Source organism: Diabrotica virgifera, chromosome 5, assembly GCF_917563875.1.
Source record: "Diabrotica virgifera virgifera chromosome 5, PGI_DIABVI_V3a".
NCBI classification, from domain to species: domain Eukaryota; kingdom Metazoa; phylum Arthropoda; class Insecta; order Coleoptera; family Chrysomelidae; genus Diabrotica; species Diabrotica virgifera.
Window position 1 is genome coordinate 194,428,823 of NC_065447.1, and position 72,089 is coordinate 194,500,911.

A 72,089-nucleotide genomic window follows, 5' to 3' on the forward strand; every position below is an offset into this window, starting at 1 on the left:
TTTTGAAAATTTTTTAAATGTCAACATTTAAATAATTTTAACTAAAGTGATGTTTTCTAAGACTAATGTTTATGTAATTTTTGTAAAAGAAATAATTTTAAATAATACAGGTAAAAACATATCTAAGAATCACTTGATTTCCATTATTTAAATATAGATGATACATCATTTTAAAGAACAGAAAGTAAGCCCTCTTTATTGAGCAATATATAGTATATTCATGTACAAGAAAAAAAAGTTATAATGAGAAATTTAAAAAATAATCCTAAAATCAAAAATCGTTGCAAGTACTTATTACATTTTGAAAAATAATATCTTATTCAAAAATAATCCTAGAATTTTTGGTAATACACCATTTTATAGTAAACAAAATAAGCTTTTTTATTATGTAATATAATATATACCTAAATGTAAAAGAAAAAAAGTATAATGAGAAATTTCAAAAATAATCGTAAAAAATGTAAAAAATAATATTTTTTTATATTAGGTATTATATAACATATAATATTATAATAGTATATTATATATACTATATATAATATTATATTATATAATATATAATATATTATATAATAATATTATTTTACTTTTATATTATATTCTAAAAAATCGTTAAAAGTATAAAAACTTGAAAAACCATAATCTCTTTAAAAAAAGTCGTACAACGTTATACAGTAGACCATTTTAAAGGTAATTTATTTCTATTCCTATTACGTGTACCATTGCATATACCTAAAGTGACCTAGAAAAAAGTTACAGAACAATATTTGCGAAATAACAAGGAAAATTGCCCAAAATTGCTGTGAGTGGAGAACTTTGAAAAATCATATTTCGAAAACTGTAAATCCTAATTACCTCTACCAAACATAATTTTAAAAAGAAAATATGTAAGTTTTTTTTCTGTGAAGCAATATCTATACCTATATCCTCGTGGACAAAAGTTATGGGACAAATAACAAAAATTTTTTCTTTTGGGTTTCTTTGTGCTTTTTCTTTTGAATATATTTTTGTAAAAAAAATATCATTGACTTTAAAAAGTGATATTTAGGTAGAAAATTTAACCAGGAACAATTTTTATGTAGATATATTTGTACCAAAAGTGCACAGAACTCACCCTAATGTAACCTGTGCCCAGGGACTAATTCACCTATTTCTCAAAAACGCACCCCTTTAAATGGTAGCACTCCGCGGTTTTTTCATATATAGATGTCCATTGACCATATGAAATAATAAAACCCCGTTAACGTTGTAGTTCCTGTTAGTTATCTTATTTTGAATATAATCAATAGCCTAGAAGTCAACTTATTAATATTATTAACTATTTACGTTTTTGCTTTTGATATCATTTTTGAATATTTCTTTAATTTCTGTTTCATTTGAAATAGTAAATGGTTTTCTTCGGTTAATTACAAAATTATTGCCTATACGTTATTACGTTGCATAATTTAATTAAGTCCAAGAGCACAAAAAAGATATGCACAACGCCTCTGTGTCATCCATAAATGTAGCGAACGCACCCTTCGGATTGATACGGTGGTGAGAACATACGTACAAATGTAAACCCAACTATGTATCAAATAAATCATCGGTAATATCTATATTCTACAATTACAAGTCTCATTTGCATATTTCCGAAATATATCTTACAAGATTAATGGTGTAGCTAACACGTAGAAATCTGACCGTAAAAATGTCGATGATGGCTCTGTTAGGCGTTAGCTATTTGATGTCAAATGAACAATTTACACTAACTAAGAAGTTGAGTAAGGATATAAGAGATTTAAATAAAGGTAAACCAAAGGTTATAAATTATAAGCGGTCAGTAAACCTTAAAAAAACCGAAAAAAAACTGACGGATTTTATTTAAATCTGTAAACTGAAAAATTATTTTCAATAGGCGTAAGTAGGGTAATGAATCCAAATATAAGACCCATTTTTTAAAACTCTTGGTAATCGTAAAGTTTATGGATTCAAGAAGTCTTAAATTAGATACAGGTCAGGTAATTATTATGCTATTATATTGCAACAGGTTCAAAATTAATTTTAAACTAACATTTTTTACGAATTAATTAATTTTTTTAAAATGTCAAAATTCCCAACTTAAAAAAAGGTGTCTTAAGAGCACACAGTAGCGATCAACAGGTAGCAACAAACGCGGTCCAAGATTGCGAAAGTTCTGCGAACTTTCAAAAGTGAGGCAACAGTGCGTCGGTAATTCGACACTGACAGTGACGTTTATACTATCAAAAACAATAATTTTTATACACATAGGCGCGAAATGTTGCTAAGTCAGTGACGTTTGATTTTTTGTTATAAAAAAATCGATTTTTAGTAGTTCCAATGTGACACAAAATCTAGGCACGGGATAAAAAAGTTTATTTGAAGACAGTGTATTTTTTTGTCTTTCTTAATGGCGGTACAGGATCCTTTTTTCAATATTTTATTTAGTTATAGAGTAATTTCCACATACTAACATATTTCTGAAACTGGGTTCTGTACAGCCATTCTTTATTATATTACGAATATCTGTGCCAAATATCTCGACAAAATATTCAAAATTAGAGCCGCAATCTTAAAACGCGTTTGTTGCTACCTGTTGATCGCTACCGTTTTTCTCTTAATATGAGACCATGTGGTATCCTAATATGAGACACCATCTTATATAGGTTAAAAAGGTGATAAAAATTATTTTATCTACTCTATCTCATATTATGCATAAGTTTTTAGTTTGTGAAAACTGTCATTATAGTTAACAGTGCGTGAAGGATTTAAAGTGTGCGTGAAGTAACAATGTATTTTAAATAGGGTTTACTTTTTTGCACTGTTTTTTGGCACACTTTCATAACGAGCGATCAAAAATTGTATCGCTGTGGAAGGTGGAATGATCGTTTTTAATGCTTCGGCTACGTTTTTGCGTATTCGGTACTATAACGTTCCAATGCCATTCGGAAGATGATATAGCCCAATTTCGAACAAATGGCGCTTTTCACCTGTTTAGATTATACTTATTTAAAGGTGGCAATATTCGCCACCTAACCATCTTTTTCCTAATTTCTTGGATTCCTGTACTCTTTTGTAAGGTAAGGGGACTGGTAGTTGGCACTGAATTTCTGCAACATAACCAAACTTCCTTCCAAAGGTAGATGCCAATTCTTGTGCCCCTTTAATGCTAGCCAGAATGGTAAGGGCCAGTGAGTAGTGATCTGGGACTGCGAGTAAATCTTGGCTTTCTTCATTGCATTGGTAACACCTTGTATTGCTTTACTGCTACCTTTATATGCCCCATGACAGTATCAAAAATGACTTGAGTTTAAGTTATACTTCTATCAGCGTATAAAATATCAGCTGAATTTAGACCGCTTACTTATTATAAAGATCTAATAGAAAACTCTACATAATTCAACAAACCATTGGTATTGATATTCGTGTACTACGAGAAATCATTCCATACCACAAGCTAGCAAAAAAGGTTAGTAGCATTGATAAAATGCCTGATAGACCATGGCTACACTAACATAATGAAATACATATATCTACCAAAATGACAGCTAGGGTAAGGTGAACAAGAAACATATAAATCCTGTATAAGTACAACGAGAAGTACGACAAAAAGAGATCATCTAATCATCTCTCCAAAACTATTCACGACACTTTTAGAACATACTTGTAAGAAGGCAGGTCCGAAGGAGTATCTTATCATCATAAATGGAGAAAAGCTCGGTCATTTGAGATTCGCAGATGACATCGTCTTAACAGCCGATGGTACAGATGATTCAATAAAAATGTTTATAAAAATTTTTACGCTTTCTTGGAGGTCGGACTAAAAATTAACATTAACAAAACGCAAATACTGACTAATCTACTGCTAAATCGAAATTTGCTGTTGTTGTAAAGAATATTGAAAAGACTACATCATATGCATTGGACTTACTTATATCTATCTATCTAATTAGCCTTCTTCGTTCCATCATTGTACTTTGGACATAGGCCTCCCCAATCATTTTCTATTCTTCTCTGTCTGTCGCTACAGTTATCCACCTAGAGCCCACGTGCTTCTTGACATCATCTGCCCATCTCATTTCGGGCCTTTCTCTGCTTCGTTTTATAAGAATTTTGTTCCATCAGTCTTCTTTTTGTCTTATATTGTGTCCGGCAAATCTCCATTTCAATTTTTGCAACTTCTTGTCTAACATCCCTAACTTTGGGTTTCTCTCTTATCCACTCGTTTCTCTTTTTATCCATTAGTCTTATGTGCAACATTTGCCTTTCCATTGCCTTATTGAGCCTGATTAAAAAGTTTCGAAGATATTGTGTCACCCTGTCTCACGTCTCTATTTATTTGTATTGATTGTGTTCCTTCATATACTTTAATTATTGTTGTTTTGGCTCCCTTATATATTGTTATGCTCTACTTTATCCCTTTTATTAGATTCATTAGCAAATTCTTAATTTAATTAATTACTCAATTAATTTAATTGCTGCCTATGTAAACAAAACCAAATTCAAATTAAATTTCTAATAAACTTTATTCTCAGGGCTAATTTTGTATTCGATGCAATACCTTTAATTCGTGGCTTCTAGTATCTCTAGTTGCTTACTCCTTCCAGGATCTTCTTATGGTGCCTATCCGTTACGGATGTTGGACACTAACATAGCTATTCTGACTTTGTTGACTGCTGCACTGAAAAGTAGTGGTTAAGTTAAACCATTTTCGCAGGTTATGCAGCCAGGATATTCTTCTTCGTCCTGGACCTCTTTTCCCATACACTTTACCTTGAAGTATGGTCCGAAGTAGGTCATATCGTTGTTCATTGCGCATTATATGGCCCAGGTATTCCAGTTTGCGACGTTTTATGGTTACGACTAGTTCGCGCTCTTTACCCATTCTATGTAGAACTTCTTCGTTGGTAACTCTGTCTATCCAGGAAATCCTCAACATGCGTCTATAGCACCATATCTCAAATGCTTCGAGTCTCTTCAGTGATGCTTCAGTTAAGGCCTATGACTTCACGCCATATAAAAGAACGGATAATACGTAGCATTTTAGTAAACGAACTTTTATTTCCAATTTTATATCGTGGCTGTTAAAGATTTTTTTCATTTTGACGAAAGCTGATCTTGCCTTCTCGATCCTTCCAGGATAAGACAGGGAAATTAAACACATTCAATATCATATAAATGTAATCTATTATTTATTTATCCAATATGCCGTATAAATAATATTCAAACAAAAATACTAAAATCTAAATTTGTTGCAACAATTTCTAGCTTAATAAATCAAGTTTTAATTCTGATGTCTCCTTGTTTTAACACAAAAGAATTATAAAAAAATTATCATTTATTCATACTAAATTTAATGAAATTTACTTTTTTCCTTTTGAATTGATTACTTAAAGTTGGAATGACTAACTGAGTTATAGAACTGTTCAATACAAAAAAAAATTAGCATACCTATATGGTGTGGATATAAACAAACTCTCTCCGTTTCAACAAATGATTTGACTAACCTTTCTGTTTCTTCACTCCTTCTTCTCCCAGATTGCGTCGTCCTTGATTCTTCCTCACGTACTCTTTGGATGTTGCGACAAAGTCCCTCTCGTCCAAACTGCTTCAAAAACAAACAAAACCAGGACTCGCTCGAATTCTCCTCAGTTTCTCCTTGCTCGATATCTTGTGCAAATAGATACCAATCAACTACTCGTTCTAGATAGAATAAAGGAATCTTCCTCGGACACAGGAAAATTTTACTTCTCAACCGGTCAACAATTTCATTTCAACTTGATTCTGCTCGCAAAGGCCGATTTCACCACTTTACACTGACTTCTCACTTTTCAAAAACTGGACTGCCCTCTCCCGATATTCATCACACAGTGACTATCTTTTCTCTCCCAAATTCAGACTCCACATTCTCATTCCATCCATCGATCTTCTCTACCCAAAACATTCATACTTTCCTTTCCTAAGAAACCAACTTAATTTGTATCCAACTTTCCATTTTGTTAAAATTCTAAGAGACATCAAATTATTATCGTTTTTTCAAAGAACTAAACAAAAGGCCTTACATTCTAAACTCAATAAAATTTGTTTACCTTTTAAATCTTCTACGAATTATTTACAAAAATCCGATTGATGCACTTTCCAATATTTTCGAAACCATTGTCTGTAAATCCTTTCAAAAAACCCATTAACGAAAACCACATTAACGATTTCACCTTCCCCGAAAAAGCACTGTTTATTAACTAAATTAGACTCTATACAATTTTTAGTCATATACAGGGTGAAGAAATTCTATGATCTAGTGGTCTCTGATATAAATTTATTTTCTGAATTTTTCCAAAAAAAAAAACAATTCTACAACAATATATTGGCTAGTAAGTCTGTATATCTGTGGTCAATTCTGCTGTTAATCAAAGAACTTTTCACTGCCCAATGTTCGACACTGTCGAAAGCCTTTTCGGAATCTATAAACGCTATATATAGAGGAATGTGGTATTCAGTTGCTCGTTCTATTAGGATTTTCATACTTAATAAATTGTCACTTGTGCTAAATTCCTTTCTAAAACCAGCTTGTTCTTTCGACTGTTTGTTTAAATTTTTGTTAGGAGTTTATACATTACATTGAAGAGTGTTATAGGACGGTAGTTTTCATATCTGCTTTGTGTATATACCTGTTCTGTGTAGGATAATGGTTACGGATTCCTTTCAGTTGTGTGGGATTCTTTTTTCTTTTAATATTTTGTTAAAAAGAGAATGAAGAGTATTAATAATTACCACTTTTCCACCATATTTAAGCATCTCTGCAGTTATTGCGTCTTTCCGGGCAATTTGTTGTTTTTCATTTCTTTCAAGAAACTTTCTTTTTCATTTTTTTTAAGTACTTCATCATCATCCAGCCTTCTGCATCCAAAGTTGAACATAGGCCCCCCCTAATTTCTTCCACTTTTGTCGGTTTTGGGCTTTCTGCAACCAATTCCCAGCAATCCTTTTGACGTCGTCTGTCCATCGTGTAGGTGGTCTACCTCTACTTCTTCTGTCTTCTCTTGGTCTCCTCACTGTAATTTTTTGGGTCCACCTCCCGTCCTTCATTCTGGCTACATGGCCCGCCCAATTCCACTTCAGCCATGCTACTCGCTCTATGACATCTGCGACGCCTGTCCTTCTTCTATAAGTACTTATGATATGAAATTCGATTGGGCAGAGATAATCAGACGTATGAGCTCTCACGTCGGCGTCGGCGTCGCCTAGAAATAGCTTGGGCAGCGTTTGGTAAATTAAACATGCGTCAAAAGGATAATCTTTGACCTGTGTGTGTTACCTGTACTCACTTATGGAGTGGAAATATTAACACTCACAAAAAAGGTATGTATATCTAGAACAAGATTCGCGTGACTCAGGGGGCTATGGAGCGCCAGATGTTGGGTGTTTCTCTGAGAGACCAAATCCCAAAGTAAGAAATACGTCGTAGAATAAAAACAAAAACGCTGGCGAAAAATTCGCTTCCCTAAAATGGAACTGGAGTGGAGTCCAAGGCAAAAAGCAGTATGGAGTAGATGACACCCACCAACCAGATGGGCTGACGACCTGAAGCGTTTGATGTACAGGTTAATGGTAGGTTGAAAATTTGGGAAAATAAGAAGGGCGTCGATAGAAGGTATCTAATTATTCTGGCTAACAAATTAAAGACATCGCAACGGCCATTGCTGCATTCGTCAAAGCAATAACAAATAAAAATATCACAACCAAATGATTATTAAGATTCATATAGATATGAGATAAAGAAGAAGAATGAGAAAAATATTCAATTTAATTACCTATCTTTTTCATTGTTTGGGAAGTAACTAGTAATATAAAAAATACATATCATCCATTAAATTCCTTTTGCATGATCCGATGTATAATTCTTGCATAGTTTATATCGTCTTTGTTAATTAACAAAATAGTATTCTTATTTATAGTAAACCGAACCGATCTGCTGTCAGCGTAATAATAGCATTATATTTCACTAAAAGATAATCTCTCGAATTTGAAGCTTAAAATTAGACTCCCAAGTGTGGTACACAGGTGTGTGATATGTTCGATTTGACATTTGATGGGTCTCATCATAACAAGTCTAAATCCGTCATTCATAGTAATATTTTTAATCCGACACCTCATTAAAATGTGCTATGTAGTTCTTTGCTAGCTACCCACGGCCTAATATTTCGTATTTTATATTGTATTATACTGAAGACTAAAAGAGAAAATAGTCAGAAGGATTAGTTTTTTATGAAAGGGTTGTCTTTAATAAGAGAATGTTATAAGCTTCTTTCTTTTTATAAATAAACGTTGTCACCTTTCAGCTGCGGAATGAACTAAAAAATTATAAATTTTCGACATTTATGCATTAATTTTCTTGCAACTAGTGTTGGTTCAAATATAATGTTTTGGGCAGATTGCAATTGCGCGCAGCGGTCAGGGTTCTCAACAGGGTGTCTAAGTTTTATTTACTTCTTATTCGTTTTGAACGGAAATTTTGCTAATTTAAAAAAATTAATTAATTAAAAAATTAATATATTATATATTATTGTGTTTTCAATTTATCAATCAAAAAGCAAAATAAAAATTAAATTAAATTTTTTTAAAATCACGCGGGCACATAAATTTGATACACCCTGTATATTGATCTGTAAATATTTATTAGAATTTAGTTTGGATGTAAGTGGATTTTTATTTTGATGAGCTTTCCGATGAACCATTAAAGACTTTTGTGAATAATTAAAGTGAAAAGGACGATGTATTTAGTTTTAAAATGGAAAAAGATTGTTTATTACGGGAACTATAGAATCTACAGGTAGAGGTAATTATCATTTTCTAGAAAAATGGTTTAAAAGAAAGTTTGGAATTTTAATATCTTTGTTTCACCCCGAGTAAATGTTGTAGAGTTCCCCGAAAGTAATTAAGATGGTCGGAATAATTTTGAAAGAATGACTGTTTGTTTGTCGAATGGAAAAGAGAAACGTTTCTGATTCTTGGCAATTTGGAAGGGGAAAAGTGGTTGGAATGTTGAGTGAATTTGAAAAAGAAGGCAGTATGTTATTGGCATCGCTGAGGAGCAGTTCGACGTTTTCGTGGATAGATAGTTAGCAAGTACCAGTGGTTGTTTGATAGTGGAGAATAGTGCTGAAAAGTGGAACGAGAGACAGATCAAATTGAGACGAAATACCTCTTTGATTCTGTATTATTGTGAGAAGGAGAGCAGAGAATTTTTGGAGTTCTGTTTGAATCGAGTATTGGTCAAAAGAGGCCTGGCTTGTTGGAGAATTGGTGCTGGTATGCTGATAGTTGTGAAGCTGGAGAACGGAGAGGGCTTTGATGAGTAGCCTTTAACATAGTCAACGAGGGAGAGCTGTTTTGGGTCACGAGAAGACATCAGAGTGAGTGAAGCAAAAGGTCAGTCAACTTATGTGAAAGATATTTTTATGTTCAGAAACTAAAATTTTGAGTAAAAAGCGTAGGAATTAAAATTCCAATATTTCAAAAAGTAAATAGGAAGTATAGCTAATCTTGTGAATACATAATTTGGTTTTGTTTATTTTGTTGTACCAAAGTCATCGGGAACAAACCGATAAATTGTTTTTTTTTAACTAGAATAAATTTAAGTGGTAAAAATTTCATTCGGACATCTGTGTCCACAGGTTTTAGATTTGATAGATTTTTAGAGTATTGATTTTGATAAATAAAAGACAGTTCTGTATGTTTATTTTATATTTTTGCTTTATTTCTTTTTCGTATTTTATCCCGATTAGGATCAACTAAGAGATACTGAAACCACGAGAGAAGATAAGTATAACGTTAGATAATTTAGACATTTTTTTAATATTATAAAAAGGCACCCTGAGATTTTTATTCTTTTTTTATGTTTGATTTGCGACAATTAAATAATTAATCAAATAAATAATAATTATTATAAAATTAATAAGAAGCAAATCATAACAATATATTATATATTATACAGTACAATTTTCAAAGGAGGAAGACCTAACCCTTCGGTCCAAACCTAACTAAGAGTGTAGAGTACCCCAGGAGGTATTTGACCGCTGCGCGCAATCACAATATACCGAATATTTTATCCTTTAGGTAATAAATGTGCCGTATTAATAAAATGACTACACTCTATAGGATGACGATGATGAAAATTATTAAAATCTAATCGGTATATCGATAGAATGATAAGATATTATTTACAAAAGTTAATACAACATTTTAGAGTGATTTTTAATGATATCATTGAATTGAACCAAACGTTCTCATTTAGAAGTTCTCCTAAAAATTATTAATTTTTAAGGTTTTTTCTTAACTTTTTGAGTATTACGAGTAGTATAAAGAAGTACTAAACCAGTGATCTGTAAGAAAGTGTGAAATTTAGCGCCTAGAAGTTAAATTTCAGAAAACAAATAATATGGAAGGTATACCACCCGAACCTTCAGATAAAGGTAAATTTTATGTAGAAATGGAAGGAGATGGGATGATGGAATATGAGGAATTAAATAAAAATAACAATAGAGTAAATAATAAGGTAACAAACAAACAAAACCAAACAAGTAGTACTATTGAGGTAAGTAACAAATTTAGTTGCAATAACGATGAAACTTTGACAAATATAAATCAAACAGATAAGTCAGGTAAGCAAAATTTAAATAAAGTAATAAATTTAAGATTAAAACATAGATATCAATTTGGAGATAATGCACCTTATATAGTACACATAGAAAATAAAAACGGTAACATTGGTCGATTACACAGGATCGGCACGGCCCGTTTGATTTTAAGTGCAGTACCTGAAATTGAAAATAATATCACACAAATTACAGTAGTTGGTAGAAATAAAATCAAGGTAGAACTAAATAATTTTGCTAGTGCTAATAAATTAATTGATTCTCAAATTCTTAAAAGCAAAGAGTATGAGGCATATATTCCAACGTTTTTTACTCAAAAGAAAGGTGTTATAAAATTGGTAGATAAAGAGATAGAAGATAATGATTTAGTATCATTAATTAAACCTAGATTTGGAATTAAATTCGAAGTATTACATGTAAAAAGAATTATGCGGAAAGTGATTCAAGATAATGGTAATACTAATTATGTAAAAACAGGAACCGTAATTGTCACTTTTAAAGGTCAGTCTATACCAAAAAATGTAATAATAGAAAAAATGATATACGAGGTGGAAAATTATACACCCAGAATAATCCAATGTTTAAAGTGTTTGAAATTTGGGCATATAAGTGCCCAATGTAGAGGAAAAGATAGGTGTGAAAGATGTGGCGAAGAACACAACAAATCTAATTGTTCAAAGTCTATTGTGCAAAGGAAAACACAGCGCTACTGACAAGGGAGCAGATTGTACAGAAAGACAAAAACAGGAATATATTAAAAAAATTATGAATAATGAAAATATAACATACTATGAAGCTAATAATAAATATAAAAAATGTTATTCAACAGTAAGTAAAGACCAAGAAAATACTTCAAATAAATATACAATATCTAAACGAAAAAGATCAAGTAGTATTGATTCTAGTAGTGTAGATAAAGAAACAATGGAAGCACGCAGAAAAATTTTGCAAACACCAAGAATACAAAGTCAGCCTTGTTATAATTTTAATAATCCCATTTATTCTAACACAACACAAACACAAAACGATAATCAAAATAATATAGGAGAAATAATAGTAAACTTTATTTCAGCAACATTAAATCAAATTAATCACAATTTAGATCAAAAAACGTTGGAATTATTAAAAAACAATATTTCACAATTATTATTACCTCGTGATGGCTAACGTTTCATTTCTTCAATGGAATGCGAGATCAATTAAAACAAATAAGGGTTATTTAGAAAAATTCTTGTATGACAATAAAATAGATATAGGATTAATATCAGAAACTTGGTTAAAAAAAAGTAATTTTATTAACTTTACTGGTTATAATGTCTTTAGGAATGATAGAGATGATGGATATGGTGGAGTAGCCATCCTTTTGAAAAAATTAATAAAATTTTACAACAGTCCTACTTTTCACCAAATTAATGGCATAATGTGCAATAGCATATCAATTAAAATTCAATCCGGAAAAAAGTTAAACATTTATTCAATATACGTAAAACCAAATCTTAAAATCACTCTAAATGAATGGAAAAAGTTTTTTAATAGTCTAGAGAAGCCTTTTATAATTGGTGGTGATTTTAATAGCCACAATTATGTTTGGGGTTGTAGTACTGTAGATACTATAGGAAAAAATCTGTTAGAAGCTATTGAGGACTGTAATCTTGTAATTTTAAATAATGGTAAAGAAACTTTGATGCGTAGACCGAATAGCAATATAAAATCTGCAATAGATCTTACAATATGCTCAGCAAATATTAGTCATTTTTTCGATTGGGATGTTGTGGACGAGACATTAGGATCAAATCATTTTGCTATTATTATTAAGTCAAATATTAATGTTAATAAAGCGGAATGTGTAAATACAAAATTTCAATGGAACATAAATAAAGCGGATTGGTCTCTTTTCTCTTCTATCACTGATAATTTCATGGAAATAGATAATAATTTAAATTACCAACAATTTTTAAATAAATTAAACGAATATTGTAAGATATGTATACCGGAGAAGAGAACAGGGACTAATCCACGATTTAGAAAAACTTGGTGGAATGACAATTGTAAAAAGGTAATAGAAGAACAAAAACTAGCTTTACGCAAGTTTAAACTACAGTCTAATATACAAAATTATATAAATTATAATAAATGTGTAGCGAAAACCAAAAAAGTTGTATTAGAGAGTAAGCGTAATGCATGGAGAAATTTTTGTAAAACTTTAAACAAAAATACACCAATTAAAGATATGTGGAATCAAGCCAAACGATTACAAAACATTTTTAAACCACAAGTAAATCCAGTGACTGAAGGAGAATGGGTTGAGGAGTTTTTAAGAAAATTATGTCCAGATAATATATTTTCAAAAATTAATGTAATGGAAAGAAAAAACTCTATGCATCCACTTTCAATTCCATTTAGTTTCTGTGAATTAGAAATAAGCCTTAAGAATAAGAAAAATACTTCTCCAGGTATAGATAATGTACATTATATTATGTTGGCCAATTTACATCAAAAAGGGAAAGAAACACTATTAAATTTTTTTAATCAAATATGGTTATCAGAAGATATTCCAGATAACTGGAGAGAGTACCGGGTGATTCCTATTCTCAAAACAAATCGGAATCCTGATTCAGCAGAATCTTATAGAGGTATTTCATTGAGCTCCTGCATAACAAAAACACTGGAAAGAATGATAAAACTTAGGCTCGAAAGTTGGCTAGAAAAAAACAATAAATTATCACAAACACAATTTGGATTTCGAAAAAATCATTCTACTGTGGAAGCTGTGAGTCATTTGGTAACAGATATAAATTTAGCGTTTACGAAAAATTCTTCAGTAATCGCTCTTTTATTAGATGTTGAAGCAGCATACGACAACGTTAATTTAAATATACTATATAACAAAATGATACAAATAGGTCTGCCAGAATGCTTCTGTCAAAAAATAATAAAATTGTATGACTGTAGAAAAATTTATATATCGGTAAATAATAACACATTTGGTCCAAGACTAGCGATGGGTGGTTTACCTCAAGGAGGAATATTAAGCCCTTTGTTATATTTAATTTACACTTCTGATATAGAAAAAAATTTAAACTCAACAAAAATTTTACAATTTGCAGATGATATAGTTATTTATCAAGAAAACATTAAAATAGAAAATGCAGTCAAATCCATTGAAGAAGGAGACAAACATATTAAAATATGGAGTGAATTACATGGACTAAATATATCTGATTCCAAAACCAAATTATGTATTTTTACAAGAAAACGAAAAGAAATACCCAATCACATCTTAATAAACAATATATCCTATCCTGTACAAAGTTATGTTAAATATTTGGGTATTACTCTGGATAGACAGCTTCTCTGGAAAGAACATATAGACCATATAGTTAAAAAAACAGAAAAAGGAATAAACCTTCTTCGATTCGTATCACACTTACGTTGGGGAGCAGATCCAAATATGTCTTTGTTGTTATTTAAAAATAATATAAGAGCTATATTCGACTACGGATCAATATTATACAGTGACGCATCACAGTGTCATTTAAATAAAATAGACAAAATCATTAATAAATCCCTTAGATTGTGTATAGGAGCCCTAAGAAGTACACCGATAAATAATCTACAAGTTGAATGCTGTGAAATGCCGATGGATATAAGACGAAAAAAACTTGGCATCAACCTTTTAGTTAGATTGTATGAAAAAAAGGCAAGTTTAATTTCCAAAATACATCAACTGTTTTTAGCAGACTTGACAGAAAAATATTGGATAAAAAAGAAAACTCTCAATATGGTAGATTTATATTCAAAAATGACAATATATGATAAACAACTTTATAAATATGACATAAACCCAAATTATAATATTGACTTTAATAGTATGGAACAAGTTCAGGTATACTTTTTAAGGGACTATAGCAAGTTGCCTATATCTTTAAGAAAATTAGTGTTTATCTCCGACAGTTCACAAATGTTCAAAGATTATTGTATGCTATATACAGATGCATCAAAAAATATTGAAGGTGTGGGATGTGCCTATTGGGATAGCAGTAATAAAATTAGTAAAATGTTTAAACTAAATTCTATTATGAGTATATACACAGCTGAATTAATAGCGATAATGGAAGCACTAAAATATTTATCTAATATAAATCATTCAAAGTTTATAATTTTTAGTGACAGTAAAAGTTCTCTTAGTAAAATTAGTGCTATAAATCCTAAATCAAAAGTGAACTACATTGAATTATATATCATAAATAAAATTAAAGAACTTCAGCAACAAGGAAAGTCTGTTAAGTTGGCATGGGTTAAAAGCCACTGTGGAATAACTGGAAATGAAATGGTAGATGAATTGGCTAAAAACGCGGTGACACAAGGAGTATTAACCCATTATCTTTGTACGCCAAAAGATATTGAATCAAATTTATTCAAAGAGATTAAGAAAGAATGGAAAGAAAGGTATATTGATGAAAACGTAAATACAGGAAACCACTACAGATCAATCAGAAACTATATAACGGATAAACCTTGGTTTTCTAAAATGGAGTCGACAAAAGATATGATAAGAACCATATGCAGAATGAGATTTGACCACTGTCTTACTCCATCATATTTATTTAAAATTAATATAGCTGATAGTCCACAATGTATTTGTGGACAGTTGGGCAATCTACAACACAAAATTTTGACCTGTTCTCTTATCTCTAATAAAGTTAATATGTTTTTAAATTCACTGTATTCTTTGACTGATGTCCACCATCCCATTAATTTAAATTATTTATTAACATTAGAAAATAATGAGTTGGTATACCGACTATTGTATAAACATATTTTAGATATTAAGCTTAAATTGTAATTGTAAAATATAGAGTAAGTATTTCTTGTAAATTGTTATATGTTAAAAGAAAAAGAAAAGAAAAGAAAAGAAAAAAAAAAAAAGAAAAGAAATATAAAAAAAAATAATAAAATAAAAATAAAAAAAAAAAAAAAAATAATAAAAAAAAAGAAAGAAAAAATATAAAAAAGATATATAAAAAAAAATAGAAAAAAAAAATATAATAATTAAAAAAATATAAAAAAAAAATATGTAGATAAAAATGAATGACGAACTTGGACAGTCCATAGTAAAATAGCTTTCGAATGAAGTAGAGGGCTAAAGAAGAATGTTGCAGTTTTTGCTGTGGAACTCTGAGAACATCATTTGGAAAAAAATTAATAAAAATATATATATATATATGTGTGTATATATGTATATATGTATATATATGTGTATATATGTATATATAAAAAATTATTAAAAAAAATACAAAAATAATTATTTATTAGTAGAATTGTTTATTATATTAGTATTAGTTTTAGGATAAGATAAGAAAAAATGACTAATAAAATAAAAAATAGTAAAATTGGCGAATGGATTTAGTGTCCGCAGTCATATAAACCCAAACAAACAACAACAAACCAAACGTTCCCCTATCTTCGCTTGAGTACAAGTAGTGGAGGCCAGGGAGTTGGTGGCGAAATCTTCAGTCATGACACATCACGTCCACAGGTTAATAGGGAACTCCCTATTGACATATAGGATAGTTGCGAATAAGACGTGGATAGTAACTATCCATATCTTTATCTTACCTTAAACTTTAAATATGGGGATGTAAAGAGACCCCGAGAGAATAAAACGAGACTTTGAGAGAATGCTACGAGCCCCCTGCATCAGAAAGTTACTGAAAAGCCTAGAGTAGGTAGGGGAGAGGTTTGTACCTTGGGCCAGCTTGTACCATGGACCAACCCATTTTTCTTTCTGTGGATATCATAATCGTCGCCTTTCTGTGGATAGTTTGAACGTGATTAGAAATCGTTTGCGGCTATCGTAAAAATATCGCATTTTATTTCGCGAAAAGTAACTATTTATGGGATAGATAATTTTCTTTTCTAATTTTTGTGTTAACAAGGTGTGTATGTCCATACTAATAGGTGGTTAAACAACATAGTGAGAAATATAACAAAACCGTTTTATTAGGTTAAATTCACATTGTTTTTCTTTTCGACCGAGTCTTGTACCTTGGACCGCTATCACGTCTGTACGTTGGACATTACAAAATTAATGGGAAAAAGAAGACATAGTTTTATGTTGCCCAAGTAACTGCTGTAAGTCCCTACTTAACGGTCCAGTATCTGAAGAGTATTCTGAACAGCAAAAAATATTCTGGCCCATGTGGTGAACAATTTGACATTGACATTGAAGATGTTTTGTTCAAACTGAAACCACCAAGTCAGGCTGGGTTGTCTGAAAGGCAAAAGGAGTACATGTGTTTGACTTAGATTTTGAGAGGTTTAATGTTGAATAACACGTTTTTTTTATATATTTTTTTAAAGGTTTACGGTGGTTCAACGTGCAGGACTACGTGTTTCAAGGTACAGTACTGGTTTGTACCTTGGATCAAATTAGCTCTAATAAATAAAATTCTAAAAAATGTGTTTGGTTTTGTTTTATTAAAATGACCTTTTAATATAGTACAATATGGTGTGTAAACTAGAAGTTATTCAAAACATTTTCCTTGAAATTTAAAAACTTAAAAATAATTGAGTTTTGAAAAAATCCGGTTTAGAGTAAGCTCGGTAATATAGCAACGTAAAAAGGTATTTAAGATAAGGTAGCGACCCATATGCGTTCCTGTTATTTATCCTGTCAACAAACTGAAAAACCAGTGGATAAGGCTTCCAAATATATTTAGAATCCCCCGCAGTCCAATAAAACAAAGTTTAGTGCTTAAACTCTTTGGGTTAAGAAATACAAGAAAAATGGACATTAAATATGGTAATAGGGCTATGGGCTATGCCACTCTTCTGGAACTACAGACGAGTTGTAGGTAAAACCTGGGGGTTGAAACTATAGGTAGTCTGTGGTTTATATACATCAGTGATATGATCGGCTTTAGAATCTTGTGCGATCTTTCTCACAACCCTAATTTTAAAGTTTCTAAGCACTTCTAAATATAACAGAAGCCTTGAATAGTAGTGATGTTGGAAAAGTAACTATTCGTTGCAAAGTACTCGTTACTTACGAATACCGAAAGTAACGATTACTATACAGAGAGCAAATCGTTACTTTGATTACTTCGTTACTTCGTACCAATCGTATCAAAGCGAGTAACGACTATTGTATCTACAACCAGTACACTTGATTACTTTCTAGTTCCTAGACTGGCCGGAAAAATGTGAGAATGATAATGTTTCTACAGTTGTTATATCTGTGATAATGCTATATCGGAAGACCTATACAAAATACCTACCTACTGAGAAATACGATTTTCGATATGATTACAGGTACTCAAATACAAAAGTAATAAAAGTAATCATAGTAATCAAAGTAATGAATACTGTAAATGATTACTTGTTGTATCGGAATACCTATACAAAATACCTACCTACTGAAACTGAGAAATACGATTTTCGATTTGATTACCGGTACTCAAATACAAAAGTAATCACAGTAATCAAAGTAACGAATACTGTAAATGATTACTTGTTATATCGGAATACCTATACAAAATACCTACCTACTGAAACTGAGAAATACGATTTTCGATATAATTACCGGTACTCAAATTCAAAAGTAACAAAAGTAATCATAGTAATCAAAGTAACGAATACTGTAAATGATTACTTTATACAAAAGTAACGATTTGTAACGAATACTCGAAAGTAACTATAATCAACATCACTATTGAATAGTACGGAAAAAGATTGAAAAGTTTTTAAAAGTCTCCGTGACCCCACGGTATTAAGATGGCAAAGTAGATATAACAAACTACAGGCATATTGAGGCTGCATACGTTTCTCTCAAAGCACCGTCAGATAAGTATATCTTTACTTTAAAAGTAGGCAGATATACTTATCTAAACTGACAAATACATAGTATAATATGTAATACACTACACTGTACGGTAAAAGAAGTGGTAGATAAGGACAAAATCAAAAAAGTGATAAACTCACTTGAGCCATACAAATCATCGAGTCTGAGCCGAAATTATCTTTCCCGAAAATAATATTTCTTCGCCGAAAATAATATTTCTGCGACTAAAATATGTCACTTCCGGTTAGAGCTTTTTAACCGGAAATTATATAAAAACCAAAAGTAGACATTTGTCTCATCTTGCAAAGGTACGTCTAATAATATATCGCTATACTATTTCGGTGACTTTAAAACAGTCGATACTTCTGGTTGCATTTCTAAAACCGGAAGTCCTAGGTTAAATGTCTCATCTTTTTTAGTACCATCCTTGGATTATAAGCTTTCATTCCACACCTCATTTGTCATTCTACTTCTACCTGGTATAGCAACGGAGTAGTTATATTCGCGGTCGGACGGACAGACGGACAGACAACCTAAGTCAAATTTATCACCTTTAGTACCATCCTTGGATTATAAGTTTCATATGACACCTCATTTGTATAATGACGGAGGAGTTGTGTTCACAGACAGACAGACAGACGAACAGACGGACGTGGATAATTCAAAGTTTTCACATTTTTTCAAAATTGGATGAAAACAATATAAATACAAAAATTCCCGTCACAGTTCGGACGAGAACTTTATTTATTAACAAGAATAAGTGTCAGAAAAAAGTTTTTGGATTTATTCTTGGACCAGATAAAAGACTCCGGAATTTGAAAAATTCTGTATCAATTTACTTGTGTCGAAAAAACTAATGAAAAACAAAACAAAGGACAATTTTTCAATTACAGAACGATTTTGTCCTAATGTAGAACAATTGAAACGGTCAATAAATGAGTCAGCCAGCATGTCGCATCGAAGAAGCACGTCAACATTTAAGCATTTAATATTGACCTGCAGGCCAACATGACCAACACTGTACACCTACGTTCATAAAAACTATCAAACGTAGCAACAAATTGATGGAATGAGCAGTAGACAGCAGTCTATTTTTATCAGAGGCTTATACCGTCTTGGTTAAAAAAGGGTCTATATTGAAATATTTAATTATTATATAATGTGGATACCAAAATAAAACAATGTGACGTGCAGTAAGATTAAATAGGTATAGGATTAGATACGCTATTTTTTAAGAATTAATATTTTGAAGGTTACAACTGTTATCCCCTTTTTAGCCCGATCAGGGAACTCAAAATTTTACGAAAACCTCCAAAAAAATAAAGGAAGGCTGAAAATTTGGGAATAGGTAGTTGAAATTGTCTAATATTATATAAGAAAAAGTTTACAATTGTAATTCTTCTCCATTTTACAAAAATTGGAAAATATGGGGTGAAAAATTTTTTCTCGGGGGTGAAAAATATACGTTCAAAATAAGTCCGAAATTTGATAAAATGACTAATTCTAAGTAACTAATTTTGGTGGGGTCCTCTTGTTACCAAAGTTGTTCTAACAAAATCATTAATTTTATTGGACCACTTTGCTGGATCATAATAAATAATAACATTGTTACCTGTGACAGTAGACAGTAGTAGTGTCATCAATAGCTGACGTAGATGCTGATGATTGTACTGTCGTTGGACTGAGAGGCGGCGGCAGCAGATGTGGATGCTGATGATAGTCCTAGGTGACTGTCGTTAGTTTCGCCGCTTTTGTTCATAAATTTGTTTTTTTATAATATTAAAAACATAATTTATTATTTCTTCAATTTCAAAAATTGGCCGTCCTCTAAAATTTGCCTCCCCTAAATTAGCCGCCCTGGGAGGCCACCCAGTTCGCCCTCCCCTGGGGTCGGGCCTGGATTTATGCAATAAAAAATTAGTCATCTTCATGGTTGCCAAAGAGCACTATTAGTGACCTGAAAAACGCCTGAATCCTAAAACAACTTACTTCCAATGGGAAAGTAGGTATACTCGGTCAACCACATAGCAAAATGTATATTGGACGGATTTGCGCTGATAGGGGTCAAGTACTGCAGAAAATAATCAGGAATCAGCTCTAAATCATAACAGGCTTCCTTACTTGACATGCACCACTTAAGTGACACCGCATCAAATGAGGCTGTTTCATGAATCTGTGGCAGAGCACTTAAAACAGTCAACCGTATTTTGAATTACTGAGGGATACCTAAACTAATACTATGTAAGCATGTGAATAAAGGTCTTCAGAGGGTCAGAAGATGGAGGGAAGTTGCTAAAAACGCGAAAGTGGCGACTTCTCTGCGAGCGGGGAACCTAAAACCGATATTATGTATGTATTGATATGTAATTTTGTCGACACTTTTATATCTCTTGTCTTGGTCTTCGTATGATCCCTACACCACAGCCGTCGTGAACTACACCACTGATTATTTAACTACGTATACCTTATCAATGTTCATTCATGATCATGAGTAAACTAATCAATTGCTACTCATTCTATTGATGTTAAGCAATCAAGGTTTTTAAAGGTTATTAGTAGTTATAACAAATGATGGGACAGTTCTATATTTAAATTGTACCTGAATTTTTCCACCACAAAAGCGGAATTATTCATTAATATTGTAAACTTTTTTTAATTTAAAGGACATCGCACACATCTTATGGAAAATATAATGTCACTCAAATTCAATAATATTTATACGAATAGATTCGTTTTTAATTAACGATCAAATCTTATCATTGCGCCAACTCTTAATTATGATTAATTACGGCGCAACTTGCAATTAAAGTTTATCAAAATCATATTTTGGGAGTTCATAAAAATATCAGATACAATCACTATTACTCAGGGTGCTATTCAAAGCAGCTTAAACCCAGCGGGTCCTAAAAGCGGATTAGTGAAACTATTTATACTTTCCTACTTCTCACCAAATATTTAATTATTACATAGGCGTTCGTTAAAAATTATCAATGGTGATTGGTTCGCCTGTTTAAACGTTGTGGAATACTAATCAATTTTTTATTATTTATGTATGGTAAGTATACATAAAATCTGTAACTAATTTCGATTAAATAATGCATTCATTAGTGAGTGGTTCGTCTGTGTAAATGTTGTGCAATAGATACTAATCATTTTTTATTATTTATGTATGGTAAGTATACATAAAATCTGTAACTAATTTCGATTAAATAATGCATTTCATTTCCCCACCACCATTGAGGTAAAATGCAAGGCGCGTTTTTTGCATGGTTTCCCCATTATGCCTAATCCATGTTGTCATTAATTATTAAAAATATATAAAAAAATTGAAAACCAAGTTGTGGTATTCAAAAAGTCAACAATTACTGATTCAAATGCACGTCTCTATTAGGAGCGTCTAAGACAGAATGTAATAACTGTGTTGATGGATACCTTACACTTGCGTCATGCCTTGCATACCCTAGATACCATAATACACTTGCAACATGAGCACAGCATCCAACAGTTCGTGCACCAGTTTTGCAAGTGCAGTAGTAGCCGTCGATTGGTATATTGTCACCGTCATTTTCTAGATGGAGTGGTTGAAAAGCTATCCATAATTGATGTTTAGTCGCCTGACGAAATCTAGAGTAAACACGAGCTCTAAGAAGACCCTGTTCTTCTAAAAGTGCTTGAAATGTAAAATGTTCACTGTTTTCTCTCTGTAATTTATCTTGAATGTAACTGACTGCAAGTTTTACTTGGTAGATTCCAATAGTCAAATCTCTAATCTGTTTTAACGACAAAATGGAAAATTTTGGTAAAATAAGTTCATCTAAATTCACCCATGCATCGTCTTGAATACGTTGTAAGTCCAAACGGTCAACTTCAACACGAGCTTTTACGACATTTTCATATGCAGCCAATTCCTGCATTGTTTCTGCCAATTCTACAGTTGCACCTTGCATTTGAATAGGTGGAAAATATTTATTAATTAAACTGCACCCAATTTTTAAAAACATTCTAATATTAGGCACATGATGGACCGGTAATAATCCACAAAACAATTTAAAAATACTTTTTAAATGTCCATTCCGAGCTTCAACTATCCATCTTGTTTTAGTAATTAATCGCGCTTTATTAGCATCTTCAGTAGACAACTGTCTTTGTCCTCTTGGTAGAAGTGGTGGCATATGATATTCTAGGCCTAAATAATTTAATAAATGAATAGAATCACGATAGCCTCTATCTACAATTACAATATCATTTGGTTGCAGCCAGTTACGCAAGTTATTTACTTCGTCTTGTTCCTCATCTTCAAGGTGATGTTGTAAAATTGCAGCATCGTTATTTCTTGAATCAGAAAAATAGGGGCCTTGTACGTCCAAAATATATCCGTCAGATCCGACTATTAAAACAGGTTTGCTTAAATGATAACCCTTATGTAGACAGTAAGTTCGGCGAAGACTTCGAAAATTAGACGATTTGGGAATTTTGAGATAGGTTCCATCTATGTAAATAATGGCTTGAGGATTGTCAGAATTCGGATTGTACAAAGAGTTAGCAAAATCTGTAACATGGGTTCTAATAAATTCTTGGCGACCAATTGCTTCTAAACCCAGATTTTCTCTAACAAATCGTTGACAAAGACTTGTACGTACTGCAGTTTTGTCAGACTAACGTTGGATCTGCTAGAATATGAGCACAAAATTTTTAATAAATCGTCACTTAAATTGTATTTTAATTTCATAAGAAATGTAATTAAATCCTTTTTAGTAATAACTCTAGTTCTATCATAAACTACGACCTCATCGCAATAAGTATAAATATCTTGAAAATTATTTTTGCTTAAGTTTGTCAATGCTTTGAAGTCGTCCTCTTGAATACCCGTGTCTGTCTCAAAACGATTAGTAGTATTTTCAATTGCTGTCAGGCGTAACGCTTGAAACCACTCTGAAACTTCTTTCGGACTTAAGTTAACATTACGCATATGACCACGCAAATTCTCTATTATATTATGATCTAGCATACTGTCATCATTTATGTGATCACTGCAACATAAAGCACCCTTTCCTACAATAATCTCTCGTTTCATGTAGATATCTACTCTAGCTTCTAATGACAAACGTTCAAGATTTCTAGCTCTATCACATACAAAACATAAATTATTTCTTTGTAATACACACTTGAATCTGCAAGCATTCACATTATCATCATTACCTTGTTCAATTTCTTCAATGATGTATCTGTAGCAGTTTATGTGAATCACAATCCCAATATCAAAATTGGCTTCCGGTAGATTGTTGTTCATGCGGCGACCCAATGCAATCTCCTGAAATCTTGGTGGAAGATTATCTAAGTTCTCAACTCGACGAAAACCTCTAGCACGAACTCGAACATCACAAATATAACACTGCATTTTCACTAATTAAAATAGTTAATAGTAGAACAACAGTTCGACAAAAACTAACCATTTGGCGGAACGTAACGACCCTTTATAATAATTACTAGTTTACAATAATTACCAGATAAAGTTGACTAGTGACACCAACTTTTGAATCTTTCTAAAGCAAACGATTTGCCTAATTTTCTTTTAATTGATCGATAATGTTAAAACACAGTAGAATGCAATTTAAGTCGTAATTCAATAGTGTTAATTAAATAAAATTCTGTTAAATTCTCATTAGTGCGTTAAATACCCTTGTTTTACGGTGCGTCAATGGAAGTGAGAGGCTTAATAATCTCAGAAGATTTATGAACTCCCGATAATTTGGATATCTTAAAATATTTTTCTCTCTCTAACTTATGTACCTACCCATTTGATTTCAGATTAATTTATATCAATTCCTGCTCTTATTACTGAAAATTCAGTGTTGGCGCAATGATAATAAGTGACCGTTACATTGAAACGAATCTATTCATGTAAGTTTTATTGAATTTGAGTGACATTATATTTTCCATAAGATGTGTGCGATGTCCTTTGGTTCCTTGAAAACTATGGCCATTGGCACGAAACAATATTATAGAATATAGCTTAGGTACATTTTAAATTTTCTAGAATAATAGATTAGAAGTCGTTACCAAAACTAGATTATGAGATTGAGATAGTCACTAATACAAAAAAAACTTTAAGTATTTTATTTTTCCTGGAAGCCGTCCGTTATAAACCAATGGTCGTATTATAGCCAATCGGTTTGTTGTACACCTTCTATTCCCTAATGATACCCATTCCAGGATTTCTGGAACCTGTTCCATCATATAAATGTCCAGTGGATGGGTACCATATATTTTTGGAGTCACTTGGTTGTGTTCAAAAAGTATTTGCTGATGTGATCTAATACCTTGCAGTAATGCATGATATGGTTGATGGTTGACTGTTTCAGGTTCTCTGCTACAGAGTCTGCAGTTTTCCGCAGTATTTTAGTCCTATTAGCACGCATCCGTCCAACACATATTGTGCCATGTGTTTGACCGGATATATTTCCCAGTAAGAGTTATGTTGCCTTCGGCTCTAGGCTTTTTTCCGGTCCCGAATGAAGCATTTTGGCATTCCCACGGTCGGCTCTGACCTGATTGTTTTGTACCTAATGCTCTTCTGGCAAGTGCGCCAGCTCTTTTATTGCCGATGGCCTGGATCCCATCATTGCAGTGTGACACTGTGATATTCCGCTAGTCTGTCCAGTTCCTCTCGGAAGTCCGACCCTAGCTTAGAGTCCACTTTAGGGTTTATTAGTGCCCTACTATATTGATCCGCTTCTGTTCGAAAGTCCTTATGCTAATTTCCTAGTGGAATAGAAATTTTTAAACTTCCATCACTATCAAATATTCCTGCGCCGAACCCTTCTGGAGCTTTTGACCCATCTATTTTCCAGGAACTCTCCAGTCTTAGTCGAGGGTTTCCCCTGCCCAATTTCTCTCGTGGGGTGATGTCCATTTGGAAAGGTAGTTTGGGCCTATATCTGGGTACAATATATGGTCAGAAATCATCCTCCATTCGTTATCTTCAATTGCATTTACTATGGTACTACGTCCTGATCTAAACGGTAAGTAACTCAGGTTTTATCGCAGTCTGTAATATCCTATCCACGCCTCCACCTTATAATTATGTAAATGTAAAAATAGAAGATACAATAGGGTCCAGTAGGAATATTGTTAGCTTGCTGTCTTCATTGGCTGCGATCCTGTGCCAAATGCACGGACGAGGGATTTTACATTTTGTCTGCCCATCATGTTCGACTTTGGTGTTCGGCTTTCTACTACCAAGAGTTCCATAGTCCCCACTGTTCTGACTATGGTTAACTTTTTTTAATAGCCTGTTTTTTATATGAAGCTCTTCCTGAATTAGCAGGTTGGCTCTTTGTTCTCTCCAGGGCACGCGTAGAATTTTTCTATAGAACCACAATTTGAAGGCTTCGATCTTATTTCTATCGATTATTTTGAGAGTCAATGTTTGAGCTGCGTATGTAGTAACAAGAAAAATAAGAGCATTGACCAACCTGAGCTTAGTATTCCTTCTTATTGTTTGGTCTTTCCACATTTTAATTAATTTAGCTGTTACCGTTCGGGCCGTTGCTAGTTTACGCTTGATTTCTAAGGAGTTATCGCTATTATTGGGTATCAGGGAGCCCAAGTATACAGATCTGTCTATTACGTCGAAATTCACCACTTGGTGTATGTGCGGTAGATTATGATTTGCTCTGTATACGATGATTTAGAACAGGCTAAATAGGGTGGATGCTGCTAAGGAAAAATTAAATTATCGGTAACTGACTCCGCATTCGGATAAAGGCTAAGAAAATTATAACTGGTGTGGTGTAATATTTCAGCCAAGGATATACGAATTACTCTCACGGTACATATTGTGTATAAATATTGACCTCTGACTGATACATACATTGTATTGTGTCCGTCTACCTACACGCATTAACTCTTAACTGCCCCAACTAATATAAATTTCAACACCGAACTGTCGGTGGTCTCAATTGAGCATTCCACAATATTTTATTTACTTGTCCTTATTACTTAATTACTAATTGGAAAAATATAGTGGGTGTTTTAATTTATTGGTGTACGAACTTTTAACTGGCAAGTAATCTTTTAATTACCTCCGTTGATTACGATGTTGGTAATTGTTCAATCGTCATATTAATCAATAATACGTTATAGCTTTGTTCCTCCTCTGCCTTTTATATACGACAAGTTCTTTGTTGTATATTCGAAAACAAGTTTGAACCTTTCTGTAGGGATACATATCCATATCATGTCTATTTCTCAACATCGGTAGTTCTAGAGGCGAGTGTGTAGTTAGTTTTGACAAATCTTTTAATATTGGACACTTTTTCTTTATGGTGTCTTTAACGTTTTAATATTTATGTGTGCAGTTGGCTTTATAGGACATACCAAACTGGGATATAGTCCATAGAGGAATTTACAGTGGGTGTCGTAGTTGCCGTGGTACCCACACTCGATGGAGAAGGCACCTGAAATGAGGTATTTCAGGGCCCCTTCAATAGCAATAGCCCAAGTTTCACCCAAAATCAATTTTCACGTCACTCAAAATTGCAAACTCTTCCACTTTTCTTTTTTTTTGTGTAGACATGCCTCTGTCTACTTTGTCAATGTATCTCCAGTAAGTTGTCAGTTTCATGGTCTGCCCTGATCGTCTTGAGAAACCTTCTGTGGCCTTCTTTACTAACCTTTTTGTTGGCATTCGGCTTAATGTGATCGTTCCATTCTACTCTTTTTCCGAAGGGTTTTTATATCTGCTGTTTCTAGCATTATTTTTATCCTCTGTCTGTCAGGTCGTGTTTCTGCCGCGTATGTCATTATTGATCTGATGATTGTTTTGTAAATTCTGCCTTTCATTTTTTTCTCGATATTAATTTTTCCATATTGTTTCGTTCAGGAAACCTGCGGCTTTATTTGCTCTATTCACTTGATCTTCCACTTTTTTTCGAGCTTTCTATAGCTAGATAGTGTGATGCCTAGATATTTAACATCACTTATTCTATTATCTGACCCTTCAGCTCTAATTTATATCTTAGTAGATTTGTCTGTTATATCCATTAGGCCAGGGTAATAACTAATAAGACAAAAATATACCCTGTTCGTGACACTTCAACAGTCAGGGTACTGAAGCGTTTTTTCGACAGGTAATACGTGTAAGAACAAATTGTAACTACGTATTTCCTGCGTAGGAGCTGGCGGCAATTTTTATTTATAAACAATTTAATTAGTGTCAAAAAACGGCCTTTTTCCTTTTTTTCAAATCAATGGTAAACATTAAGACTCATAGCTTTCTTAGTACAAACATCTTCGAGAGAATGGAAAAAGCTTTAAAGTGGCGTATTACAGAGTTTGATAGACTCATTTATTGTTAATATAATTGCAAAAAAACGGTTGAAGATGCAAAAAAAACTAAATTCGCAATAACCATTGTAAAAATAAGTGTACAGCTTTGAAATTTTTGTCAAATGAGGGTTCTTTGGTGCATAATACCTACGTGATACAAATTTCAAAGCGATCCATTCAATTGTTTAAATTTTATTCAAATTGTTTATCCCAGAGAGCTTTTTTTGCAATAACATAAGTCAAAAAAAAAAAAGGTTTCAGAACGATTCTACAGGTGTCAAATGAAATAGGATGAGCCAAACTTTCAAAATGGTTAAAAAAAAGTGAATAAAAAATGTATTTATTAGTAATAAATATTTATGCAAAAGTATCGTAAATTTTTCCTTATAACTTGTTGATTAACTTTTTTCAAAAAAATCTATTTTTTACCGTGTTTTAGGTGCACAACTACCAAGTAAGGTTATGTATGTGATAATTGATGAAAAATTGTAATAAATATATATAATTTATTAAATAAAAAAATTAAAAGTTATAAGTAACAAAAAATTAAGCATTAATAGCTTTTGCATAATTATTTATTACTAATAAATGCATTTTTTTATTCACTTTTTTAAACCAATTTGAAAATTTAGCTTAGTCTTACTGTTTTCCATTAATTTGAAGAAAGAAAAAGGAAAAAGGCCATTTTTTGACAGTGAATTGTTTATAAATAAAAATGGCCGCCAGATCCATTTTTGAGGTTATATTAAATTGGTGCAACATACGTTGTAAATTATCTTCACTTTGAGAGTGAATATAGCAGATTATTTTAAGTTGTTTGGTATTCTTTTTGAATTCATACTTTTTTGTCATTTCATCCACGATCAGTTTAAAAATGGAGGAATCAGGGAATCTCCCTATCTTATCCTATTGCCAGCTTCAATTGGATCATTAATATTTTGTATTTTGACAACGACATCCAATTTGGACGTCGAAACGTTAATAAAATATTTTTTTTACTTAAATTGTGGCTTATTTCCCATTTAGAATAATTGATTTCAATTAGGTCAGTTAGTTCTTCTCCTACTTTTACTTTTATTGTGTTGTTCTGGTAGATATTTTCGATCGTTTTAGTTAGTCCCAGATATATCTCATCCAGAGGTATCTTATACGTATAAAAATACATAACGTCCTTGAATTTGTACCTGTATAATGTCTTCGTAAGGTCCACGAAACATAGGTATACCGGTTTGTTGTCTTCTTAATGTCCACGAAACATAAATATGCCTAATGATTTTTCTTAAACTTACCTCATTATAAATAATATAACGTCGGTTCCCGGCCTAAAATCATGTTGTTCTTCTGCTAATGCTCTAATTTCATTCAGTTTGTTTGTTATCACTTTGGTTGTTAATTTTAATATTGCTTTAATAAACTAATTCCTCACTAATTCTTCGGGTTCGACACTTGTCTCCCTTTTTGAAGAGAGGTATTAGGATGGTTGATCTCCATTCTTGTGATAATCAGTTTTGTTCTATTATTTTTTGTATTAGTTTTAACAGTTGTTTGACCAGATCTTGTCCTCCGTAGGTACTTTAGGAGCGCATTCTGTTCTCTTCTGGTGATTTTCTTTTTTTTATTCCTTTAAAGCTTCCTTTACCACTCCCACCTCAATGTTTATTTCTTCGTTTGTCGTCACTTCAGGTGTTACTGGTTTATTATCGCTACCTTCAGCAAATAGAGATAGAAAGTAGTCTGCCCCTGTTTCCTTCTGAATGTGTTTCGTTTTTATTAGTTCGTTTATCTCTTTTCTTTGACCTCTGACCATTTTCCATATTTATTTTTGTGTTCCGTAGAAATCGTGTTCCATCTGTTTTGAGAAGCTCTTAGGTAACATTATTTTTGGGTAATTTTACATTGTTTATGGCCATCTTTCATTTATATCTGTCATAATTTATTTTTAATCTAACTACATAGTAACCAAATCATTTACTTTGAATACTGTAATAAAAGAATTACTTGGACTTTGTCAAGATACTCATCTAATGTTGATTTTTGGCAATGCATTAGCCTTCCTAGGCGAAGCATTAAAGCAATAAAATCGGCCTTACCTCCGAAAAAAAAACGACAAGATCTTAATAATTCTTTTTGCATTCGATTCGTGAATGCGACAGGAAACTTTGTGACCCCGAGCCATGAAATAATATTGCAAAACTGCATACAAAAAATGCATTCTTGAAGTGCATCTTAAACAGACAATAAAAAAAATTTAGAACTCGTCAATTATCGGCGGAAATGAGTGCAATTATGTTACTCGGGGATTTTTGGGGTCGCTGAAAACGAATATGATGTCGAAAGTGATCTCTGGAGTACCTGGTGCCCAGGGTACCTACTGTTTACCTCGTCTTGTAGAGTTTTTGGCAAATTCATTAAAAAATTAGTCAAAAATCATTACTTGGGGGGTTTTTGGGGTCGCTAACGATGAATATGACATCGGAAGTGATTTCCGGAGTACCTGGTGCCCAGAGTACCTACTGTTTACCTTGTCTTGTGGAGTTTTCGGCAAAAAATGTATTAAAAGATTAGTCAAAAATTATTACTCGGAGGGTTTTTGTGTCGTTGACGACGAATGTGACATCGGAAGTGTTCTACGGAGTACCTGGTACCCAAAGTACCTACTGTTTACCTCGTTTTCTGGAGTTTTCGGCAAATTCATTAAAAAATTAGTCAAAAATCATTAGTCACGAGATAAACAGTAGGTACCATGGGTACCAGGTACTCCGTAGATCACTTCCGATGTCATATTCGTCGTCAGCGATCCAAAAACCCCAAGTAATGATTTTTGTCTAATTTTTTAATGAATTTGCCGAAAACTCCAGAAGTAGGTACCCTGGGCGCCAGGTATTCCGGAGATCACTTCTGAAGTCATATTCGTCGTTAGCGATCCCAAAACCCCCGAGTAATTATTTTTGACTAATTTTTTAATAAATTTTTTGCCGAAAACTCCAGGTAAAACTCTGTCCAAAGACGAGGTAAACAGTAGGTATACTGGGCACCAGGTACTCCGGAAATCACTTCCGATGTCATATTCGTCGTTAGCGATCCCAAAACCCCCGAGTAATTATTTTTGACTAATTTTTTAATAAATTTTTTGCCGAAAACTCCACAAGACGAGATAAACTAACAGTAGGTACCCTGGGAACCAGGTACTGCGGAGATCACTATCGACATCACATTCGTTTTCAGCGACCCCAAAATGCCCCGAGTAACAAAATTGGACTCATTTTCGTCGATAATTGGCGAGTTCTGAATTTTTTTTATTGTCTGTTTGAGATGCACTTTAAGAATGCACTTTTTGTATGCAGTTTTTCAATATTATATCATGGCTCGGGGTCACAAAGTTTCCTGGCGCATTCACGAATCGAATGCAAAATAATTATTAAGATCCGCCTTGTCGTTTCTTTTTGGGAGGTTCAGTGCTTTCTTGCTTCGTTAGGTTTAAATTTTGGTTCAAACTGCTTTGCAAAATGTTTGCCTTTTACAAATTGTTACGAGCTCATTAAAATGTAAGATAATGTGTTATTTAAATTTAATTATACCTATTTTACGACCTGCATGATAATAACAACCTTTTTCTACAACCGTGTTAAAATAGTTATTTATGAAACAGTTCGTGAAGTATGCTTTTTGCGAACGCACGCGATATTTAGAGCACGAGCGACAACGGAGCGAGTGCTATACATCGCGTAAGTTCGCAAAAAGTACTTCACGCACAGTTTCATACAATATTTTATCTACTCTTCGATAAACAAATAAAAAAACTGTAACTCTCCATCACTGGAATTGATTTCTATTCTACAATTTTTAGAACTTTGACATTTAAAAATCCTAACTACTTTCAAACCACAAAACTGTCAAAAATTTTGTTGTAAGTCATTGCTCATATTGTCATCACCATGACAACGCGAAAGTTAACGATATTTGATTATATGAAAGTGTGCCAAAAAACCCATTGAAAGTGTGCGAAAAAGTAAATCCCATTTAAAATACATTGTTACTTCACGCACACTTTAAATCCTTCACGCACTACTATCTATAATGCCAGTTTTCACAAACTAAAAACTTATACATAATTAGACAATTTATCTACTCTATGTCATATTATGTATAAGTTTTTAGTTTGTGAAAACTGTCATTATAGATAGCAGTGCGTGAAGGATTTAAAGTGTGCGTGAAGTAACAATGTATTTTAAATGTGATTTACTTTTTCGCACTGTTTGTAACTTTCGCGTTATCATGGTGGTGACAATATAAGCAATGAATTACAACAATAGTTTTGACAGTTTTGTGGTTTGAAAGTAGTTAGAATTTTTAAATGTCAAAGTTCTAAAAATTGTAGAATAGAAATGAATTCCAGTGTCGAAGAGTTACAGCTTTTTTATTTGTTTATCGTAGATAAAATATTGTATGAAACTGTGCGTGAAGTACTTTTTGCGAGCTTACGCGATTTATAGCACTCGCTTCGTTGTCGCTCGTGCTCTAAAAATCGCGTGCGTTCGCAAAAAACATACTTCACAAACTGTTTCATAAATAACTATTTTAGCACTCCATAGGAGCGTTAAAAATGCTATTTTAAAGCACTGGTGCTTTAACATTTTTAAGGCACTGCAGTTAAAAGTGAATTGTCAAATTGTATAACGTCAAAATATTTATATTTCATTTATTAACATTAATATTAATAGTACAACTTGCGCAATTTAAAAAAGGTGGTTTAAAAGGTTTTTTAAAATTTAACTTAAACTGCATTTTTAACAAGTTTGTAGAAAAAAATTATTAAAATTTATTAGAATATACAACAATAAAAGTAGATGTTATTATTCTATAGTTGTTATGATTTACGTATTGACAATATAGGCAGTTTTGATGTAATGTCAAGAAAAATATAATAATGGAATGTCAGTCAAGTTCAAGTAAAAGTTTTTGTAGATATTGTCCTGTAATTGAGAATGAATAAATTATAATTGTTGATATATAAGACGTTTGTAGAAAAAATATTGTGTGATATACGTGTTAAAAAGTACATTTTTAAGTCACTCATGTGAATTGCAGAATTCGCTTTGCTCATTCTGCAAACTTTCACATGCGTGCCTTAAAATTGTACTTTTAACACTTATATCATAAATAACAACTACTTAAAACATTTAAATACAATATAACCTGCAATTTTACATAAATATAATACAATTTTACACAATTTTATAATAATTACATAATTTTACAATATAATATCTACAATTCTACATAAATATAACCTCCAATGCATAAAAATCTAGTCGTTCCTAATCTTTCCGTTAATTGATTTTTTAATATTTTCATAAAATTACCTCTTCAAACTCTACTCTCCTTCAACAACTTCATTTTCAAACGATTTTAAGAAAGGAAGCGAATTCGATATGTAAGGCGAGTCTAAGAAACATCTAATTTCTCTTTTATGGCAAGGTAGCCATAGTTCTTAATTAAATTTAACCGAAAAGACCTACTAAATTAAGTTTCTGCACCAAATTTCTAGGAACTTCAATATTTTCTGAAAATAAAGAAAACTAACCGATGTGCCGATACCTATCAGCTTGTCGGCATTTTTAATTATGTCATAAACTTTATGACTTTATTCAGCTTAACCTTAAGAAGCTATAAAATTTCACAAATTGAGGTTGTCGTCCTTGTAACGTTTCGACCGCACTGATTTTCTATGGTTGGTCAGATTGAATAGTAGGTATTTATGAAAAGTAGCCTTATTACCCGTTATAAACTTTATAAGCCAAAGCAAAAAGCTTCCGAAAATAGATGAAATAGCGACACGCTATGAAAAATATAAACAAATAACACGATCGTATTATCCAATGAAACAATTATTGCTCATTCCCAAAAGTTGGTGCTACTATATATGTGGTCTACCGTTGCGTTTATAAAAGAATAAATAGGAAACATTGTTATTTTAATTTTACAAATAATCCCTTTTTATATCTCTATTTACTATGTTAATCTCTATTTACTATTTTACTTGAGAATAAGCCAATTTTGCGGCTTATTCTCAACAAAAGTAAAGTAGGTATATTGAAATGACAACATATTAATTTGCAAAATCAACATAATAATTCTTGTGATTTATGCGTTTTATTCACTTTGTAAAGATTTTTTTGCTGGCACTGTATACCTATAGTCCGTCCGCTATAACTTTCCCATGCGGTACGATTCATTTTCAATCAAATGAAGTCAAAACAGAAAGTGAAACGTACGCCGATGTGTGTAGTATATAGTATACAATACAGTATACAAAATGTATATACACATCGACGTTCGTTTCAATTTATGTTTTGACTTAATTTGATTGAAAATGAATCGTACCGCATGGGAAAAGTTATAGCGGATGGACCATACCTATCTGTGTGGCTAAACAATACCATAATCTTTTTAATATTTTCTCTGCAGAATAATGTAGTGTGGGCTTGCACACTAGAATAAAAAATTTTACAAAGTGAATAAAGCGCGTAAATCAGAAAAATTATTATATCAATTATTCTACAAATCAATAGGTAGAGGAACTGGTCCGAATGTCCGAATATGGGCCCCTCGTTTGTTTTTTATTGAAACTTGCTTATTATATTTTGATAATACTGTTTAAATGTCATGTATACATGCTATAAGACCTTAGCAATAAAACTGCTTACTATGTATTTTTTATTATAAAGCTTATTTATTTTACAGGTAATAATATGAAGTGGGGCATATTTTTCTAACCAGGCCAGGCTGTCTGAAATATGGGCACCATTAAAAAACTATCAAAATTTTCTTTTGACAACAAAAATACAACATAACTTAGCCAACAATTCATGCTTAAGGAATAATAAATATCTCTGAAAAATAAAATAAAATTATTTATAAAAATCGCAAACGTAGATAAGAGTCTCTTTCTGCTCCGGAACACTGTTCATGTGCCCAGAGATTGCACATTAAACATTGAACCAGTTTCTTCTCCATTATCTAGTATCATCAGAAAACTGTTTTTTACATACATAATAGACATGTGGCTCCACTGCTTTCAGGAGATTACTGTCCTATCTGCGCTATGTCAAGGTCTTCATCAGCGGGCAAAAATTCCTCTTTATCTTCTTCATCCGAACTGAATTTGGTTTTGTTTTTTCTCTTGGATTTCTTTATATTTTCCCCTATTAGCTTCCCCTTTCCTTCCTTTATCTTTACATTTTCTTTTAATTTAACTGAAAATACTGTTCTTTTTTCCTTCCCTTCTTTTGATTGTCTTATATTCTCAATTGATAATTTATATACGGAGATAAAGTTATAACTTGAGAACCAAGAAGTTTTCCTTCCTCTTGAAAACGCTCGGTTCGTAACTGAAGGGGCAGCTGAATAAACGAATGGACTGATGAATATTTTTGAACAATGTTCTGGCATACTTAGTTGTTGCGTTCGCTGTGTTCCTTAATGGTCGATCTGGGTCTTTAGAATAACTTGGTCCTCGATCTTCTGAAGGAACTGCTATATTTTCTAAAGAAATCGTTTCTGCAAGGTGACCTGTCAATCCTTCCAAATAAATTCCAGTCGAGTTACAAGTTTTTTCAGATTCAAGTTTCTCAGCACCGAAATCAGCATCAGAAAAAATGGTTATATTTATTGGCCCTAGTCCTGTTACTTTAAACCCATTCTTAGCTTCTGCCGTCTGACATTTCAGAAAGGCTTTTTCCAATAGTTCTTCTAGATCTAGATCAATGCGGGCGGTCTGAATATGAGCCCCTAGCCCATATTTACGTCACACAAGGGGCCCATATTTCAAAATATGTACGTTCAAGAAAAATATTAGCTTATGATTTTGTAATTACTTTTTGGTCATAATCTACATTAACACCCTTTTCTTCCCTCTTTCTGTCGCACAAGCAAAATATATCAATTCCGAAATAATGTCCATAAACACAAATATCACTTTATATTAACTTACCCAATAAAATTTTTTCAAGAGTCAAAATCAAACGGTCTACACTGTGTAACAACAACATATGCACTGGTGGAGAAATCTGTAAATATATGACAAGAGAGGGGCCCTCTAGTATATTTGGGCATTTTCTAACAGATAGTACTACTTGTTTCCTAGATAGTGTGGTGGCCCATAATACATAGCCCATATTCGGACCAGTTCCTCTATACTCTGTCATATCAGTCTAAGTTTTTCAACCTAATAAAAATATTTTTAAATAAAATATTTTTAAAAGATTTTTAATTGAAAAACTTATTAGTCCATTTCCCTGGTGACACCTCCAACGCTTCTACAATATGCAAGCCAAATGGATGCTGCAGTGAAGACAAAAGGGAAGGAATTCTACACTATGCAATTCACAACCCCCGTCTGCAGCGTGGTAAAGTTCCAACGGAAAATGGACCTAGTTACTCTATAGGAGTAATACTAATATAAAAATAAAAATGTATACCATTTTTATTCAGTTGCAATGCGAAACCAAAACCGTCTTAATTTTTACTTAGATTAGAGAGTGCAGCCAGCACTCTTATCGACGATTTCACCTCTTGTTAGAGGCTCTTCAGAGAATGCATAGGCTGCTTTCTCTAATCCTTGCAAAAATATTTCGAAATATTAGTCCCCCACTGCAACTGACGTGAAGGTAGTAGGTGCGTAGCGGCATCTGCTAAATGAAAGTCTTTTTTCAACCTAATAAAAATATTTTTAAATAAAATATTTTTAAAAGATTTCAAAAGATTTTAAAAGATATCAGTTGCAGTGGGGGACTAATATTTCGAAAGATTTTTGCAAGGATTAGAGAAAGCAGCCTATACATTCTCTGAAGAGCCTCTAACAAGAGGTGAAATCGTCGATAAGAGTGCTGGCTGCACTCTCTAATCTAAGTAAAAATTAAGACGGTTTTGGTTTCGCATTGCAACTGAATAAAAATGGTATACATTTTTATTTCTGTCATATCAATTTATTGTGTTGATTTGGAACAAGCCACAAAATTGGCTTATTCCCAACTAAAATAGTAAATAGAGATATAATAAAGGATTATTTGTAAAATTAAAATAATAATTCTTATTTATGCGCTTAAAAATTCGACGTAGACCGCATACTGTAGCATCCAAAAGGGTGTGTATATCCACCAATGTAAAAATCCATAACAAACAATAAAACCAAAATGTACAGAAATACAGGGTGAGGCAGATAAAAGTCCTATTAGAAATATCTCGAGAACTAAAGGAACTAGAATCATGAAAATTGGAATGAAGCGGTTTTGAAGAGTGATCTCTTTAATGAAAATATTTTCATCGATTTGCTACATCCGGTTATACCGGAAGTGGCTTATAACTTCGTTTTTTTAAATGGAACATCCTGTATATTTTTACAGTTTTGGATTCTCCTGAATGTCTTCTTTCTTAAAATATGAGGTTTTGTAATGTTATACAGGGTAGTTTAAAAGATAATTACGTTTTTTTTCTTAATTTCTCAGCAACATTCACACCCTGTAGAATTGTAGTAGTTTGACATCAAAAACTCTATTAATGTTCAAATGATTTTTAATATAGTCTACTATTGTTAAAAATTGTTAGTATAGCTAAATGTTGAATTGTACTATACAGGGTTGGTCGAAACTCGGAAAGAGTATTTTCTGAGTTTTCTTAAATGGAACACCCTATATTTTATTATCGTAATGAAATGATATTTTATGCTACTTTTTTATTTTTTAAGCATTCCCTATACCTAACTGCTTTAATTTGTGAGTTATTGGTGATTCAAGCCAAACATTAATTTCAACAAAAAATACGTGAAATTTTATTAGGTTGGCCGTGAAAATATTCAATCAAAAATAATTTTTCGGAAATAAATACATATTGATCTTCACTGATCTTTAAAATTGCCAATAATAGTTGAGCTATCAAAATACCTACGTAGTTAACATTCTTGGCGCGATTAACAATTAAGCACAAATTAAAGCATTTAGGTATAGGAAATGCTTAAGAAATAAAAAAGTACAATAAAATGTATTTTCATTGCAATACTAAAATACAGGAACACAGGGTGTTCCATTTAAAAAAATTCAGAAAATCCTCATTCCGAGTTTCGACCAACCCTGTATACTAAAATTTAACATTTAGCTATACTAATAATTTTTAATAATAGTAGACTATATTAAAAATCATTTTAACATAAATAGAGTTTTTGGCATCCAACTACTACAATTCTACAGGGTGTGAAAGTTGCTACGAAATTAATAAAAGAACGTAATTAGCTTTTAAACTACCCTGTATAACATTACAAAATCGCATATTTTAAGAAAGAAGACATCGAGTAGAATCTAAAAATGTAAAAATACACAGGGTGTCCCATTTAAAAAAACGAAGTTTTAAGCAACTTCCGGTATAACCGGAAGTGGCAAATTGATGAAAATATTTTCATTAAATAGATCACTCTTCAAAACTCCTTCATTCCAATTTTCATGATTCTGTTGCCCTTAGTTCTCTAAATATTTCTAATAGGCCAGTTATCTGCCTCACCCTATATACAAAAAGGTAATAGGTCTGGATCTGGATCCCGCGTATGAAAAAAAAGGTGATTGATAGCAAGCTGAAAATTTGTTAATAGCTTAAGTGTGTCTAGTCGAACAAACTTTGATATATGGGAACACTGGAACAGGGGAAGTTTTAATTGTGGAACAGGTTAAAAATTTGGAACGGTCAGACCACGAAAACGTCACATGTATTTTGTCCGACAAAACTTCCAATTGATTTGTTACCCTTTCATTAAACTCTCATGCAAAAATCAGACTGCTATTTATCACCTGTCATAATTCCTGTCATTTGACGTTTTATACGTGTTCCACTCATTATAATGCCCATTTGGTGATAAATAGCAGCCTAATTTTTTTTTGAGAGTTTAATGAAAGGGTAACAAATCAATTGGAAGTTCTGTCGGACAAAATACGTGATTTTTTGGTGGTCTGACCGTTCCAAATTTTTAACCTGTTCCACAATTAAAATTTCCCCTGTTCCAGTGTTCCTATATATCAAAGTTTGTCCGACTAGACACCCTTAAGCTGTTAACAAATTTTCAGCTTGCTCTTAATCAACTTTTTTTTCATACGCGGGATTCAGACTATAAAGATTTACGAAAGTAGCGTATTTCTACACATAGGTACCTATTCTAAAATATCATCATATTTTAAAATCATATTTGGGATTATTACTCCAGTTATCAGAGTCGAAAATGCAACTGAAACTCTAAAAATTATACGTGAATTTTGTTGAGGATGTCAATTTTGGGGCCCCAACAGAGAGAATTTTTGTAAGTGAGATTTTAGTTAAAAAGGTTGCTAGGTAAAATAGGTAGTTAATATGTAGTTAACCTTCGGATGACCAAGTGGGGGAAATTGTGACCCCAGCGTATGTTTTTCTTTAATAAATTCAAAAGAATTTTCAATTTTTAACTCATTATTTTTTTATTTGACTTTAATATCATTCTAGATACCCTCATATTTTGAAATAAAAAAAATTCCCTATATTTTACGAATAAAAAATATATTCTGAAGTTGATGTTTAGTAAAATACCGTCTATTATGTGTAATTCCAAGTAGTTTTACGCTAATGACGTCGACTTTGCAAAGTAACAAGACACTTACTCAACACACACACTACACATGACACTAATACTCATGTTGTGACTAGCTGAATGACATAAAGTCCATGCCATAAAAAAAAATTTAAAAAAAAAATACCTCATTTTTTTGTTTATTGTCATTTTTGACATTTTTGACCTGGGGTCATTTTTGCCCCCTTGGTCATCCGTGTAACAAAAAAAGGTTGGTCATCGGAAGGTTAAACAAGGGTGCGTACTAAGTTTGTCGTTATCAAGGAACCAACCAAGGGAAATGAAAACCACAAAAATATATCAAATTAAAATAAATGAGTTCTTTCTCATGTTTTACAGTTAATAAGCCATACAGAGTGCAACAGCCAAATGGAATAAATCCGATAACAACTAAATGGGAGTGTGTTAAGAAAACGCTGGGATACGTGGATTTGTAATTTTTGGTTGCATATTGTTTGCAACAAAATCTTCTCATACAGTACATACAGGATGTGTCATACAACAATGGCCTATACCAAACGTCTTATTCTAAATTAATACAACATTCTACTAAGTATATGATATTTAATTTGTGGATTGCTTCGAATATTCTAAATATACCTATCGCATGTAATACCTATCTACAACATCCAGTACCGGTAGTTATTTTTCTCTTTTTTATATTTCCAGTTCTAGCTTGTTTTATATTATTTCGTTATGTCCAGTAGTTAGTAAATATTAGAATATTTTTTCTATTTAGTATTATTTGTCTCTTTTTTTTAAACTTTGAAATATCCATTGTTATCAAAAGCTATTTGAGTAACTGGATCTGCCTAGCGTTCTTTATAGTCCATTTACTCACGGTTTTTACTTCAAATACAATTTGGCATACACATAGCTAACAATGCTAACATTTCAAAGAAAAAAAGTGATATTGTGCCGATGTGTGCCTTTGTCTTGGGGGTGAATTTCACTCCTTCTCGAGGGTATGAGAAAATATACGTTCAAAGTAAGTCCGGAAGTGTATAAACTGATTAAATATATTAAGAACTTTTGTTGTATAAAGTTTTTTCACTAAGTCAATACTTTTCGAGATATTTGCGAGTGAATATGTTAATTTTTCAACAAAAAAATCAAGTTATTAGACGGTTTTTCGCAAATAACTCAAAAAGAAAGTATTTTATCGAAAAAGCATTCTTAGCGAAGATATAGCTTATAGAAAAAGATACAGAGCTTACAGCTTTTTTTAGCTTTTTAAAGCGTATACCTTATAAAAAAAGTGAAAAAAAATGGTATACCGATGTGTGAGGTCTGTAGTCTGTAGATCCAGTCGAAGCAGAGTTATAGCTAATGAAACTCATCACAACTTTTTTAAAGTGTTTAAGACAACCTTTATTTTTGTTTTTTTTTTAAGTTCCTAGCATCAAAAGTAAGCAAGTTATAATAAATTTGGACCCTTTGTTTTTGGTTAAAAATATCGTGAAAATCACCCCCTAATTAATATCTTAAATGAAATTAATCGTTAACGCTTCACAAGTTACTCTACTTATGTATTGTTTAATAAATATATCATTTATAGTAAATTTCATTTGTTCAAAGTGCTTTTTTAAAATTTTAGTAATTCTAAAGTAAAATTTTTAATTATGAAAAAATGTCTCTTTTTTAAAATAACTTAAAAATTATTAGTGATACGAAAAATCTTCAGGGGTAAAAAAATGTAGGTTTGGCTTTTTTGAATATTTCGTATTGTTTGTGTTTCTGGAGGACAAAAATTGGTTAAGATATGGCTGTTCAAAATTGGCATACACTCGTGACTATGTATTGACTTATTCAAGTCCTTTCAACTACAGCTGTTTCAAAAATAAGCACTTTGAACCGATAAAACTTACAGTACAGATCATAAATATAAAAAATACATAAGTAAAGTAACTTGTAAAGCGGTAACGATTAATTTCATTTTGGATGCTAATTAAAGGGGTTATTTTCACGATTTTTTTAACAAAAAAAAAGGAATCAACCTTATTTTGAGCGTAACTTGCTACTTGTTTATTTTTGAAGCCAAAAACCTTTGTTAAAAAACAAGAAAAAAGCTTTGTTTAAACACCTTAAAAAAGTTGTGATGAGTTTTCCCCGAAAAGAGCTTTATTTTTTGGTTCTTTTACGTTGAAATATTCGATTAGAAAATGGAAGAATAAGAACCTATTTTCCAGTAGATACAACCCTGCTTCTACTAGGTCTATGGACCTCGTAGATACATATGTACACCATGTTTTTCACTTTCTAATAAGCTATATTATTGCTAGGAATGCTTTTTTCGTAAAAGTACCTACTTACTTTTTGACATATTTGCGAAAAGCTGTTTTTTGTTGAAAAATAAAGATATTCGCAAAGTATTGACTTGTTGAAAAACTCTATAGAACAAAAATTTCTTAGAATTAGTTAGTTTATCCACTTCCAGACTTATCTTGAACGTATGTTTATTCATCTCCGGTGAATAAACACGGGGTGAAACTCACCCCCGGAAAAAAGCACACATCGGGACAATATCACTTTTTTTCTTTGACATGTTACTTTACCTATGTGCTATGTGTATGCCAAATTTCATGGCAATCTAAGCTGTTTTTTTTTGCAATATTTTACCGTGAGGGAATGGACTATTAGGTATCCATTTTCTGTATTTTGTTCCAATTAAGATACCTAATAATGTAATAATTATTTGGTTCCTGATTATTTTTTCCATCTTAAGGTGACTTTCAGGTGAAAGTTTGTATTTATGGTTGGCTGGTATCTTCTTTAGGATGCTGATGTATGTATCCTTTTTTCGTGTAGATTTCGTTTCAGTACGATCCAAAATTATTATCACCATAGGTGGCTCTGAACGACAGAGATAGCTATACAGTGCATGTCTATTCTTAATTCAGATATAGATAGACCTACTTTCCAGCGTTTCCAGTTTACGTCAACTTTGCAGTGTAGGTACGTCAATTTAACAAGAAAAGTTAGGTTATGTAGAGATGTTGGTGGTGGACATATACTTATAGCATCTTGTTTGATTTTATTTACAGTGGAACCCCGATAACCCGGAAGTCCGGCTAACCCGGATCGATTTTCATCAGGTAAAATAAAAATGTTTTCTCTTTGACTGAGATTTTTTACCAAGAAATAAACAATAATGTATACAACTGTATGTAATTTAGATGTACTGGACATAAGTATTTCAATTTTTTGGCAATTATAATTAAGTTTATCTGTAAGAGTACCGTATTTTATTAATTTTTACCATATTCTCCGGCTAACCCGGATCGGCCGCGGTCCCGATTAATCCGACTTATGGAGGTTCCACTGTATTATTGTTATCTACTTATAATGTTGTTAATTCTTTTTATTTGCGATTAAAGTTCTGTGTAAGGTTTTGACTGATTTTTTATGTTTTATAATGTTATAAACCAATGATATAAATTCAGATTAAAACAAGACATACGTAATTTTTTGCAGGACTAGCTTTGATCCCAAAATTGTGGATCGCTCGTTATGTTTGCTTAAAGTGAAATCATTTAACACCGACCTCATGTCTCATTAGTTTTAATACATTTACATAATATGTACACATTATGTATAGTCCGTCCGCTACAACTTTTCCCATGCGGTACGATTCATTTTCAATAAAATTAAGTCAAAACATAAATTTAAACGAACGTCGATGTGTATACATTTTGTATACTTACGGTGACCATATATTTTTAAAGAAAAAAAAGTACAAAAAAAAAACAAAAGTGTATTAAAAACGCAAAATGTATCTTTTTATTGGACAAACATAATTTTTGTCAATAAAAATAAATAAACTATGTAGCTAAACACAAAAAATTATATTAATTAAATTAAACATAACATATTATATTAACTTTAAAAAGGTTAGAAGCCTGTAATTAAAAGTTTTTAGATGAGGGACCTGGAATAGCCTCATCTTCTTCTGGTTTTTTATACCATTCATATTTTTCTGAACTTAAAATTAATTTAAGAAGGTCCGGCTTCGACTGAAGTAAATGAAACATTTCATTACAAGTCTCATCAAAATTTGCGTACACCTGCATCGCTGTCTTGAGAGTGGAGATGGACATTTGTGACTTTTCCGACGTCCAATAATTATTTATTACAGAAAATAAACGCCCGACAGCTGCACTAGTACCCGGAAGACAAAACATAAATTCGCATAATATTTGTAAGTTTTTCAGTTTGAATTGATCTACACACTTAAAAACTTCAAGCCATCGGTCCTGACTATTTTTTTCTTCTCTGTTCCACTCAGCAATTTTTTCACTTGTAGCCACGTCTTTCAAAATTCCCAATTCGTCAAAGAGTTGATCTTATGATCTTCATTTAAAATGGTTGCCTTGATATACAGTTTAAAAGCTTCAAAAGAACAGCAAACATCGTTCCATGTTATTTCATTTCTTAAATCTATTCATTTGAATAGTTTGAACTCATGAAGATTTGTACTCCAGTTTTCTAGGTAGGTTACACATTTTGTGTAAAAATGTCTCACTTGTGTACTGAAGTTTTCAGTAGCGGCTTGCCCGTCTTCAAGTTTACCAAGACATTCTCTCACTTTAAGCGGCAAAAATAATGCGTCCAACCGATGTTGTAATTTGTTTTTAAGATTAAAAAATAATCTTGGGCAGCATCTGCCGCATTTATTTTATCACCTTCTACTTTCAGAATGGCTTCATGAAACTGCAATGGCAGTAGCATTAGCAGCGGCAGCGCGAGTGAGCTATTTACACGTTCACGCTGCCCACTTCCCTGTCCAACAGGACTGAGTATAAATGCTTTAATTATAAATGATAAAAATATTAATTTTTTTAGAAAAAATAAGTACATTTGCGTGTCCTTAGAAATGTTTTAAAGTACCTACATTAGAACAATATTTAAAAATAAGTACTGTCCTACTTAAATAAGTACATATGGTCACCGTATGTATACTGTACTACACACATCGGCGTACGTTTCACTTTCTGTTTTGACTTAATGTGATTGAAAATGAATCGTACCGCATGGGAAAAGTTATAGCGGATGGACTATATGCAATCCAAAAGTTATTACATTTATTAAGTGACTACTTTCAATTGCTTGCTATGTGCATTTCGATATTCTTTTTTACTTAACTGTAAGTTTTGTATAAAAAGTTTAATATGTTTTGTTTTTTCTTTTTCAACCAAAAATATTCATTGAAAAATTAAAATTGAACTAAAAAAATGTTTATTCCTACTCTGTTCTTCATCTCTAGGCCTAGATTAATTTATTGGACACTATGTACCTAACTAAATTATACCTATCTAAATAAAAGAAAAAAATGGTTATTTGATATAGTTTATTCTTTTCAATAAGTAATAGATAATTTAATACTGTACAATTTACTTACAACTAACATCACAAGAGAAATGTACTATATTACAACTATTTACAGATACTACAAAAATCTTCAATTTAATTGGACGTGTCATAGAGATCAAAATATGTAAAAAGTAAGATGACTACGTTTAAGAGCGTAGACGCAAAATTTCGGGCCAATGCTTTTTAACTTCATTAATTTTTTTCGAATCCTGAAAAAACTAATAAATATTTTTGAAAAATTTAAACGCAGAAAGAATCATTACATTATTACCGAGACAGCAAGTCTCTTAGAATAAACAAAAAGTTTCTTCTGAATAAGATATTTGAAATTAAAAATCATACATTTTCTCTTTTTTTTTCACTCGTGTAGCTTATTAAAACAAACATTATAGAAGTTTTCAGGGAGTTTCCGCCCTCGGTAATAATGTAATCTTTCATTCTGCGTTTAAATTTTTTAAAAATACTTATTAGTTTTCTCAGGATTTGAAAAAAAATGAATGCATTTAAAAAGCATTGGAACGAAATGTTGCGCTTACGTTCTTAACTAATTAGTCGAATATTAAATATTTGATTTATAAACATCAATATAGCTGAAAATATAAATATAGGTACTGTAGTTGTACTGTTGACAGTTATTTTGGTGAAACAACATAGGAAATATTAATAAATTTATAGGCTACATACCTAACTTTTTGAATGCATGAATTGTGTATCCTACGTACCTATTAAAGCTAAAATGTGATACTCACATAAAGTTTTGTACATAAAAACGTCTATGAGAAAGACAGACAAATGTCCAAGTCAAAAAAGAACCAGCCTTTTCTAAATTGTGTAATGTTCATTTTCTAAGTGATTCAAAATATTCTCAACTATGCCTAGACATCACAGCCACTGGTTTAAACAATGTGTCCGGACTGGTTCTAGGTTCTGGTGAGCTGGAACTGCTCGTAGGTGATAACGCCATTTGGTGATGCGCTAACATACTAGGCGGAGGAGGCAGCCTAAAGCTACTGTACAGATCCAAAGGTTGTCTGAAGAAGTCAACACTAGGTGCTGCCCCGAGTAACCTTTCCATACTAAAAGGTTGTGGACCAGGCTGTGGTTGTACTGGAGATGGCCTCAGGACGGTTGGTATGGCCGTACTACCCATAGTTGCTATATACGGGTGGTACCTTTGGTAAGCTGCTGCTAGAAGTGCCGGAGATGGAGGATAGAATCCTGGATACATCGGTTGTAAGGGTGAGTACATGGATAATGTTCGCTTGTAAGCTGCTAGACGGGACCTGGAAGCTGCGGTTGACCTGCGACGAAGCTTTCCAGTGGTTCCTGTAAAGAAAACGTATTTTTAGACCTAAGAAAGTTGTTTTCTTTTTATATTAAAACTAAACATGTCCATATAAGTATTTAAAAGCAAACATTTTTTTATGAAAATATAGCAAAAATATTTCTATGTGATACATGTTAAACATTAACGTTTAATACCTATAGAAAAATGATTTTTTTCTAATAAACTGCTTAGGTAAAGAAAAAAGCGCATAGAAAAAAAATATATCTATAATATTGCTATTGACTTGAAATATATTAATTTGTATAGCAATATTTAATAACAATGTCATCATTTTTTCATTTGAAAAAAAATTAAAGTAGGTAGCTATATATTAGGTACCTTTCAAATATTTTATCTGTAGGAGCAAAAATAATATGCGCTTTAAATGAACTACATAAAAGCTTAACTATGAAAATTGGAATAAGACAACGAAAATTTCATCTGACGTTGAGTTATTTGGTCAAACTTTTACAGGTAGCTTATACATTATATTCGTCAAGATCAAAAGAAGTTGTAGGTATTTACCTGCCATAAAGAGAAGAAAGTTTATAAATGAAAATCTGTTGAGTAATAGCATCATCAAAACGAAATACAGAAAGGCAATAAATCAAAATAAGGTGTTAGAAAAGAATTATAAATTTCTAAAGAATGGAACATTTCCAAAAAATTGAGGTAGGTAGGTATTTGAATAATGATCTCGCTAGAATTATGTATGGAAAAATAATGGAAAGGTACTATTTAAGAAGCTGGTAAATATAAACATTTAAGTCCATTTTTCATCATATTATCAGTTTAATTAATATAAATAAACAATGCCTACCTCCAATAAAAACGTCTTCAGCTGAAGGGTCCAACATCCAGTAGTTTCCTTTTCCGGGGTCATCATAATGCCTTGGAACCTTAACAAAACACTTATTCAAACTCAAATTGTGCCTTATGGAATTTTGCCAGCCTTGTTTATTTTCTCTGTAGTATGGAAAGTTGCACATTATGTATTCGTAAATACCATTCAGAGTCAATCTCTTTTCAGGACTATTTCTAATGGCCATCATAATCAAAGCGTTGTAACTGTACGGTGGCTTTTCTTTAGATTTCTTATCCTCGGAAGATTTTTCTTCTGATTTTGAGCAGTCTACCACAGGAGAATCGTCGTCATCACCAGTAACGTCCAGATCACAATCAGAATCGCTCAAATCAGTTTCTGATATCGGAGTTGGACTTGGCGTCTGCTGTGGACTCTTTGGGGCCTCTAAAGCTGTTTCAGGAAGTATCGAACTAATTGAAAAAGATGATTTTAAAGGTGTACGAGCCATTGTAGGTACTATCAACACTGTGTCTTCTCTTTTCACCATATTTTAAATTTAATCACAATTCTAATCACTCGACTACTACACAACCTCTCGCCAACGATTGCAGTTAAAAACTAACTCGGATAATGCAACCAGTTTGGATCGTAGGGTATAAATATCTCCAACACACCAGCCAATAGCAACTGGCCAATGACTGTTGCGGAATGTAACTAGCACGCCTCTGGGGGAGGGGCCTCCGCCTATGTTGACGGTAGGGATTTCTTGATGTATTAACTTGTTTGCTGACATTTAGGGTGTTTCTCTGTTTGTTTTGTAAATTTTCTGGTAACATTTGGTAACACTGCATGGTGTCTGTTTGATAAGTAATGCGGGCTATTCTCTTGTCGTTGAGATGTATTCTTTACCAACATTCAGCTGGCTGGTACATGAATGAATGACAATTGTAAATTACAGTATTGATTTCTTGGACAATGGTAGTTGATATTTTTATTGGGGGCTGATATAGTTATTTTCTAAGAAAATTGTTTAGGGAAGAGCTACCTATTTTCTGAAAGCTTAAACAATTCCCACTTACCTACACTACTTTCTACCTATAGATATTCTATAGAAAATAAGACTGAGTATTTACAAAAGTTATGAACGTTTATGAGCAAACTAAAATAAAGATTTTTTAACTTAAACTTAATGTAAGTAGCTAAAGGATTTTTTAAATCAGAATTGTTGAATTGGAATTTTGAGAACATACATAAGCTAACAAATAGAAGAAGTGAATTTATAATAATACCTAGATATAATCAACAACTTGCCTAAACTGTAAAAAAATGTGTCCAAATTCAAGTTTCGAAACTTATTTTGCTCTTAGTGACAAAAATACAATACCTATTAAAAGTGACTCACGGACTTTGAGATACCTATCCCAGATATGCAAACACACCTGAGACAATGAGTAGACTTACCTGCAAAGTACAAACATTAAAATTGTAAAATGGAAAGATGCATCAATACCTAGTCATGAAAGAAACAGACAGCAAAATTCTTCATCAAGGTCATCATCTTTCCAGTTCATCATCATTCTCTTTGCCTTATCCCTATGCGGGGTCGGCTTCCATAATTGCATTTCTCCACCCAATTCTATCTTGGGTCATATCAATGTTAATCCCATTGACCAACATGTCCTGCCTTATCGCCTCACCCCAGGTCTTCTTTGGTCTTCCTCTCCTACTCCTTCCAGGAATCTGCACTTCAGCTATTCTTCGTATTGGGTGATTAACGTCTCGACGTTGAACATGACCAAACCATCTTAACCTATGCTCTCTCATTTTTGCATCAATTGGTGCCACACCTAGACTTCCCCTAATATACTCATTTCTAATTTTATCCTTCTTTGTCACTCCACTCATCCATCTAAGCATTCTCATTTCCGCCACATGCATTCGTTGTTTCTCTTTCTTTTTCACTGCGCAACATTCAGTTCCGTACATCATAGCCGGTCTTATGGCTGTTTTATAGAATTTTGCCTTCAGCTTCATTGGAATTTTTCTGTCACACAACACGACATCATCAGCATACATTAAGCACCATGGAATGTCACCCTACAGTTTCGCTGTTATCTGGTACAAAACTAATGAGAATAAATATGGACTAAGCACAGAGCCTTGGTGCAATCCTACTTTCACATGAAATTTATCAGTCTCTCCCACACCTGTCCTAACACTAGTCGTTACTCCCTCATACATATCCCTCACAATCTTTGCATATTCACCAGGGACTCCTTTCTTATTGAGTGCCCACCACAGAATTTCTCGAGGAACTCTATCATATGCTTTCTCAAGATCAATGAATACCATATGAGCGTTTGTTTCTTTACTCCTGTATTTTTCCATCAACTGCCTTATAATGAAAATTGCATCTGTTGTTGATCTACCCTGCATAAAACCAAATTGATTCTCGGATATTTCGGTCTCTTTACGTGAGTAATTGTTTAAGGATCGTTTAAACACAGCAATAAATCAAACAACTTATCAAGGTCAATCGAGTTGTTGCAACTTATCATTGTGTATAAACGGTGCATCGCACAACTTATCAAAGTTGGAGTTCGGTTGAAGGTGGTATCGCATTGAATCGCAGCGTCTAAACAGCGTTTCAACTTGTCATCACAACTAGTTGCTGTGACTTGTCGTTGTGTTTAAACGGCTTTAAGCGTCGTTTAAACACAACGACAAGTCACAGCAACTAGTTGTGATGACAAGTTGAAACGCTGTTTAGACGCTGCGATTCAATGCGATACCACCTTCAACCCAACTCCAACTTTGATAAGTTGTGCGATGCACCGTTTATACACAATGATAAGTTGCAGCAACTCGATTGACCTTGATAAGTTGTTTGATTTATCGCTGTGTTTAAACTATCCTTAAACAATTACTCTTTCCGATATTTTCATGGTGTGGCTAAGCAGTTTTATAGCCCTGTAGTTTGTACATTGTTGTATATCTCCCTTGTTTTTGTAAACAGGTACCAGTATACTGCTTCTCCATTCGTCTGGCATTTGTCCGACTTCCATAATTCTATTAAATAGACCTGCTAGCCACCTTGTTCCTGTCTCTTCAAATGCTCTCCATACTTCCCCAGGAATATCATCTGGTCCTACCGCTTTTCCTCTCTTTATTTTTTGAAGCGCTTGAGCCACTTCCTCGTTGGTTATTTTGGTGACCATTGATGCTACTGTCTCCGTTGACTCTACAGGCTGTCTGTCAAATTCTTCATTTAATAAGCTGTCAAAGTACTTTCTCCATCTCTTTTTGACATCTTTTTCGTGAACTAGTATTTTATTATTTTTATCTCGGATACATCTAATCTGATTAAAATCTTTTGCTTTCTTTGCTCTCTGTTTGGCTATTTTATATATCTTCGTTTCGCCTTCCCTGGTATCAAGTTGATCGTATATAGGTTTGAATACGCTTCTACTTTGGCTTTTGCTACTGCTACTTTCGCTTCCTTTTTCGCCACCATATAGTTTTGATGATCTATGTCCGATCTGGTGTCTTGACACTTTTTATATAATTTTCTCTTCTCTTTTATTTTTCCTTGTACTTCGTTTGACCACCACCAAGTCTCTTTATCCTCAAACTTTTTATAAAGAGACTTGGTGGTGGTCAAACGAAGTACAAGGAAAAATAAAAGAGAAGAGAAAATTATACAAAAAGTGGCAAGACACCAGATCCGACATAGATCTTCAAAACTATATGTTGGCGAAAAAAAGGAAGCGAAAGTAGCAGTAGCAAAAGCCAAAGTAGAAGCGTATTCAAACCTAGTTCATCTTCATCATCTATTCATCAACCTATTCATCATCTTTCTAGTTGAAAAAACAAATGTGTAATGTGTAGCAAACCCATCAACAGAATCCAGCAGACTTTGGTTACCAATGCTGAAAGAAGGAGTCAGCAATAAGAATTTAAGTAGGTACCTACCAAAATAGTCCCAGGGGTATAAATAATCCCATAGAATTAAACCTTAGATTAACATTAAATTTGAAATGCGCATAGGAAACATGTCAAAGAAAAAAAAAAGAATGTGTGTGTACTTTGTACGCACGTAAGAAGTTATACTTCTATTATATGATTATATGATTATAAACGAAATTAATATACTTTTTATTTATATTTTATTTAAATATTAAACTAATTTATACTTACTACTTCTTAAACATTTTTATTAAAACAGTGCCAATAATTAAAATAATAAAAGAATAAAACACACACAAACACATTAAAAATGCCACAAATGATTTTTGAACATTAATTGTCGGAAAATTTTTTAACTAAATATGTACGTATTTTCTGAAAATAAAATGATATAATAAATATACTTACAATCATAAAATGTATAAAAAAAAAATAAAAAAATAAAAGTTTCTATTGGGATTCGAACCAACTTACCACCGCGGCTGGTATTGGCGTTGTATTGGGGTTCACTCGCATTAAACGCTTCGCCACGGAGACAGTGTGTCATTATGTGCGAAGATCGACTAACTAAACGGATTAAACTTTTGACATTTTTGAATTATGTAAATCAAATTATTTTGATTTTGAATTGAAATGATTTAGAATTGAAAAAATACAACAAAACATAGAGTAAGAAAACAATATATTAGGTGAATATTGATAGAAATTTTGATGGTAATCAAATTATGTAAATAAAAGTATTACATACTATGTATTTTGGTAGAAATACCTATGATACATTTATAATTATTACGTACCTGTTGCTTTAAAAACTATTTAAAAATCACTACAATTATAAACTTTTTTGTTTCTGTCCTCACAACAATAAAACTAATATATTATACATTTGTTTACTTGTTTAATTGTCGCTGAATTACGTCTCAGAGGTGGGTTCATTGCATTGCGATGGTTTGCCTTAAATTGGCAGAATTGTTTGTATTTCCTTCAGAGTTGAGACTTCTGAGCTTCACCGATGAGGCATAAGGATGCTGAAATAGCTATATGGAGATGGTGGTCCAACTCTGAATCAAATATAAACAAAACCTGCCTTGATCTTTTTTATCTTTTTACATTTATTTACTTTCATATTGAACAATTATTTATTATTGACAGATCATTTCAACACCCAATCAGAGCCCGTATAACGACTAATAAATTTCGCAATCACTTGCATCGTGCAAAGTGGCTATGTTCAAATATCATAACAAAATTTGATCAACTATTTTTAAAACACTTGCCAGTGTAAGATTCTTTAGCTTTGAATAAGCGAGATCGTAGATCGTCCCGGTTGATTGTTGTTATCTACAGTTCTTTACGCCTTAGAGCTAATAGGTTTTTTATCAGTAATTTCACGGCACTCATACTAGTCACAGTTTGATGGGCTTTCACATTGGCATGCAACAATCATCTCTTCTATGTTAATAAGTCCAAAAATATAATATGAAAACTATTTAAAAAGGCAGTATAACCATTAACTAACTTTTTGTTTGCTGTTTCTCTTCCTACAAATTTTAAAACGCAACAACCATACATAACCAAACCACAGTCCCACAGCTGACAGCTGTGCCACAGCTGCCATATTGGATAATTTTTGTCATGTCATTTGAACATCCAATCAGAACAAAGTTGTAATGCGACTGCGCCGGTATCAAAGGTTTTAATCCTATTAAAATTCACCCTCATATCGCGCGTAAACAAGTATAACTTCAAAAATGTATAGCGCTGATGTACGCTTTTATCCCAGGGGCGAGAGTCACCCCTTCTCATGGGTGAAAATATTTAACCTTTAAAAACTTACCTCCCGAAATCAATATAGCATTTTTTTAGACTTAGGTAAGGTAGGTACCTACTCAGTTAGTCAATATTTTCAAGTTATTCACGCTTGAAATTTTTTATTTTCTACCTAAAATTAATGGCTTTTTTCGGTGGTTTTGAACTCGAAAACTGTACCTACATCATAAGGAAAAAGTCATACTAATAAAAAAGAAACCTTTTAAGATAAACAAACCAAATAGTTTTTTTAAAATGATCTCTGTTATACAACCCGAATCCGTATTACAACCTGATGAAGGTGAGGGTTTATTTGATTGGACCTGCGATCGAATCGATTTATCAAATAACATAAAAAAGAACAAAAATAGTTAAATTTATTTGTAAATGGTTCCTAAATTTATAAAATCTATAAAAAGGGGCTACATCACAACAAAACGTTTTCGGAATTACAATTCCATCATCAGTGTTTATTTCCTAAAATAATTTTAACCTATTTAATGATGAACGTAAGTTAAAATTTTGACTAGATGTTAAAATGCAAGATGATGTTGGTACACGTGCAGGTTAAATCATACGTATGCTTGAGCGACCAAGATATTTGGGTAAAAACTCAATAAAACAAAGAGATTTTTCAAAAAACAAATGGTCAGAAAGTCAGAATGTTTTTAAAAGTATTTAATAAATGCTTTAAAATCAGCTAAGATAAAAGTGATTTTTATAGAAAACACTCGAGTTATTCAAAAACTAAACGACTATCTCATAAAAAATGGTAGGGAGCAAAGTATGCTAAATGTAGGTCACTACAGTCACTCGAGCGTTATGAAGACCTATTGGTTTGTGAAGAGTAGGTCCTAAACAAAACAAAAAATAAGTAAAGTTTTCCATTTTAGTGGGAACTTTCCATTTTTAATTTAATTTTCCATTTCTAACATTCGTTTTTTTTTTTAGATTATAGCGCCATCTATCCATAATTCGAAAAAATGTCTCGAATAAAAGTTACTTATTTTTACGTAAAGAATTTAAATCTGCAATAAAAAATGGGGGCTCTCTTTTAAGATTTTAAAGTAACCCGCACCCCACTTCAGTTGGGGGGTCGTGTTTGGTGCCATTCGATAGATTTTTCGAAAATATTGAATAAGTGTATTTTTCAGTTTTTCGATCTGATGTTCATTTCGCGAAATATCGCGAGATTAGTATTTAAAACATTAAATTTACCCCCCACCCCTCTCCGTAGGAAATCATGTTTGGTGTCATTCGATAGACTTTTGAAAAATATTGAGCACGTATTTTTTTAGTCTTTGATCTGTCATTCATTTCGCGAAATATTCGCTTTTTTCTTGTGAAACTCACCCATTTTCTTACGCCCCGCTTAAATAGTCAGATTTTTGAAATAGACACTGTTTTGTTGAATGTACTTAACTTGCCTTATCTTAATCTGACGATGCCGAGTTTTTCTAAGATTTTTTCGCCCCCCCCTTAACGAACTCCCCTGCATTAAGAGCCAATATATTATGGTAGAGGTACATTTTAAGGGTACACTTTTCAGAAATACTTATTAATCTTATTTCACGTACTATTAGCTTTATTTATTTGTCAAAAACGTGTCCTAAAATTTTAGGTATTTTTTTAAGAGATCCAGGAAGAACAAGAACATCTTGTAAAAGGACTTCAGACCACGTCTCAGACCTAGTTTTTCCGAGCTGCTGTAAACCAGATAAAGAGTGTTATGATGATCACGATCACCAATAGCGCTTATATTTTCCCCCATTTTAACTGCCCATAACTTCTAAACGGCTTAAGATAGAAAATGCGGTTTTCGCTGTAATGTTTTATTGTAGTTAAAGTTTTGTCTGAATGTATTGATTTTTTTATATCACTTTCAAATACGAAAAAAAAACTTTGTGGAAAAAACGTTGTTGACTTTTTTTTTAATGGAACACCCACTATATTTTTTGTAAATTGAAAGAAAGGTCATTCACCTATCTAGCGATATAAAGTTTTTCAAAATCGGTTGTCAAATCACTGAGTAATTAATTTTTAAAATGAGCGGTGCAACGTGGATATCACATAATACCTAATAAGCAAAATGATATTATGTTATGTGATTCCCACATTGCATCTCTCATTTTAAAAATTATTTGCTTAGTCATTTGACAACCGATTTTAAAATTTTTTATATCGCTGGATAGGTAAATGACCGTTTTTTCAAGCTAAAGAAAAATATACTGGGTGTTTCAATAAAAAAAGTCAACAAGTTTTTTTTTCAAAAATCCGCCATTTTTGATTTAAAAGCGATATAAAAAATGGTCATTTACCCAAAAACTTGAAAAGCGGTCATTTACCTATCAAACGATATAAATCTTTTTAAAATCGGTTGTCAAATGACTGAGGAATTAATTTTTAAAATGAGAGATGCAATGTGGAAATCACATAACATAATATTAATTTGCTTAGTTATGTTATTTAGGTATGTGATATCCACGTTGCACCTCTCGTTTTAAAAATTAATTACTCAGTGATTTTACAACCGATTTTGAAAAACTTTATATCGCTGGATAGGTGAATGACCTTTCTTTCAATTTACAAAAAAATATACTGGTGTTTTATTAAAAAAAAGCCAACAACGTTTTTTTCAAAAATCCGCCATTTTTCTTTTCGCATTTGAAAGCGATATAAAAAATTCAATCCATTCAGACAAAACTTTTACTAAAATAAAACATTTCAGCGAAAACCGCATATTTCTATCTTGAGCGGTTTAGAAGTTATAGGCAGTTAAAATGGGGAAAAATATAAGTGGACACCCGGTATTTTAAACGAAAATTTTAACAAGGTTTCTGCACTTTTTATATCCTTTGTAGTCTCTTTAGCCTTGGAAGATTTATATTTTTGGCCTGTCATCCTTTTTTTTTTCGTTACCACGTATTTTTGTTACTTACACTTTTTTTATTTTCTTTGATTGTTGGATTCCAAAAACTCCTTTTATTATCATATGATTCACACTCGTTTCTGATTTTACTACGAGGCCTATTGCAAATCAGAGGTTTGCAGAATAAGACATAATATGGAATATGGATACGAACAAGTTGTCGTAGAATTTGCAAAAATAAATGGACCAACACCTTCAACTAGATGGGGGCCTTCTTTAAGAGCCGCAACCTCTCTCTTGGTATAAAAGTAAGAATGCTGCGATGTTACTCAGGGGCGGCCCGTCAGAGTAGGCAAGGTAGGCGCCGCCTAACCTCTTCAAATGTACAATAATAAATTATTTATTGATATAAATTACTTATTTCAAAACTGTAATTTATAAATTTTGAGACAATACCCAAGGATCTAAAAGTCAAAATAAAACAAAGCTACTTTTTAATTCATCTCTGAAGTTGTAATAATTATTGTACGCTCCCCGTAGCGTAGCATTACTACGACGGCTTTACCCTAGGCATTGATTAATAACTACATTGTGGAATATTTTTATAATCAATGCCCTAGGGCAGGCTCTCTAAAAAGTAGCCGAACAGAATTCGCATTTTTCTCACTCTTTACGCTAAGCACAGCGGCTGTATTGTCGCTTGCCTGGCCGTGTATTTTCGGGCTATAGGTAGGCTAGATTTTTTTGAGCCTTTGACATTGGTTGTGTCGAGCTGCATCTCGGAACTGCCAATTGCATGTTTTAGGATCTTGACTACCAATTCTGAAAAAAAACGAAAAGTTCGAATTTTGTCATGAAATTTGGTATGTGGGGTTAGAATAATATTTCTAACAATTTTTCCAAATAACTTTTTGCGATATCTCTAACGCGAAACAAAATATTGAAAATTCGTGCTGTTTGTGAATTCGCAGTAGGCCGCGTTTAAAATTTAAATTTCAGTTGACTATCTTAAAAACTGTAAACCATCAAAATCAATGACTGCAAAATTTCAAATCTGTATTTATTTTAATAGCCGAAATATAAGGGTGTCTTCATCTTAAATCCGACACACTGTATACAGGGTGTTTGGTAAAAAATGGGCTATAGCTTAACACTAGATTCCTGAGGTTAAAATATGTCGATTTGAGCTAACTTACCTTAGTACGAAAGTTGATAATAACCGAAATACAGGGTGTAAAAGTTAAAACTTTTATTTTATTTATTCTTGAATATTTCCTCACAGACATGGGATAATGACACAGAATTAAAAAAAAGCAAATCCTGTATAAAAGGTATATTTAAAATATACCTTTATTTAAAATATACCTTTATACAGGATTTGCTGTTTTTGTATTACATGGTATACAGCCAACTGCAGGAAAACTTTTTCCTTGTGGATTTTTAACACAAAATTTGGTAAGCGGGGATTTTTTGGGACGAGAAATCTAAATTCGTCACCAAAATTGATGTATTATCCAGAGGGCACCACATACGCCTTTCAGCGCTAATTTAATAGGTTCAATTTTTTTATTACCCACTCTACATACTTTCTAAATAAAAAATTTTATTCTGTTAATATTTTTACTTAAAAAAGGTATACTACATTCATCTAACTAAACTCAACCGTTTTCGAGATAAACTCATTTTAAATCTGCGAGGCAACATAATTTTTTGCAGCATATCATTGTAGTTACAGTTACACCCGAAAAATAACTTAATATCATAAAAATTTACAAAAATGTATCTCAAATTTCTTTAAATGGAATTTGCCATGCAATGACATACCTAAATATGAAAACTGGCACAATTATTATGGTTTCAAGTTTATTTTTCGGGTCTAACTACAATGATATGCAAAAAATATGTTCTATCGCAGATTTAAAATACGTTTATCTCGAAAACGTTTGAGCTTAGCGAGATGAATGTAGTATACCTTTTTAAAGTAAAAATATTAAGAAAATAAAAATGTTGATTCAAAAACTACGTGGCGTGGGAGATAAAAAAAAATTAACGTATTAAATGAGCGCTGAAAGACGTATGTAGCGCCCTCTGGGTAATAGATCATTTTTGGTTGCAAATTTAGATTTCTAATCCCAAAAAACCCCGCTTACCTACCAACTTTCGTGTTGTAATCCCATGTCTCTCAGGAAATATTCAAGAATAAATAAAATTAAAGTTTAAGTTTGACACCCTGTATTTCGGTTATTATCAACTTTGGTACTAAGGTAAGTTAGCTTAAATCGACCAATTTTAAGCTCAGGAATGTAAGGTTAAGCTATGGCCCATTCTTTGCCAAACACCCTGTACCTATATAGGTAATGTACATATTAGTACACACTATATGTGTTGCCTACCCTGATACTGAGGTCACGAGCCGCCAATGTGCTACGTCTTCTCTGTCCTTTTTCGAGGACTGGTGTTGAATCGTGGACCTTGAACGAAGATATGTGCAGATAATTAAAAGTATTGCAGATTATTAATTTATTTAATAGTTCTGCAAGTTGTTTCAACCGTATTGAAATTCTGATCGTTTATTTTTATATACCTACGTACATAGATATATTATGTTTACAATGTTTTAGTTGATCATAAATATATTTCAGAATTTCTTATTGAAATAACCCTCAATTTTCTGCCTTAGCAATAATATATGTTATCAGTTATCATATCTGTCTAACAAAATACACTGTTAAAATGTAATATTTATAATCCAATTTAACATAAGGTTTCACTTTCACACATTAAAGCTATACTTATTACTAATACAATTCCAAGAACGGTTTTTGGCACTAAAAATTGCGGCTATCCCTCGTCAAACGAACGTCCTTGTTCTCATTGAAATTTAACAATTTCACTGACGACTTTGATATCCACCGCCATGGGTGGAGCACACCATAAGACATGATTATGTTCTTTGTCCCTTATGTCGAAGGACCACAGACTGCTCTGTAACATTTCAATAAACTGTTTGTTGTCGACTGCCTTCTGCTCTTTTCGAAAATATTTGCATCCAAAAACCCCTCAATCATGTTATTTTTTGACAGTTTTTAGGTTCTGGTTCAGATCAGTCAATCGATAATTGGAACGAACAGGATTTTGAAGTTGTTTAAAAGATCGATACGTTTAAGGTTCAATACAAATGATTTTAAAATCATAATAGGTTGAAAATTAATTCAAGTATCAAATAAAAATTGAAATACCGTAAAGTGAGGTGACTTTGTGACACATATGGTTACTTTGTGACAGTGGCCTCTAAAATTAAACTTATTAACTTGGCCGAGCCATTAGAAATGCTGGAATAATTAAAATGTTTTATTTCAATAGTAGACTATGTGCACTATCTAGGGAACAATAACCAAAGTTCCTAGTGCAACTTCGCTCGTCATGCCACAGCTGATTTGATCATCGTCAAAACAGGTGATTTTAGGTTGGCGTGAAAACTTTGACTTTTGAAGAAGATATTTCTACCAAAGTAAATTTATATTTTAACACAAATGTTACCTCCATTCAACATTAAAATGTTGTTTGTAAAAAATGTACGGGTGTTTGTTTGTGCCATAGTTAGAATTCCATATAAATATCGCAGAAAAACTTACGTGTCACCAGTGCCGGTTTAACCTAACTTCGGGCCCTGGGCGCTGGAGGTTTAGGGGCCCCATTCATTGCTATTCGTTGTTAGTTTTTGAACAAGAAAACAGATGCATTAACTATGGGCCATTCCACGAACATACGCCTGTTTTTGATTACTTCGACAACGAATATTTTACTGTGCAAAATAAGAAGAACGAAAGTAAATTGCAAATTACATTGTTATTTATTGGAATAATTATTAGCGCCATTTACTTTCGTACTTCTTATGTTGCATAGTAAAATATTCATTGTCGAAGTAATCCAAAACAGGCGTATGTTCGTGGAATGGCCCATATAAAGGTTTATTGTAAAATTCATAAAATAATTTTTTTAACAAGCAAGAAGAATTGCAAACGTAAAAAATAATCCCGGGCCTGCGTAGCTCAGGCGGTAGTATGCTTGACTCGCGTGCTGGTAGGTCGGGGTTCAAATCCCAGCGTCGGCAAGAACAACTAGACATTTTTAAAATGTCTATAGGCCCCAGGTCGACTTAGACTTAAATAAAATGCGTACCTTGGGTAAAACCAGGGGTAATAATAGGCGGTTGAAGCGTAGCACTGGCCCTGTTACCCTCTTTGTATACCGTAGGCCCTATATATAGCAGACTACGCTGCCATAATCCCAAAGCCGCGTCAGCGGTATAAAACGGGAGACTATTATTATAAAAAATAATCCAAAAAATTCATTTAAAAACATAAATCAAAAACAGAAAGTTTCACAAAACAACACATGACAAACAAAAACATATTCTAAAAGATACATAAAGACAAAAATTAGATCACTTTTTTTCTTGATTTGGCATTCGTAAACTGCCATATAATATTATCACAATTCAGTTTCTCCAGTTCTTCATTCTCTATATACAATAGTGATAATGCATCTAGGTTTTCTTGACCCAAATTTGACCTTAAATAGGTCTTTATTCTTTTTAAAGCCGAAAAAGACCGCTCGCCTGACGCATTAGAAATTAGTATCGCCAAATGAATTTGCAGTTAAAATATTGGGAAAAGTTGCCTTTACATCCTGGATGACATCAAATTTTTCATAAAATGTATGTTTATTTAAATTTTGGCATAACTTTACAAAATGGGTAATTTCATTATGCAAGTTCTCTTTGGTTTCATCAACATCTTTTTTATATTTCTCTCATAAAGTATTAATTGACGTCATGATTTCTTTTTTATCTAGCGTAAAAGAACATCTAAAAGCTGATGTTACATCCTTGTAACATTCAATTCACTTTAAAAGATCTTGAGTAATATTGTCGCATATAACATTAAATACTTCAATTCTGAATATCTCTTGCCCCTTTAAAATGATTTGACTTTCACCTGCTTCTTCGAAAAATGTTTTTATTTTCTTTATTCTTTGAAGGCCAGTTGTATAGTAGATGTTTGAGATATCCTCAGAGCCGGCCCGAGGGCCGTGCGAGCCGTGCGCCCGCACAGGGCGCCAAGGGTTTGGGGCGAATTTCCCCCTCCCCAAAAAAAATTAAAATGCGATAAATTATTTAAATTGTGTCAATTTTTTTGCCAATTATTCATTCATTTATGATGAATTAGTAATATTTCAGAAAGCCTTAGTAAGTTTTAATTTTATTATAGACAAATAATTTCAATGTTCAGAATCATCCAGGAGGTCTAAAATTTCTTCGCAGCATCACCACATCGTTGGAATGTTCTGAAACAACACGTAACAAACTTGACCTTAAAATCTTTGAGTGAGACTAGGTGGGAGACTCGAATTAATGCGGTTGTGCCACTGAGATATCAGCTTGAGGAAATCTATGACGCGCTTTTTGAATGTAGTCAAGACCAAAAAAAGGCTAGACGCATATGCAATAAATACAGCTAGAAGTTTGGCCAAAAAGCTGAAAGATTTCCGATTCATCTGCTGCTTAGTAACGTGTCATATGCTTTTGTTTAAGATAAACCTCATAAGCAAGAAACTTCAAGAGGTTGACATGGACATAGCAAACTCTCTTGCTTTGATTTCTTCAACGAAGCAATTTTTTCAAGAAACAAGGAGTTATGCAGGATTCAACAGAATATTAGTCGATTGCAGGGAAGTGGCCGAAATGATTGAAGTTGACCCAGCATTCCCTAAAGAAAGTGAACAGCGGCCGAGAAAAAGAAGAAAATGATTTCTTATGAATCAAGTGAAGAAACAGTTCTTGATCTTGATATCTTGTTCAAAACTAAATTCTTCTACGCGGTCTTGAATCAGTGTATCTCTTCTCTAGGAGACAGATTTTAGCAGCTTCAAAACTATCACCAACTATTTGGGTTTCTACATTCAAAGACCACAAGTAATGACAAAACCTTATTAAAATGCTGCAAGGACCTACACATTGCTCTCACTGATGGCCAGCACAGTGACATTGATGGTCTTTTAACTATATTCTGAATTAAAACTTGTCAACAGCATGATTCAGAATGTCGAAAAAGAAGACAAAGGCAAAATCAAAGGCCTAGTTGACATGTTGAGCTACTTAGCAGACAACGGATTTGTGGAGAGCTTTCCTAACCTGTGTGTAGCACTACGAATCCTTCTTACTCTCCCATTGTCTGCCGCGAGTGGAGAAAGTAGTTTCTCCAAGTTGAAAATAGTAAAAAATTATCTGAGGTCTTCCATGTCGCAAGACAGATTGGTGTGACTAGCTTTGATATCAATTGAGTTTGCAGTGCTCGAGAATATTGATGTTAATGCAATTGTAAATGAATTTGCCCAGAGAAAATCTAGGAAAGTTAACTTTGTTAAACTTAAACCATAAAAACACAATGTCATGTCTCATGCTTTACAAGGCCTACCACTGTATTTCCAAAGCTCAACATTGTCATTTTCAAGTTTAATTCAATTTCAAGTTCAATTCTTATTAATTTAAAACTATTTTTTCATTATTACGTTTGATAAATAACCATAGTCATTAAATTTGTATAACCATTTTCCAAACTGTATTCAGGACTTTTAAATAAAATCTAATTGTATAACTTGTCAACTTAAGTTCAAATAAAACATGTTATATACTACCTACTTTACTTTTACAACCATGATTTTGCTATAAAGTGGAACTTTTGAAAACCAGTTGCCCCCTAGGGGGGCGCCATAATAGTAATTCGCACGGGAGAAATATTACCCACGGGCCGACTCTGGATATCCTCGCCTTCGCAAAAGAAAGTTTTCGCTTCTTGTTCAATTTCGCTAAACTTATATTTTACGTCTCCAACAAAGCTCAAAAGAGATGCCATTAATTCTACCCCAATTGACACGTTCTACGTTTAAGTCCACAGTTTCTAACGTTTTGCTTGTTGCATTCACTCGTTCCAAAATTCTTGCCCAAATCAGTGTCAAAAGAGCTGTCTCAAAGGTATCCATTTTATTGTACAGTGCCTTGGCTTCACGTCTATCTGCTGATTTTTCATCTCTATTATTGCTTAACTGAAAAAAATATATTTGATGGATCCGTAGTTTCTAAATAATGCATTTACAGCGTCAAATTGGGCGGACCATCTAGTTCTAATTAATCTTTTTACACATTTGCCGCTTTCTTTCAGTAAAGCCACCTTTGAGGAGAAGCCGAAAAAAAACGTGTAGATACTTTGAACAGTTCTGAAATAACTGGTTGCTTCCAAGCTGGATTCACATGCAAAATTCACTACAATTCGAGACATCTTTCTGACAACTTTCTGTAGTTTTTGGAAAAGGGCACCGCCACAAACATTGACAAGGGGCCCCTGTGGGGCTAGGCTACGCCACTGTGTATAGACGTGAAGTTATGTAACAATAGAACATAGGCGTTTGCAGTGTATTGGCGTATCTGTGTATGAGAATATTTTCGGAAAATATGTAGATTATTTAGCGACTTTATTTTTTTATAAAATAATTAAAAGAAACGGGCCCCTCCGGGACCCGGGCCCCTGGGCGCCCGCCCCATGCGCCCAGTGGATAAACCGGCACTGCGTGTCACAAAGAAACCCCCACCCATGGGGCGACTTTGTGACAACTTTTTTTGAGATTTTCTTGATTTCTATAACATATAACATTCTAGTTGGCACTGAACATAGAGGAGAGATTGAGCTTTCAGGTGATACTTTTAAAATTATAATAAACGGAAAGTGTATGTACTATATCATCACAAAACCTAAAAAAGTGTCACAAAGTAGCCTCAATTTACGGTAACATTTTCTATCAACGTGGAATGAAGTAAAAACTTCTGTTGTATGTAGGTATATAAATTTATTAAAATTCTTAAAATTTCTCCACAAGGGAGTGGAAATACAAAACGTTTTCGGTCAAACTGACCATCATCAGTGTAAACCTGGAAATAAGTGAACAACTTAGATTAAAAAGCAAAAGGGTGAAATTTTGACAGTTTAAAAAAAATAGAAAATGTGGTTACTTACGTCCGGTGTACAAGTAATTGTAACTAGCCACTTCAATATGTGTAAAAACTTCAATTAAAAGGTTAGAGGTGGCTAGTTACAATTATTTCTACACTGGACGTAAGTAACCTACATTTTCTATTTTTTTAACTGTCAAAATTTCACCCTTTTGCTTTTTAATCTAAGTGGTTCACTTATTTCCAGGTTTACACTGATGATGGTCAGTTTGACCGAAAACGTTTTGTACTTCCACTCCCTTGTGGACAAATTTTAGGAATTTTAATAAATTCATATACATACCTATTATTGTGTATCAATTTATCAATCAAAGATATAATAAAAATTTAATTTTTTTAATATAACGCGGGCACATAAATTTGATACACCCTGTATATTGATTTGTAAATATTTATTAGAAGTTAGTTTTCACGCAAGGTGGTTTCTACTTAATGAGTTTTTCCATGAAGAATTATAGACATTTGTTTTGTTACGTGAAAGGTAGAATCCACAGGTAGCTGTAATTATTAGTTTTTAGAAAAACTAATGGTAAAGAGATTTGGAATTTTAAATCTGTTTGTTTAAGGACAAGAATATTTAGATAATTTCCGAAAAGTGATTAGTTGAGTAGAAATATTGTTTGAAAGAATGACTGGGTTTTTCGAATGAAAAAGAGTAAGGTGGAGAGAGAAATGTTTCTGAAAAGAAAAAATCATTGTGTTACCGGCATCCGAGAGGAGCAGTCAAAAGTTTTCGTGAGTAGTTCAGAAGCAAGTACTAGTGATTGTGTTGATAGTGAGAGTAACTGAAAAGTGGAACGAGAGACAAATCAAATCGAGAAGACATACCTCTTTGATTCTGTAAAGTCCAAGAGAGTAAGTTACAAGAATTATCGTTATTAAAATTATTTGTGACACCAAGTAAAAAAGATACTTGGGTCTCAGGAGATTATTGTTGAGAGAAAGAGAGGAGAGAGATTTGGAGTTTATTGAACGAGTCCTGGTCAAAGGAAGCCTGGCTGGTATTTTTGGAGAAATAGTTGCTGGTATGTTGCTGGATTTTTGCTGAGAACGGAGAGGGCTTTGATTGGTAGCCTAACATAATCAACAAGGAGGAGCTGTTTGGGTCAAGAGGAGACATCATTGTGTGTGAATCAAAAATGTCAGTCAATAACCTATGTGATAGATTTTCTTTATAATCAGAAGTTAATTTTTTTACGTAAAAGAATATGAATTTAAGGTTACAACATTTCAAAAATTTAATAGGAAGTATAATTAATTTTGCGAATACCAAATTTGTTTGTTTAGCTTGTTTTATTATTGGTATCATGAACAAATATTTGTTTGAATTAGTTTAATTTACATGCTAAAAGTTTCTTTTGGACAGTTATACCCACAGGATTTAATTGATAAATTTACAGAGCATTGCTTTTGATAATAAAGATATTTGTATGTACTTATTTATGATATTTCTATTTATTTCCTTTTCCTATTTTATCCCGATAAGGATCAACTAAGAGATACTGAAGCCACGAAAAAGGATAAGTATAACCTAAGATAATTTGATTACATTTTTTATGACAAAAGGCACCCTGAGATTTTTTTCTTAATATTTTTTATGTATGATTTGCGACAATTAAATAATTAATCAAATAAATACTAATTAATATAAAAGTAATAGAAAGCAGATCATAACACTATATACAACAAAAGTGTTTACTTCATTCCACGTTGTTTTATCGAAGGTATACCTACAGCCTACTACAGGCTTTACCCTTTTTAAAGTTTTAATATTTTCTATAGTTAAGAAAAAGGAAATCTCACATTAGTCTCAACCACGAATATTTTCGAAATGTCGTAATTACTAAGAAAGGAAGGGAAAACATACTCCTCTTTGATTTTTTTTAGAAATTACAGTCTTATATTACATATACAGGGTGAGTCATGAGGAACTGTACATACTCCTACCTCGTATAGAGGCCCCTATGGGGAATAACAAATGACCATTAAAAAGTGTCTGCTCCCATTGTTTAATAATATACAGGGCGAGTTTCGCATTTTGACAGAAATTTGTATTCGTCATAATTTTTGAACGGTCAGATCGATGTGTCTCTTATTTTGGTAAATCGTTACACTATTGCCACCTAATCAACTGATTTATTCAAACTAGAAAAAAATCAGGTCCGGCTTTAAAAAAATTAGTTCGTTTGGGTCTTAGAAAAAATTTCACCCTGTATAAGCTTTTTGAAAAGTATAATACGAATTTTACAACTTAAACAAATATGCAATTAAAATAACATATTTATTTTTTTCCGCACACGATTGCTTAATTTTTTATAAAAAAATCAAATTTGATTATGAATTAAAAGTTTGGTAAAGTGAACCATAGATTTAACAAAATTAACTTCTATTAACAAAATAAATTTTTTTTAACAAATATTTAATTTATGTTACCACCAATCAACTGATTTATTCAAACAAGAAAAAAATCAGGTCCGGATTTAAAAAATAAGTTCGTTTTGGTATTAGAAAAAATTTCACCCTGTATACGCTTTTTGAAAACTCTAATATGATTTTTACAAATTAGACAAATAGGCAATTAAAATGGCATATTTATTTTTTCCCCACACGATTACTTAATTTTTTATAAAAAAAAATCAAATTTGACTATGAATAATTAAAAGTTTGGTAAAGTGAACCATAGATTAAAAAAAATAACTTTTATTACAAAAATGAATTTTTTTTGAACAAATATTTAATTTATGTTATCACCTACTCAACTGATTTATTCAAACTAGAAAAAAATCAGGCCCGGATTTAAAAAATTAGTTTGTTGTGGGTCTTAGAAAAAATTTCACCTTGTATACGTTTTTTGAAAACTCCAATATGAATTTTACAAATAAGACAAATAGGCAATTAAAATGGCATATTTATCTTTTCCCCAGATGATTACTTATTTTTTTATTAAAAAATCAAATTTGACTATGCATAAAAAGTTTGGCAAAGTTTTTGCATAGATTTAAAAAAATTACCTTTTTTTACAAAAATTAATTTACAAAAACAACGTTTTTCTTACAATTAAAAGTTTTACCATTTTTTTTCTATAACACGTCTAGATCTAAAACTTCCCATAACACTTCTTTTGGACTCTATAGTTTAACATAGACGTGCGTGATCAAATTGATAAATTTTAAATTTTTCCACCTAATTTTTGCGATTTACAAGTTTGCAACTTTTACAAGAAGAAGACTGAAAGTCTACAACAATTTTCATAGTCTTCACAATGGTAAAATGTATGTGCTGTAAAAATTTCAGAAAAAAAAATTAAAATGTAACAGAGTTGTAGCGAGTTAAACCGTGAATTCATTTTTTTTTTCATTTTTAGGTTAATATTCCGATTTTGACAAATTTGATTTTTTAATAAAAAATTAAGTTATCGTATGGGGAAAAAATAAATATGCCATTTTAATTGCCTATTTGTCTTATTTGTAAAATTCATATTAGAGTTTTCAAAAAGCGTATACAGGGTGAAATTTTTTCTAAGACCAAAACGAACTAACTTTTTTAATCCGGACCTGATTTTTCTCTAGTTTGAATAAATCAGTTGATTGGATGGTAACATAAATTACTTATTTGTGCAAAAAAAATAATTTTTGTAATAAAAGTTATTTTTTTTAAATCTATGGTTCACTTTACGAAACTTTTCATTCATAGTGAAATTTGATTTTTTTTATAAAAAATTAAGTATTCGTGTGCGGAAAAAAATAAATATGCCATTTTAATTGCCTATTTGTCTAATTTGTAAAATTCATATTAGAGTTTTCAAAAAGCGTATACAGGGTGAAATTTTTTCTAAGAGCCAAACGAACTAATTTTTTTAAAGCCGGACCTGATTTTTTTCTAGTTTGAATAAATTAGTTGATTAGGTGGTAATAGTGTAACGATTGGCCAAAATAAGAGACACATCGATCTGACCGTTCAAAAATTATGACGAATACAAATTTCTGTCAAAATGCGCAACTCGCCCTGTATATTATTAAACAATGGGAGCAGACACTTTTTAATGGTCATCTGTTATTCCCCATAGGAGCCTCTATACGAGGTAGGAGTATGTACAGTTCCTCATGACTCACCCTGTATATAAGTATAAAAATATATTTTTTCCTCCGCAACATTTCTTTAACAAAATATCCTATACCAAAGACCTCTGTCGCTCTCATATGGCGCTACAGCTAAACTCGAACTCTGAGGCTGACTCGGAGGCCAGCATGCGCTCCGAGCATCTTTTCTTTGGCTGCTCTCCTTCAGTTCTCACCCTCAATATCTCTTTAGTATAGGTTCTCATTTCGTCTATCAACCTTTTCTTTGGTCTTCCTACTGGCCGACTTCCCACCACAGGTGTTTTGTTTTATCCATTCATATAAGATTTTCGTCTTCTTCTCGTAGCACTACAACTGGGGTGGGTTTTGGCTGACTTCATAATTCGCTTCCATCTCGAACGGTCGTCCATGATAGTTGGGTCAGTAAGTAGCCTCATTGTTCTTAAATCTGATCATATAATTATGTCTCCATCGCATTTCTCGGCGTCCTAAGGGCTTTCTTCCTCTGGTGACTTATTCCAAGATTAACTTGGCAAGGCGGTTATTAGTGAATCTGTGTACATCTTAAGCGTTTTTGTCTAAGCCCTTCTTAGACGTTGGGATTTAATCTCTTAAACTAGATCTCGAAATTTGTTCTCATTCTGTATTGGTTGCTATTAGGGTCCTGGTAAGGCCCAAATATTCTTCTGAGGATTTTTCTCTCAAAACATCTAAGTTTTCTTTCAATTGCTAAGCCAATTGGAAGTAACGTACCGGTTAGATCATGACAGTAATATCATAAATAAAAGAAGAGGTACCGAATGGACTATCATTTCTGACTATATGATACCCAAATAGAGGTCTAAAATACCTTTCCCACTGAAGATCAGTCCATGAGAGGAATGAGGCAGAGGAAGCACTTCACGAAGACTGCAGGATTATACCTGGTACACAGACAGGTCTAAAACTGCTGAAGGGTCGGGCCCATAATAATCGGTAGTAGTGAAAATTTTAACATTTATATTACACTAGTACTGTTCCACTGTTAAAATACCTCTGTAAAAAGAATATACCTCTGTATTTCAGCAGAGATTTTTGCAATCTTGCAGTGTGCAAGGGAAATTAAGAGGAGGGGTTTCGAAGCGGCTCAGTATATACAAAGCTAGTCAAACACTTATAAGGTGGACTCCAGGCAAGTGTGGTAGATAATGCCAACTACACAGATTCGACAGACTGGCGGTACATAACTACGTAACTTGTACATAACTGGTGGAACGTAACTGGTAGGTATATACAGGTTCCAGGTCACCGGGGAATATAAGGCAATGAAAGAGCTGGTGCACTTGCTAGAACAGCATCATGGGAGTGCCTAAAAGAATTGTCCGTGGCCGGAGAAAAGACTGGATCCGAAGGCAACATAACTCTTATTGGGAAAATATTCCTGGTCAAACACATAGCAAAACATACATTGGACAGACATGTGCTAAAAGAGCTGAAGTAGGTACTGCGGAAAACAAGCAGAAGTTAGCTCAGTCGTAATAAACAGACTTTCGTATTGGACATTCGCCAGTCAAGTGACACCTGCATATAGGATCGTAGGCGCCAAACACTTTTGGACACAACCAAGCAATTCCCTAGACCTGTATAATGTATATAAGCCGGTGAATGATTCCAGAATCCTGGAATTAGTGTATGAAAGGATTAAGATATATATTAAGCCGATTGATTGCAGGACGATCGGTTGATAACATACGTCTTCGAGGCAAAAAACTGTCGTTGCCATTGTTTCTAACTTTGTCCATACTTGTGAATCATGGTGAATAACCAATGGGATCCTCAACAAAAAATAAAATAGAAAAATACTGTTTGACTTGTACACACTTCTATATAAATCAAAACGGGAACTGGTGTATGTTTTCAAAGACTGATAGTGTGTAAATACATTTATTAAAATCAGCTAAGTACTTTCAGCATTTTTAATGCCATCATCAGAGCTATCGTCTTATGGTTGTAAATACCTCAAATGAAGAGAAAACTTCGAACAAACACATTCTACTATTAAAAAATTAACCCAGGGATCTAACCACTGGTCAGGGTAAAAACCCTTGAATATATAAAATATCACATTTAATGTGTTTTTTTAAAAAATGGCTACCATTTTTACAATCAATCTGTTCATTCAATCTGTTGATTGTAAAAATGGTAGCCATTTTTTAAAAAACACATTAAATGTGATATTTTATATATTCAAGGGTTTTTACCCTGACCAGTGGTTAGATCCCTGGGTTAATTTTTTAATAGTGTTTGTTCGAAGTTTTCTCTTCATTTGAGGTATTTACAACCATAAGACGATAGCTCTGATGATGGCATTAAAAATGCTGAAAGTACTTAGATGATTTTAATAAATTTATTTACACACTATCAGTCTTTGAAAACATACACCAGTTCCCGTTTTGATTTAAAAAATAAAATGCCGTGCCGAACAAGCAAGACAAGCTAATAGGTTTGTTCTAGCATCAGTTTCAAACGGTTTGAAACCATCAGCGAATAGTGGACCAGCGCGAGTAGAGGGGATAGCAATGGTGACTGTATTATGCTCTCTTACTGACCAACTGTTTGCTGACGGTTTCTGACTAGTTTGACTGTTGCGAAGAATGTTTCGCATACCATGGACAGATAAAAGTAGTGTTGCCCAAATGCAAGACCAAGACGAGACTTAGAGAGTCTTGGTCTTGGTCTTGCACCAATACACGTGGTCTTGTTCTTGGTCTTGGTATTGCACTCCCGGTCTTGGTCTTGGTCTTGGTCTTGCAGCAAGAGTCTTGCAAGTCTCGAAGTTACCCACTACCATATTGCTATTTATTAAACGTTACTTTAGATCTTAGAACAACGTAACAGTATAGGTACATTTTCAGCTTGACTTAATACACAGGGTGAGGTAGATAACCTTCCTATTAGAAATATCTCGAGAACTAAAAACAACAGAATCATGAAAATTGGAATAGGGGGGTTATTTAGAACCACTTGGAAACCCTATTGGAAAGTTATACCGGAAGTTGCTTATAACTTCGTTTTTTAAAATGGAACTCTCTGTGTATTTTTACATTTCTGAATTCTCTTCCATGTCTTCTCTCTAAAAGTATGAGGTTTTGTAATGTTATATAGGGTAGTTTAAAAGATAATTACGTTTTCTTATTAATTTCATAGCAATTTTCACACCCTGTAGGATTGTAGTTATTTGACATCAAAAGCTTTATTTATGTTCAAATGATTTTTAATATAGTCTACTATTGTTAAAAATTATTAGTATGTATATTTAAATGTTGCATTTGATATACAGGGTTGGTCGAAACTCGGAATGAGTATTTTCTGAGTTTTCTTTAATGGAACACCCTGTATTTTAGTATTGTAATGAAATGATATTTTATGGTACCTATTTTTTTATTTCTTAAGCATTCCCTATACCTAACTACTTTAATTTGTGCTTAATTGTTAATCGCGCCAACAATGTTAACTACGTAGGTATTTTGATAGCTCAACCATTATTGGTAATTTTTAGGATCAGTTTAGATTAATATGTATCTATGTATTTCCGAAAAATTATTTGCGATTGAATATGTTCACGACAACCTAATCAATTTCACTTATTTTTTGTTTCAATTAATATTTGGCTTGAATCACCAATAACTCACAAACTAAAGCAGTTAGGTATAGGGAATGCTTAAGAAATAAAAAAGTACCATAACATATCATTTCATTACAATACTAAAATACAGGGTGTTCCATTTAAGAAAACTCATTCCGAGTTTCAACCAACCTTTTAATTTAAAATTAAAAATTTAGCTGTACATACTAACAATTCTTAACAACAGTAGACTATATTAAAAATCATATGAATATAAATAGAGTTTTTGATGTCAAACTACTACAATTCTACAGGGTGAGTAGTGCTACGAAATTAAGAAAAAATTTTTATTTTCTTTTAAACTACCCTATATAACATTACAAAACCTTATATTTTAACAACGAAGACATCGAGGAGAATTTAAAAATGTAAAAATATACAGAGCGCCCCATTCAAAAAAACGAAGTTATAAGCAACATCTGGTATAATCGGAAGTAGGAAATATATGAAAATATTTTCATTAAATAGTACTCTTTAAAACACCGTCGTTCCCATTTTCATGATTCTGTTGCCTTTAGTTTTCGAGATATTTCTAATAGGACCTTTATCTGCCTCACCTTGTAGACCTAGTAAAAACCAACCAAATTAATAAATGTCTAAACAACTCACATCGGGTGCGGTTTGAACCCACGATCTAAACTATCCCTGCCTATACTCTCACTA

General features: G+C 32.6%; 1 protein-coding gene across 1 annotated transcript; it reads right to left on the minus strand.

The window, feature by feature from the left end:
• Positions 1-44,799: 44,799 nt before the first annotated feature.
• LOC126885253 (fork head domain transcription factor slp2-like) lies at positions 44,800-47,594 on the minus strand. The gene is made up of 2 exons (XM_050651734.1): positions 46,987-47,594; positions 44,800-46,165 (listed from the first exon to the last, which is right to left on the minus strand). Exons 1-2 carry the CDS (start codon positions 47,516-47,518, stop codon positions 45,705-45,707), a joined length of 993 nt encoding a protein of 330 aa, XP_050507691.1. The 5' UTR covers positions 47,519-47,594; the 3' UTR covers positions 44,800-45,704.
• Positions 47,595-72,089: the final 24,495 nt, after the last annotated feature.

Bases quoted from the DNA above. Each gene is read 5' to 3' on its own strand.
- LOC126885253 (XM_050651734.1), bottom strand. From the start codon at position 47,518: ATGGTGAAAAGAGAAGACACAGTGTTGATAGTACCTACAATGGCTCGT. The intron at 46,166-46,986 runs GTAGGCATTGTT...TTTTCTTTACAG, and splicing joins TGAAGACGTTTTTATTGGAG to GAACCACTGGAAAGCTTCGT.